Source organism: Aplidium turbinatum, chromosome 13 (assembly GCF_918807975.1).
Source record: "Aplidium turbinatum chromosome 13, kaAplTurb1.1, whole genome shotgun sequence".
Classification (NCBI taxonomy): domain Eukaryota; kingdom Metazoa; phylum Chordata; class Ascidiacea; order Aplousobranchia; family Polyclinidae; genus Aplidium; species Aplidium turbinatum.
Genome location: NC_137484.1, coordinates 21356797 through 21428223, shown reverse-complemented (window position 1 = coordinate 21428223; position 71427 = coordinate 21356797). Strand labels below are relative to the sequence as shown.

General features: G+C 37.2%; 4 protein-coding genes and 2 long non-coding RNA genes across 11 annotated transcripts; 5 read left to right on the top strand and 1 right to left on the bottom strand.

Moving 5' to 3' along the window:
* Nucleotides 1–2272: 2272 nt before the first annotated feature.
* On the top strand, nt 2273–3402 carry LOC145781965 (uncharacterized). The gene is made up of 2 exons (XM_082593681.1): nt 2273–2490; nt 2695–3402. The coding sequence occupies exons 1-2, from the start codon at nt 2322–2324 to the stop codon at nt 2967–2969; spliced, it is 444 nt and encodes a 147-aa protein (XP_082449807.1). The 5' UTR covers nt 2273–2321; the 3' UTR covers nt 2970–3402.
* Nucleotides 3403–5518: 2116 nt separating this feature from the next.
* Nucleotides 5519–13669, top strand: LOC145781962 (uncharacterized). Of its 3 annotated transcripts, none has more exons than XM_082593675.1 (4): nt 5519–5536; nt 5937–6012; nt 7418–7621; nt 7826–8533. In XM_082593675.1, exons 3-4 carry the CDS (start codon nt 7453–7455, stop codon nt 8098–8100), a joined length of 444 nt encoding a protein of 147 aa, XP_082449801.1. In that variant the 5' UTR covers nt 5519–5536; nt 5937–6012; nt 7418–7452; the 3' UTR covers nt 8101–8533. The 3 variants fall into 3 exon arrangements, with proteins under 3 accessions (XP_082449801.1, XP_082449802.1, XP_082449803.1); XM_082593676.1 differs by lacking the exons at nt 5519–5536; nt 7418–7621; nt 7826–8533 and adding exons at nt 11073–11148; nt 12554–12757; nt 12962–13669 and having other exon boundaries at nt 5946–6012; XM_082593677.1 differs by lacking the exons at nt 5519–5536; nt 5937–6012; nt 7418–7621; nt 7826–8533 and adding exons at nt 10657–10672; nt 11073–11148; nt 12554–12757; nt 12962–13669.
* A 2122-nt stretch (nt 13670–15791) lies between these two features.
* LOC145781964 (uncharacterized) lies at nt 15792–18805 on the top strand. Of its 2 annotated transcripts, XM_082593679.1 has the most exons (4): nt 15792–15808; nt 16209–16284; nt 17690–17893; nt 18098–18805. In XM_082593679.1, exons 3-4 carry the CDS (start codon nt 17725–17727, stop codon nt 18370–18372), a joined length of 444 nt encoding a protein of 147 aa, XP_082449805.1. In that variant the 5' UTR covers nt 15792–15808; nt 16209–16284; nt 17690–17724; the 3' UTR covers nt 18373–18805. The 2 variants fall into 2 exon arrangements, with proteins under 2 accessions (XP_082449805.1, XP_082449804.1); XM_082593678.1 differs by lacking the exon at nt 15792–15808 and having other exon boundaries at nt 16167–16284.
* Nucleotides 18806–24604: 5799 nt separating this feature from the next.
* LOC145781967 (uncharacterized) lies at nt 24605–25983 on the top strand. The gene is made up of 3 exons (XR_014290806.1): nt 24605–24868; nt 25463–25651; nt 25877–25983. It is a non-coding gene; the product is annotated as an uncharacterized LOC145781967 (long non-coding RNA).
* A 14638-nt stretch (nt 25984–40621) lies between these two features.
* On the top strand, nt 40622–54643 carry LOC145781966 (uncharacterized). The gene is made up of 2 exons (XR_014290805.1): nt 40622–40825; nt 53418–54643. It is a non-coding gene; the product is annotated as an uncharacterized LOC145781966 (long non-coding RNA).
* Nucleotides 45834–52101, bottom strand: LOC145781959 (gamma-interferon-inducible lysosomal thiol reductase-like). 3 transcript variants are annotated; one of them, XM_082593671.1, is made up of 8 exons: nt 51873–52101; nt 48900–49097; nt 48340–48417; nt 47525–47623; nt 47303–47401; nt 46949–47093; nt 46487–46555; nt 45834–46289 (listed from the first exon to the last, which is right to left on the bottom strand). In XM_082593671.1, exons 1-7 carry the CDS (start codon nt 51996–51998, stop codon nt 46497–46499), a joined length of 804 nt encoding a protein of 267 aa, XP_082449797.1. In that variant the 5' UTR covers nt 51999–52101; the 3' UTR covers nt 45834–46289; nt 46487–46496. The 3 variants fall into 3 exon arrangements, with proteins under 3 accessions (XP_082449797.1, XP_082449796.1, XP_082449798.1); XM_082593670.1 differs by having other exon boundaries at nt 46953–47093; XM_082593672.1 differs by lacking the exon at nt 47525–47623 and having other exon boundaries at nt 46953–47093.
* Nucleotides 54644–71427: the final 16784 nt, after the last annotated feature.

Here is a 71427-nt window from a genome sequence, read left to right as displayed (position 1 = left end):
AAAGAAACTCAACACAAAAGCAAAATCCGTGGTACACATTCATTTCTCTAGCTTGCTTTTTTTCGATAATGAAAAGAAACTCAACACAAAAGCAAAATTGTGACCAGAAACAACGGCTCCAGGCACGCAGCAAAAAGCGACAATCAGTTGTGAAACGTCTTGGTCAGAAGGCTGGCCACGTCACGTATAACAGTGAAAGAACGCAAATTCAACGTTGCTTAATTCAACCAGCCAAGTTACAAAATTTATCACAATTTCAATTCTAATCAAGAGGGCAATCGACCCGCCGGAACAATCATCATTAAGTTTCTTCCTCTTGTCGAGGGTTGGAGGCAATGAGACGCCAAGTTCCTCTGTTGTAAGATTTTTCTACTGCAGGTTTGTAGTTAAGTCCTGACCAGTCTTCAATATCATTAGTCCAAATTCTTGGTGGTCTGCCCCTATTTCGTTTGCCGTTCATTTTTCCTTCTAGTAGTTGTCTTTGAACAGAATTATTGCGAATCATGTGGCCAAAATATTTTAATTTTCTTGATTTAATTGTTTGTAGAACTTCCATGTTGGTTTGTATTCTGGATAGTACATCTTTGTTTGTGATTTTATCCTTCCATGAAATTTTAAGCATTCTTCTATAAATCCACATTTTAAATGCCTGAAGTCGTTTAACCATCTGTGATAATCAGAGTACCAAGGAAAGTGATGGAATGGGCAATGAGGAAAAGAGGTATACCGGAGGTATTAGGGAGAGCTGTGATGTCTATGTATGAAGATGCAAGAACAAAAGTGAGAGTTGGATCAAATTATTCAAACGAGTTTTCTGTAAAGGTTGGTGTACACCAGGGATCAGTTTTGTCACCTCTGATATTTGCTATTGTGGTTGACGTTGTAACTGCAGGAGTGAGGGAGGGCTTATTGAGTGAAATTTTGTATGCAGACGACCTGGTCTTGACAAGTAATAGTATGGAAGGAATGGAGAGAAAGTTTGAGAAATGGAAAGAAACATTTGAAACCAAGGGTATGAAGGTGAATCTTGAAAAAACAAAAGTGATGGTGAGTGGAGCAGAAGGAACAGTTGTTGAGAACAAAGTAGATCCCTGTGGAATATGTGGCAAGAGAGTGATGAGAAATTCAATGCAATGCAAGGAATGTGGAAAGTGGGTACACGCAAGATGTGCTAATGTCAAGAGAGCCGCAACAAGATTGGCGAAGTGTTTTGTTTGTGGGAAATGCAGTAAAGGAAGGAATGAAGTGGAATGCCATGATGATGAGTTCTGCCATGGCATCGAAACAGTGACAGACTTCTGTTATCTGGGTGATCGGATAAATGGAAGTGGTGGATGTGAAGCAGCGGTGACAACAAGGGCAAGATTGGGCTGGGCAAAGTTCAGGGAATGTGGGGAAATGTTGCATGGCAGAAAATTTTCACTAAGGATGAAAGGAAAAGTAAATCGGAGCTGTGTGCGGCCTGCAATGCTATATGGTAGCGAGACATGGGTATTGAGAGAGAGTGAACTGGCAATCCTGAGAAGAACGGAAAGGTCAATGGTGAGAGCAATGTGTGGGGTGAAAACGAGAAGGGAAGAAAGGACTGAAGAATTGTTGGATATGCTAGAGATGAGAGAGATCATAGACCAACTGGCAAGGGCAAATGGAGTAAGATGGTATGGACATGTGATAAGGAGAGAGGAAGGAAGTTTTCTTAGAAAGGCACTAGATCTAAAAGTGGATGGGAAGAGGAAACGCGGTCGTCCAAGAAGAACGTGGAAACAACAAGTGAAGGATGAGTTTAAAAAAGTCGGACTGAAGGAGGAAGATGCAAGGGACAGGGTGAAATGGAGAAAAGGGATTAAGACAATTGCTGCACGGAAACAATCGGCCACCCCCACTAGTGGGGAACAAACCGACGATGGATTATGATGATGATGATGATGATCACAGTGTCCATGTTTCTGCATTGTAAAGTAGCGTAGTCCATATACAGCATTTCGCAATTCGTTTTTGAGTGTTGATGTTAATTTTGCGTGTTGTTAATGTCTTTTTCATTTTTACGAAGTTGTTTCTTGCTATTTTTATTCGTCTCAATATTTCCGTATCGCATCTGCCATTTTCAGTTAGTTATCAGTTATGTTTTCAGTTGTGAATGATATTTATGCGTTATTAGGTTATGATAATACATATAGCACGCTTGTATAATTTCGGCAATTAGTCCTTTCGGCAAAATGAGTTTCGAAAAAATGTCCTTTCGGCAAAATGTCCGGGTACCAAAAAACTTAGTGTTGATTTTCGCAGATTTTCATTATAAAAGTTTTTAATCCATTGCAACAATGCCATATTATCCACGAACTCATATTGCAAATGCCTACAAATATGACATTGAAGCACGTGTAGATGATGTCAGAGAAAATCAGACGTCAAACAAACATAGCAAAGGCGGCGGAAGTAAACATGGCCTTGGTTTTGGAATGCAAGGAGTCAACTTTTCAGCTGAAGCAGGTGAATCTTAGTTGTTTTTGTAGACAGGGGCGGCTTGTCCTATCCTGCAGCCTATCCTCGTAAATTTTATTGGTGAATGTCGTTATATCTTCGGGTCAATAAACAAGAAAAAATATCAAAATCATTAACTTTTTGTCTTTAGTTCTGCATAACTTAAAATATTTTAATAAAAAATGTTTCTTAAAATGTATTACTTTGTTCCAGAGGTTCACGGAAGCCATAGCGCCGGAAAAAGTTATCAACACCAAGCAAGTGCGGGTTACACTCCAATACAATCAGGCAGATATCAATACTTTGAAGCATCTAGTAGAGACGGGATAGTCTATGTCTCGATAAAGTCAAGAGGAAGGCAAATTGCCAGTGATTTTCCGATTAAAAATGATTTGAGTGTCATTGTGGATAAAGATGGATACATTCAGCGCACTAAATACGGACAGATTTGGATCGATGAAGAAGGAAGAGATCATTCCAGGCGTTAGACATTTTGTGATGTATTGTGTGGGAATGAACAAGAAAATTTCCTTCATCTTATTTTCGTTCAGCAATCAGAAAAGAAATAGATTCAATGTAATAATGTAGCCTTGCTGGGTTGCACGGGTGCACTATGCTTTTTAAAACAGTGTGAACAACCCATATGATTAGCGCTATATAAAATAGAAATACATTATAACTGCAGTCTATCAAAACGTTGATTTCCTACTGAAGGGAATTTTATATTCGATATTTTTTGTCACAAGTCACATATGCATTAAATTCGAGTAAAATGTGAAACGAAGATTCCGTGTGTTGTCTACTACAATAAACTACGTGTGTGTCAAACTGCAATACCGGTGCTTTGTTTAACGAATTATTTACATTGGAAAAAGTTAATAAGATTTCAATAAATTGACACAACACACTTGTTGTAGCTTCCACAGTTTTACCATTTTTTTAGAGAGGTAATTTCCTTGAACCATAACCCAGCTAGCAGAAGTTGCCAGCTTTACATCTTTTTAACGTCGCCAGATGCTGAAACGGTGTAAAAATGGTAATTTTTGTTCGCTGGGAGACAGGTCAACTAACAAAGGACACGACGTGTACAATAATTAACCGTTATGTGATATGCCTTATCTCCTCTACTTTGCCAGTTCCTTCTTGTGCACTTCTTTTTTCAATTCATTGTGTGTAGATTAGTTATGCATTTTCTATGTATATATGTGTAGATGTGAAACTTCCTTGCTTGATAATGTTTGGTTGGTTTTGAATCTTTATTCTCGGACTGACAAAGCCTTAATAGGTTATTCCTGGTAGTTTCGCATACTTGTAGAGACTCTTGACGCAGGGCCGGTTACCGAGATTGGCAGAGTGAAATTTTCCGATTGTCGAAGTGTTGTTGCCGGGGAATTATTCCATTCATTATGTGCCACTGAATGAAGAGCAGTCCTGAAATGCGTTGCTCAAGCGCACACGCCGAGAATCAAACCAGCGCTGCTTGATCTTGAAGCTTTTTCGTTCACGAAGTCACGCGCTAACCAACTGAGCTATCGGGGTGGATAATGGCTAACATGTGCATGGCTGAAAACGTTCATCTTTATAGTTTGTTTTCACTTTACTGCATAGTGTTAAATGCTCCATATCGTGGCTAGGTTCAGTTCAGTTCAGTTCAGTTGTTTTTATTTCTGACCATCATTTCAAAACAATACACGTCAACATAGCAAAGGTCGAGAAAAGGGTTTTATCATCAAGTTATTTCATCTGTTTACAGTTCTCCAGCTCTTGTGAAAAGTAAATATTAAATCAGGTAGTTGTCTTTAACTGAATGTCGAAGACTGAGAAGATACGATTCTTATTTTTTCAGTTTTCGGCACTGCCACTAACGAGAGTGGGATGGCCAAATCTTTTCTCTAGGCCGTTTTTCCTTCATGAAAATATAAGTGCCGGTTTTGCGTAAAGAAAAGAAATATAATACTTGGTTAAGCTAAAGAAGTGGCTCCTACTTGTCATTGCCTCAGTAGATTATAACAATAACCATAAGTTGAGAAAAGGCAGTAATTTTTTTTGATTTTAACCGTATCTGTTACTGCTTCCTTTTGGCGGCAAGAGTCACTGGCCGAGACCATCAGGTCTACGTCTCTCTTATTGCTAATTACTCCGTCGGCTTATATCAAATAACAATGGGAAAAAGTATGCCGTTGGTCAAAAGCCTCATCTATCACTTCAATCAATTTATTTCGCAAAATATATTCGTGATTGTGTATTTTAGGTAGAAAAGGTGATAAAGACCTGGTTTTTGACCTATTTTCGCCATTTCTTGGTCAAATTTTTCAGTTGACATTTCATTTTGAAAGTCTTCTTGCATTGAACACAGAATTTTATCAATTTTGTTTTTACCTTTCTGTGCAAACAGTATTCCATGCACTTTTTGCACTACAAAGCAATTTGCGCGAATAACAAATTACTTTCCTAATTATTGTCTACCAGTAAAGAATGACTCATTCGAAGCGCGGTCTCTCCCCATGCAGCGTGAACGCCTGACGTAAAATGCCATATGTGAAAGTAACTAATGGGTTGGTGTCCATATTTACGTCGATTCCACGTCAAGTAATGTCGAATAATTGTACATAACCCTGTAGCAATTATTTTCGACTTGGATAGGCGATAGCGAAATTCTTTAGTCAAAAATCTCATCTTAGGCCTAAATTTGACATTAGTAGATGTTAAATCAACGTAACCTCTTCATTGACTTGCATGGCTGAAAGCATATTCCGCAAGCTAAGGAAGTAAACTCAATCATTATCAGTGACAAACACAAAATGAAACCTCACGCTAATAGTAAACTGTCAATCAAGCTATTGAATTTCAGCAAATTTCTTGCGTTTCATAACTGGCTGTGACAAAAGGTTTATTGTGAACTTCACAATAATCCGATACCAACATAATCGAGATTAAAAGTTGGGGCAAGGAAAAAAGTAAAAGTCAAGAAATCTCAGGTTTCTAGCGTCACTGCTTCTATGTGAAATTGCTGAATTAGCAGAGGGAGAGACCATAAGGTCTACGCCAGCAACAAGTACGGTTAACATTCAGTTCATGATCAGCTTCCTGGTTGTGCAAATAGAAATCTGCTGCAACAGTTTTTGTTTCGTAACAACTCAAGAAATCTCAGGTTTCTAGCGTCACTGCTTCTATGTGAAATTGCTGAATTAGCAGAGGGCGATACCATAAGGTCTACGCCAGTAACAAGTACGGTTAACATTCAGTTCATGATCAGCTTCCTGGTTGTGCAAATAGAAATCTGCTGCAACAGTTTTTGTTTCGTTGAATTTCAGTCGGCATTTTTGGAGATAGACTGAGAGTGTTTTTGTGTAGGCTACTGCTTCAAGGCATCTTTTACTTTTTCTCCCCACAATGCGCAGTAGAGAATTGACAAACCATTAGCATATGCATATATTGCATATATTGCTTTGCAGGTCGTGGATATAGATGTTAAAATAGAAGTGGACCCAGAACTGACCTCGGTTGAATGCCAGTGGTAAAGGTGTAAAGGTAAAACTTCTGTTACAGACTAAAAGTTCAATAAGTTTACTTTCAAGTTCTACTGGCAAGCCTTATCATCTGCTGCAAAATTAACAAAAAAAAAGAGTCAAATCTTCAAATTATTAGGACGTGAATCCTCTGGAAAGTAGTCATCAACTTTTCTGACAATTTCTATATTATTTGTTCAGTGATGTCTAAGATGTGTAGATTCGACGTCATGAAAAAAAAGAGAATTCTATTTTACGAATATAGCCTACTTCTGTCGGTCCAACTTCCAATAAAAAACTGTTGGCAGGGGAAGTTTAAGATAGCAAACAAATCATGAAATGGATGACTACAAACTCAACCCAATTTCGCCCAAAATGAGTAGCTTGTGTAGCCTATACTTTTTAATCAGTCCTTCAATTGAAACACATACCCTCTACATCCGCATTGACAAACTTCGTGCGCGGGATGACTACAAACTCAACCCAATTTCGCCCAAAATGAGTAGCTTGTGTAGCCTATACTTTTTAATCAGTCCTTCAATTGAAACACATACCCTCTACATCCGCATTGACAAACTTTGTGCGCGGACATTTTGCCGAAAGGACATTTTGCCGAAAGGACATTTTGCCGAAACTCATTTTGCCGAAAGGACAAATTGCCGAAAGGACTAATTGTTTGTGAATGATCATCATCATCATTAAGTTTCTTCCTCTTGTCGAGGGTTGGAGGCAATGAGACGCCAAGTTCCTCTGTTGTAAGATTTTTCTACTGCAGGTTTGTAGTTAAGTCCTGACCAGTCTTCAATATCATTAGTCCAAATTCTTGGTGGTCTGCCCCTATTTCGTTTGCCGTTCATTTTTCCTTCTAGTAGTTGTCTTTGAATAGAATTATTGCGAATCATGTGGCCAAAATATTTCAATTTTCTTGATTTAATTGTTTGTAGAACTTCCATGTTGGTTTGTATTCTGGATAGTACATCTTTGTTTGTGATTTTATCCTTCCATGAAATTTTAAGCATTCTTCTATAAATCCACATTTCAAATGCCTGAAGTCGTTTAACCATCTGTGATGACAGTATCCATGCTTCTGCATTGTAAAGTAGCGTAGTCCATATACAGCATTTTGCAATTCGTTTTTGAGTGTTGATGTTAATTTTGCGTGTTGTTAATGTCTTTTTCATTTTTACGAAGTTGTTTCTTGCTATTTTTATTCGTCTCAATATTTCCGTATCGCATCTGCCATTTTCAGTTAGTTATCAGTTATGTTTTCAGTTGTGAATGATATTTATGCGTTATTAGGTTATGATAATACATATAGTACGCTTGTATAATTTCGGCAATTAGTCCTTTTGGCAAAATGAGTTTCGGAAAAATGTCCTTTCGGCAAAATGTCCGGGTACCAAAAAACTTAGTGTTGATTTTCGCAGATTTTCATTATAAAAGTTTTTAATCCATTGCAACAATGCCATATTATCCACGAACTCATATTGCAAATGCCTACAAATATGACATTGAAGCACGTGTAGATGATGTCAAAGAAAATCAGACGTCAAACAAACATAGCAAAGGCGGCGGAAGTAAACATGGCCTTGGTTTTGGAATGCAAGGAGTCAACTTTTCAGCTGAAGCAGGTGAATCTTAGTTGTTTTTGTAGACAGGGGCGGCTTGTCCTATCCTGCAGCCTATCCTCGTAAATTATATTGGTGAATGTCGTTATATCTTCGGGTCAATAAACAAGAAAAAATATCAAAATCATTAACTTTTTGTCTTTAGTTCTGCATAACTTAAAATATTTTAATAAAAAATGTTTCTTAAAATGTATTACTTTGTTCCAGAGGTTCACGGAAGCCATAGCGCCGGAAAAAGTTATCAACACCAAGCAAGTGCGGGTTACACTCCAATACAATCAGGCAGATATCAATACTTTGAAGCATCTAGTAGAGACGGGATAGTCTATGTCTCGATAAAGTCAAGAGGAAGGCAAATTGCCAGTGATTTTCCGATTAAAAATGATTTGAGTGTCATTGTGGATAAAGATGGATACATTCAGCGCACTAAATACGGACAGATTTGGATCGATGAAGAAGGAAGAGATCATTCCAGGCGTTAGACATTTTGTGATGTATTGTGTGGGAATGAACAAGAAAATTTCCTTCATCTTATTTTCGTTCAGCAATCAGAAAAGAAATAGATTCAATGTAATAATGTAGCCTTGCTGGGTTGCACGGGTGCACTATGCTTTTTAAAACAGTGTGAACAACCCATATGATTAGCGCTATATAAAATAGAAATACATTATAACTGCAGTCTATCAAAACGTTGATTTCCTACTGAAGGGAATTTTATATTCGATATTTTTTGTCACAAGTCACATATGCATTAAATTCGAGTAAAATGTGAAACGAAGATTCCGTGTGTTGTCTACTACAATAAACTACGTGTGTGTCAAACTGCAATACCGGTGCTTTGTTTAACGAATTATTTACATTGGAAAAAGTTAATAAGATTTCAATAAATTGACACAACACACTTGTTGTAGCTTCCACAGTTTTACCATTTTTTTAGAGAGGTAATTTCCTTGAACCATAACCCAGCTAGCAGAAGTTGCCAGCTTTACATCTTTTTAACGTCGCCAGATGCTGAAACGGTGTAAAAATGGTAATTTTTGTTCGCTGGGAGACAGGTCAACTAACAAAGGACACGACGTGTACAATAATTAACCGTTATGTGATATGCCTTATCTCCTCTACTTTGCCAGTTCCTTCTTGTGCACTTCTTTTTTCAATTCATTGTGTGTAGATTAGTTATGTATTTTCTATGTATATATGTGTAGATGTGAAACTTCCTTGCTTGATAATGTTTGGTTGGTTTTGAATCTTTATTCTCGGACTGACAAAGCCTTAATAGGTTATTCCTGGTAGTTTCGCATACTTGTAGAGACTCTTGACGCAGGGCCGGTTACCGAGATTGGCAGAGTGAAATTTTCCGATTGTCGAAGTGTTGTTGCCGGGGAATTATTCCATTCATTATGTGCCACTGAATGAAGAGCAGTCCTGAAATGCGTTGCTCAAGCGCACACGCCGAGAATCAAACCAGCGCTGCTTGATCTTGAAGCTTTTTCGTTCACGAAGTCACGCGCTAACCAACTGAGCTATCGGGGCGGATAATGGCTAACATGTGCATGGCTGAAAACGTTCATCTTTATAGTTTGTTTTCACTTTACTGCATAGTGTTAAATGCTCCATATCGTGGCTAGGTTCAGTTCAGTTCAGTTCAGTTCAGTTGTTTTTATTTCTGACCATCATTTCAAAACAATACACGTCAACATAGCAAAGGTCGAGAAAAGGGTTTTATCATCAAGTTATTTCATCTGTTTACAGTTCTCCAGCTCTTGTGAAAAGTAAATATTAAATCAGGTAGTTGTCTTTAACTGAATGTCGAAGACTGAGAAGATACGATTCTTATTTTTTCAGTTTTCGGCACTGCCACTAACGAGAGTGGGATGGCCAAATCTTTTCTCTAGGCCGTTTTTCCGTCATGAAAATATAAGTGCCGGTTTTGCGTAAAGAAAAGAAATATAATACTTGGTTAAGCTAAAGAAGTGGCTCCTACTTGTCATTGCCTCAGTAGATTATAACAATAACCATAAGTTGAGAAAAGGCAGTAATTTTTTTTGATTTTAACCGTATCTGTTACTGCTTCCTTTTGGCGGCAAGAGTCACTGGCCGAGACCATCAGGTCTACGTCTCTCTTATTGCTAATTACTCCGTCGGCTTATATCAAATAACAATGGGAAAAAGTATGCCGTTGGTCAAAAGCCTCATCTATCACTTCAATCAATTTATTTCGCAAAATATATTCGTGATTGTGTATTTTAGGTAGAAAAGGTGATAAAGACCTGGTTTTTGACCTATTTTCGCCATTTCTTGGTCAAATTTTTCAGTTGACATTTCATTTTGAAAGTCTTCTTGCATTGAACACAGAATTTTATCAATTTTGTTTTTACCTTTCTGTGCAAACAGTATTCCATGCACTTTTTGCACTACAAAGCAATTTGCGCGAATAACAAATTACTTTCCTAATTATTGTCTACCAGTAAAGAATGACTCATTCGAAGCGCGGTCTCTCCCCATGCAGCGTGAACGCCTGACGTAAAATGCCATATGTGAAAGTAACTAATGGGTTGGTGTCCATATTTACGTCGATTCCACGTCAAGTAATGTCGAATAATTGTACATAACCCTGTAGCAATTATTTTCGACTTGGATAGGCGATAGCGAAATTCTTTAGTCAAAAATCTCATCTTAGGCCTAAATTTGACATTAGTAGATGTTAAATCAACGTAACCTCTTCATTGACTTGCATGGCTGAAAGCATATTCCGCAAGCTAAGGAAGTAAACTCAATCATTATCAGTGACAAACACAAAATGAAACCTCACGCTAATAGTAAACTGTCAATCAAGCTATTGAATTTCAGCAAATTTCTTGCGTTTCATAACTGGCTGTGACAAAAGGTTTATTGTGAACTTCACAATAATCCGATACCAACATAATCGAGATTAAAAGTTGGGGCAAGGAAAAAAGTAAAAGTCAAGAAATCTCAGGTTTCTAGCGTCACTGCTTCTATGTGAAATTGCTGAATTAGCAGAGGGAGAGACCATAAGGTCTACGCCAGCAACAAGTACGGTTAACATTCAGTTCATGATCAGCTTCCTGGTTGTGCAAATAGAAATCTGCTGCAACAGTTTTTGTTTCGTAACAACTCAAGAAATCTCAGGTTTCTAGCGTCACTGCTTCTATGTGAAATTGCTGAATTAGCAGAGGGCGATACCATAAGGTCTACGCCAGTAACAAGTACGGTTAACATTCAGTTCATGATCAGCTTCCTGGTTGTGCAAATAGAAATCTGCTGCAACAGTTTTTGTTTCGTTGAATTTCAGTCGGCATTTTTGGAGATAGACTGAGAGTGTTTTTGTGTAGGCTACTGCTTCAGGGCATCTTTTACTTTTTCTCCCCACAATGCGCAGTAGAGAATTGACAAACCATTAGCATATGCATATATTGCATATATTGCTTTGCAGGTCGTGGATATAGATGTTAAAATAGAAGTGGACCCAGAACTGACCTCGGTTGAATGCCAGTGGTAAAGGTGTAAAGGTAAAACTTCTGTTACAGACTAAAAGTTCAATAAGTTTACTTTCAAGTTCTACTGGCAAGCCTTATCATCTGCTGCAAAATTAACAAAAAAAAAGAGTCAAATCTTCAAATTATTAGGACGTGAATCCTCTGGAAAGTAGTCATCAACTTTTCTGACAATTTCTATATTATTTGTTCAGTGATGTCTAAGATGTGTAGATTCGACGTCATGAAAAAAAAGAGAATTCTATTTTACGAATATAGCCTACTTCTGTCGGTCCAACTTCCAATAAAAAACTGTTGGCAGGGGAAGTTTAAGATAGCAAACAAATCATGAAATGGATGACTACAAACTCAACCCAATTTCGCCCAAAATGAGTAGCTTGTGTAGCCTATACTTTTTAATCAGTCCTTCAATTGAAACACATACCCTCTACATCCGCATTGACAAACTTCGTGCGCGGGATGACTACAAACTCAACCCAATTTCGCCCAAAATGAGTAGCTTGTGTAGCCTATACTTTTTAATCAGTCCTTCAATTGAAACACATACCCTCTACATCCGCATTGACAAACTTTGTGCGCGGACATTTTGCCGAAAGGACATTTTGCCGAAAGGACATTTTGCCGAAACTCATTTTGCCGAAAGGACAAATTGCCGAAAGGACTAATTGTTTGTGAATGATCATCATCATCATTAAGTTTCTTCCTCTTGTCGAGGGTTGGAGGCAATGAGACGCCAAGTTCCTCTGTTGTAAGATTTTTCTACTGCAGGTTTGTAGTTAAGTCCTGACCAGTCTTCAATATCATTAGTCCAAATTCTTGGTGGTCTGCCCCTATTTCGTTTGCCGTTCATTTTTCCTTCTAGTAGTTGTCTTTGAATAGAATTATTGCGAATCATGTGGCCAAAATATTTCAATTTTCTTGATTTAATTGTTTGTAGAACTTCCATGTTGGTTTGTATTCTGGATAGTACATCTTTGTTTGTGATTTTATCCTTCCATGAAATTTTAAGCATTCTTCTATAAATCCACATTTCAAATGCCTGAAGTCGTTTAACCATCTGTGATGACAGTATCCATGCTTCTGCATTGTAAAGTAGCGTAGTCCATATACAGCATTTTGCAATTCGTTTTTGAGTGTTGATGTTAATTTTGCGTGTTGTTAATGTCTTTTTCATTTTTACGAAGTTGTTTCTTGCTATTTTTATTCGTCTCAATATTTCCGTATCGCATCTGCCATTTTCAGTTAGTTATCAGTTATGTTTTCAGTTGTGAATGATATTTATGCGTTATTAGGTTATGATAATACATATAGTACGCTTGTATAATTTCGGCAATTAGTCCTTTTGGCAAAATGAGTTTCGGAAAAATGTCCTTTCGGCAAAATGTCCGGGTACCAAAAAACTTAGTGTTGATTTTCGCAGATTTTCATTATAAAAGTTTTTAATCCATTGCAACAATGCCATATTATCCACGAACTCATATTGCAAATGCCTACAAATATGACATTGAAGCACGTGTAGATGATGTCAAAGAAAATCAGACGTCAAACAAACATAGCAAAGGCGGCGGAAGTAAACATGGCCTTGGTTTTGGAATGCAAGGAGTCAACTTTTCAGCTGAAGCAGGTGAATCTTAGTTGTTTTTGTAGACAGGGGCGGCTTGTCCTATCCTGCAGCCTATCCTCGTAAATTATATTGGTGAATGTCGTTATATCTTCGGGTCAATAAACAAGAAAAAATATCAAAATCATTAACTTTTTGTCTTTAGTTCTGCATAACTTAAAATATTTTAATAAAAAATGTTTCTTAAAATGTATTACTTTGTTCCAGAGGTTCACGGAAGCCATAGCGCCGGAAAAAGTTATCAACACCAAGCAAGTGCGGGTTACACTCCAATACAATCAGGCAGATATCAATACTTTGAAGCATCTAGTAGAGACGGGATAGTCTATGTCTCGATAAAGTCAAGAGGAAGGCAAATTGCCAGTGATTTTCCGATTAAAAATGATTTGAGTGTCATTGTGGATAAAGATGGATACATTCAGCGCACTAAATACGGACAGATTTGGATCGATGAAGAAGGAAGAGATCATTCCAGGCGTTAGACATTTTGTGATGTATTGTGTGGGAATGAACAAGAAAATTTCCTTCATCTTATTTTCGTTCAGCAATCAGAAAAGAAATAGATTCAATGTAATAATGTAGCCTTGCTGGGTTGCACGGGTGCACTATGCTTTTTAAAACAGTGTGAACAACCCATATGATTAGCGCTATATAAAATAGAAATACATTATAACTGCAGTCTATCAAAACGTTGATTTCCTACTGAAGGGAATTTTATATTCGATATTTTTTGTCACAAGTCACATATGCATTAAATTCGAGTAAAATGTGAAACGAAGATTCCGTGTGTTGTCTACTACAATAAACTACGTGTGTGTCAAACTGCAATACCGGTGCTTTGTTTAACGAATTATTTACATTGGAAAAAGTTAATAAGATTTCAATAAATTGACACAACACACTTGTTGTAGCTTCCACAGTTTTACCATTTTTTTAGAGAGGTAATTTCCTTGAACCATAACCCAGCTAGCAGAAGTTGCCAGCTTTACATCTTTTTAACGTCGCCAGATGCTGAAACGGTGTAAAAATGGTAATTTTTGTTCGCTGGGAGACAGGTCAACTAACAAAGGACACGACGTGTACAATAATTAACCGTTATGTGATATGCCTTATCTCCTCTACTTTGCCAGTTCCTTCTTGTGCACTTCTTTTTTCAATTCATTGTGTGTAGATTAGTTATGTATTTTCTATGTATATATGTGTAGATGTGAAACTTCCTTGCTTGATAATGTTTGGTTGGTTTTGAATCTTTATTCTCGGACTGACAAAGCCTTAATAGGTTATTCCTGGTAGTTTCGCATACTTGTAGAGACTCTTGACGCAGGGCCGGTTACCGAGATTGGCAGAGTGAAATTTTCCGATTGTCGAAGTGTTGTTGCCGGGGAATTATTCCATTCATTATGTGCCACTGAATGAAGAGCAGTCCTGAAATGCGTTGCTCAAGCGCACACGCCGAGAATCAAACCAGCGCTGCTTGATCTTGAAGCTTTTTCGTTCACGAAGTCACGCGCTAACCAACTGAGCTATCGGGGCGGATAATGGCTAACATGTGCATGGCTGAAAACGTTCATCTTTATAGTTTGTTTTCACTTTACTGCATAGTGTTAAATGCTCCATATCGTGGCTAGGTTCAGTTCAGTTCAGTTCAGTTCAGTTGTTTTTATTTCTGACCATCATTTCAAAACAATACACGTCAACATAGCAAAGGTCGAGAAAAGGGTTTTATCATCAAGTTATTTCATCTGTTTACAGTTCTCCAGCTCTTGTGAAAAGTAAATATTAAATCAGGTAGTTGTCTTTAACTGAATGTCGAAGACTGAGAAGATACGATTCTTATTTTTTCAGTTTTCGGCACTGCCACTAACGAGAGTGGGATGGCCAAATCTTTTCTCTAGGCCGTTTTTCCTTCATGAAAATATAAGTGCCGGTTTTGCGTAAAGAAAAGAAATATAATACTTGTTTAAGCTAAAGAAGTGGCTCCTACTTGTCATTGCCTCAGTAGATTATAACAATAACCATAAGTTGAGAAAAGGCAGTAATTTTTTTTGATTTTAACCGTATCTGTTACTGCTTCCTTTTGGCGGCAAGAGTCACTGGCCGAGACCATCAGGTCTACGTCTCTCTTATTGCTAATTACTCCGTCGGCTTATATCAAATAACAATGGGAAAAAGTATGCCGTTGGTCAAAAGCCTCATCTATCACTTCAATCAATTTATTTCGCAAAATATATTCGTGATTGTGTATTTTAGGTAGAAAAGGTGATAAAGACCTGGTTTTTGACCTATTTTCGCCATTTCTTGGTCAAATTTTTCAGTTGACATTTCATTTTGAAAGTCTTCTTGCATTGAACACAGAATTTTATCAATTTTGTTTTTACCTTTCTGTGCAAACAGTATTCCATGCACTTTTTGCACTACAAAGCAATTTGCGCGAATAACAAATTACTTTCCTAATTATTGTCTACCAGTAAAGAATGACTCATTCGAAGCGCGGTCTCTCCCCATGCAGCGTGAACGCCTGACGTAAAATGCCATATGTGAAAGTAACTAATGGGTTGGTGTCCATATTTACGTCGATTCCACGTCAAGTAATGTCGAATAATTGTACATAACCCTGTAGCAATTATTTTCGACTTGGATAGGCGATAGCGAAATTCTTTAGTCAAAAATCTCATCTTAGGCCTAAATTTGACATTAGTAGATGTTAAATCAACGTAACCTCTTCATTGACTTGCATGGCTGAAAGCATATTCCGCAAGCTAAGGAAGTAAACTCAATCATTATCAGTGACAAACACAAAATGAAACCTCACGCTAATAGTAAACTGTCAATCAAGCTATTGAATTTCAGCAAATTTCTTGCGTTTCATAACTGGCTGTGACAAAAGGTTTATTGTGAACTTCACAATAATCCGATACCAACATAATCGAGATTAAAAGTTGGGGCAAGGAAAAAAGTAAAAGTCAAGAAATCTCAGGTTTCTAGCGTCACTGCTTCTATGTGAAATTGCTGAATTAGCAGAGGGAGAGACCATAAGGTCTACGCCAGCAACAAGTACGGTTAACATTCAGTTCATGATCAGCTTCCTGGTTGTGCAAATAGAAATCTGCTGCAACAGTTTTTGTTTCGTAACAACTCAAGAAATCTCAGGTTTCTAGCGTCACTGCTTCTATGTGAAATTGCTGAATTAGCAGAGGGCGATACCATAAGGTCTACGCCAGTAACAAGTACGGTTAACATTCAGTTCATGATCAGCTTCCTGGTTGTGCAAATAGAAATCTGCTGCAACAGTTTTTGTTTCGTTGAATTTCAGTCGGCATTTTTGGAGATAGACTGAGAGTGTTTTTGTGTAGGCTACTGCTTCAGGGCATCTTTTACTTTTTCTCCCCACAATGCGCAGTAGAGAATTGACAAACCATTAGCATATGCATATATTGCATATATTGCTTTGCAGGTCGTGGATATAGATGTTAAAATAGAAGTGGACCCAGAACTGACCTCGGTTGAATGCCAGTGGTAAAGGTGTAAAGGTAAAACTTCTGTTACAGACTAAAAGTTCAATAAGTTTACTTTCAAGTTCTACTGGCAAGCCTTATCATCTGCTGCAAAATTAACAAAAAAAAAGAGTCAAATCTTCAAATTATTAGGACGTGAATCCTCTGGAAAGTAGTCATCAACTTTTCTGACAATTTCTATATTATTTGTTCAGTGATGTCTAAGATGTGTAGATTCGACGTCATGAAAAAAAAGAGAATTCTATTTTACGAATATAGCCTACTTCTGTCGGTCCAACTTCCAATAAAAAACTGTTGGCAGGGGAAGTTTAAGATAGCAAACAAATCATGAAATGGATGACTACAAACTCAACCCAATTTCGCCCAAAATGAGTAGCTTGTGTAGCCTATACTTTTTAATCAGTCCTTCAATTGAAACACATACCCTCTACATCCGCATTGACAAACTTCGTGCGCGGGATGACTACAAACTCAACCCAATTTCGCCCAAAATGAGTAGCTTGTGTAGCCTATACTTTTTAATCAGTCCTTCAATTGAAACACATACCCTCTACATCCGCATTGACAAACTTTGTGCGCGGACATTTTGCCGAAAGGACATTTTGCCGAAAGGACATTTTGCCGAAACTCATTTTGCCGAAAGGACAAATTGCCGAAAGGACTAATTGTTTGTGAATGATCATCATCATCATTAAGTTTCTTCCTCTTGTCGAGGGTTGGAGGCAATGAGACGCCAAGTTCCTCTGTTGTAAGATTTTTCTACTGCAGGTTTGTAGTTAAGTCCTGACCAGTCTTCAATATCATTAGTCCAAATTCTTGGTGGTCTGCCCCTATTTCGTTTGCCGTTCATTTTTCCTTCTAGTAGTTGTCTTTGAATAGAATTATTGCGAATCATGTGGCCAAAATATTTCAATTTTCTTGATTTAATTGTTTGTAGTACTTCCATGTTGGTTTGTATTCTGGATAGTACATCTTTGTTTGTGATTTTATCCTTCCATGAAATTTTAAGCATTCTTCTATAAATCCACATTTCAAATGCCTGAAGTCGTTTAACCATCTGTGATGACAGTATCCATGTTTCTGCATTGTAAAGTAGCGTAGTCCATATACAGCATTTTGCAATTCGTTTTTGAGTGTTGATGTTAATTTTGCGTGTTGTTAATGTCTTTTTCATTTTTACGAAGTTGTTTCTTGCTATTTTTATTCGTCTCAATATTTCCGTATCGCATCTGCCATTTTCAGTTAGTTATCAGTTATGTTTTCAGTTGTGAATGATATTTATGCGTTATTAGGTTATGATAATACATATAGTACGCTTGTATAATTTCGGCAATTAGTCCTTTCGGCAAAATGAGTTTCGGAAAAATGTCCTTTCGGCAAAATGTCCGGGTACCAAAGAACTTAGTGTTGATTTTCGCAGATTTTCATTATAAAAGTTTTTAATCCATTGCAACAATGCCATATTATCCACGAACTCATATTGCAAATGCCTACAAATATGACATTGAAGCACGTGTAGATGATGTCAAAGAAAATCAGACGTCAAACAAACATAGCAAAGGCGGCGGAAGTAAACATGGCCTTGGTTTTGGAATGCAAGGAGTCAACTTTTCAGCTGAAGCAGGTGAATCTTAGTTGTTTTTGTAGACAGGGGCGGCTTGTCCTATCCTGCAGCCTATCCTCGTAAATTATATTGGTGAATGTCGTTATATCTTCGGGTCAATAAACAAGAAAAAATATCAAAATCATTAACTTTTTGTCTTTAGTTCTGCATAACTTAAAATATTTTAATAAAAAATGTTTCTTAAAATGTATTACTTTGTTCCAGAGGTTCACGGAAGCCATAGCGCCGGAAAAAGTTATCAACACCAAGCAAGTGCGGGTTACACTCCAATACAATCAGGCAGATATCAATACTTTGAAGCATCTAGTAGAGACGGGATAGTCTATGTCTCGATAAAGTCAAGAGGAAGGCAAATTGCCAGTGATTTTCCGATTAAAAATGATTTGAGTGTCATTGTGGATAAAGATGGATACATTCAGCGCACTAAATACGGACAGATTTGGATCGATGAAGAAGGAAGAGATCATTCCAGGCGTTAGACATTTTGTGATGTATTGTGTGGGAATGAACAAGAAAATTTCCTTCATCTTAATTTCGTTCAGCAATCAGAAAAGAAATAGATTCAATGTAATAATGTAGCCTTGCTGGGTTGCACGGGTGCACTATGCTTTTTAAAACAGTGTGAACAACCCATATGATTAGCGCTATATAAAATAGAAATACATTATAACTGCAGTCTATCAAAACGTTGATTTCCTACTGAAGGGAATTTTATATTCGATATTTTTTGTCACAAGTCACATATGCATTAAATTCGAGTAAAATGTGAAACGAAGATTCCGTGTGTTGTCTACTACAATAAACTACGTGTGTGTCAAACTGCAATACCGGTGCTTTGTTTAACGAATTATTTACATTGGAAAAAGTTAATAAGATTTCAATAAATTGACACAACACACTTGTTGTAGCTTCCACAGTTTTACCATTTTTTTAGAGAGGTAATTTCCTTGAACCATAACCCAGCTAGCAGAAGTTGCCAGCTTTACATCTTTTTAACGTCGCCAGATGCTGAAACGGTGTAAAAATGGTAATTTTTGTTCGCTGGGAGACAGGTCAACTAACAAAGGACACGACGTGTACAATAATTAACCGTTATGTGATATGCCTTATCTCCTCTACTTTGCCAGTTCCTTCTTGTGCACTTCTTTTTTCAATTCATTGTGTGTAGATTAGTTATGTATTTTCTATGTATATATGTGTAGATGTGAAACTTCCTTGCTTGATAATGTTTGGTTGGTTTTGAATCTTTATTCTCGGACTGACAAAGCCTTAATAGGTTATTCCTGGTAGTTTCGCATACTTGTAGAGACTCTTGACGCAGGGCCGGTTACCGAGATTGGCAGAGTGAAATTTTCCGATTGTCGAAGTGTTGTTGCCGGGGAATTATTCCATTCATTATGTGCCACTGAATGAAGAGCAGTCCTGAAATGCGTTGCTCAAGCGCACACGCCGAGAATCAAACCAGCGCTGCTTGATCTTGAAGCTTTTTCGTTCACGAAGTCACGCGCTAACCAACTGAGCTATCGGGGCGGATAATGGCTAACATGTGCATGGCTGAAAACGTTCATCTTTATAGTTTGTTTTCACTTTACTGCATAGTGTTAAATGCTCCATATCGTGGCTAGGTTCAGTTCAGTTCAGTTCAGTTCAGTTGTTTTTATTTCTGACCATCATTTCAAAACAATACACGTCAACATAGCAAAGGTCGAGAAAAGGGTTTTATCATCAAGTTATTTCATCTGTTTACAGTTCTCCAGCTCTTGTGAAAAGTAAATATTAAATCAGGTAGTTGTCTTTAACTGAATGTCGAAGACTGAGAAGATACGATTCTTATTTTTTCAGTTTTCGGCACTGCCACTAACGAGAGTGGGATGGCCAAATCTTTTCTCTAGGCCGTTTTTCCTTCATGAAAATATAAGTGCCGGTTTTGCGTAAAGAAAAGAAATATAATACTTGGTTAAGCTAAAGAAGTGGCTCCTACTTGTCATTGCCTCAGTAGATTATAACAATAACCATAAGTTGAGAAAAGGCAGTAATTTTTTTTGATTTTAACCGTATCTGTTACTGCTTCCTTTTGGCGGCAAGAGTCACTGGCCGAGACCATCAGGTCTACGTCTCTCTTATTGCTAATTACTCCGTCGGCTTATATCAAATAACAATGGGAAAAAGTATGCCGTTGGTCAAAAGCCTCATCTATCACTTCAATCAATTTATTTCGCAAAATATATTCGTGATTGTGTATTTTAGGTAGAAAAGGTGATAAAGACCTGGTTTTTGACCTATTTTCGCCATTTCTTGGTCAAATTTTTCAGTTGACATTTCATTTTGAAAGTCTTCTTGCATTGAACACAGAATTTTATCAATTTTGTTTTTACCTTTCTGTGCAAACAGTATTCCATGCACTTTTTGCACTACAAAGCAATTTGCGCGAATAACAAATTACTTTCCTAATTATTGTCTACCAGTAAAGAATGACTCATTCGAAGCGCGGTCTCTCCCCATGCAGCGTGAACGCCTGACGTAAAATGCCATATGTGAAAGTAACTAATGGGTTGGTGTCCATATTTACGTCGATTCCACGTCAAGTAATGTCGAATAATTGTACATAACCCTGTAGCAATTATTTTCGACTTGGATAGGCGATAGCGAAATTCTTTAGTCAAAAATCTCATCTTAGGCCTAAATTTGACATTAGTAGATGTTAAATCAACGTAACCTCTTCATTGACTTGCATGGCTGAAAGCATATTCCGCAAGCTAAGGAAATAAACTCAATCATTATCAGTGACAAACACAAAATGAAACCTCACGCTAATAGTAAACTGTCAACCAAGCTATTGAATTTCAGCAAATTTCTTGCGTTTCATAACTGGCTGTGACAAAAGGTTTATTGTGAACTTCACAATTATCCGATACCAACATAATCGGGATTAAAAGTTGGGGCAAGGAAAAAAAGTAAAAGTCAAGAAATCTCAGGTTTCTAGCGTCACTGCTTCTATGTGAAATTGCTGAATTAGCAGAGGGCGAGACCATAAGGTCTACGCCAGCAACAAGTACGGTTAACATTCAGTTCATGATCAGCTTCCTGGTTGTGCAAATAGAAATCTGCTGCAACAGTTTTTGTTTCGTAACAACTCCCCAGCAAACATTGATTGCTGGGCCAGCATTGGCTATATGCTGGGTATGTTGGCACAAGGTCGGCAATTTCGTCCAACATTTTGCCAACATTGCCAACAATACGCCAACAATTTCAATACTTCTTATTGAGCGTTGAAAAAGGTCTCAAAGATTTTATTTCAGGTTTATTTGTTTTAATCTTGAAAAATACTAACACAAACCTCTTTTCATGTGGTATTGCTTCAAAACACAGTTGTGTGATTGGTTAACATCGGTCAGAAGCATTGCCAACGTTGTGCCAATTCATAACAATTTTGGCGTTTTCTTTCAAATTAAGCAAATGTATGCCATCATTTTGCTACAATTTTAAATTTTAATAATAGGCGATCAATGCTGTTATTATTTTCTGATACCGTAGAAGTATATTATGAATATTTAAGACCAGCGTTGGTCAGAAGAGTAGCCAATGCTTTGCCAACAAAGTAGTTTCATTTCAGTTTGTTTATGCCAAACTGAGCAGAGATCTAGAAAAAGGTAGGAGCAACAAAACGCGAAACAGATAACGTGCTTGACCGAAACAGTTTAAAGTTTCCATTAGCCTACACGTTTCCACAAAATAAACAATTGCAACGTTGGCTATATGCTGGATGTGAGGGCACAAGGTCGGCAATTTTGTCCAACATTGCCAACAATATGCCAACAATTTCAATACTTCTTATTAAGCGTTCAAAAAGGTCTCGAAGATTTTATTTCAGGTTTATTTGTTTCAAACTTGAAAAATACTAACACAAACCTCTTTTCACGTGGTATTGCTTCAAAACACAGTTGTGTGATTGGCTAACATCGGTCAGAAGCATTGCCAACGTTGTGCCAATTCATAACAATTTGGCGTTTTCTTTCAAATTAAGCAAATGTATGCCATCATTTTGCTACAATTTTAAATTTTAATAATAGGCGATCAATGCTGTTATTATTTTCTGATACCGTACAAGTATATTATGAATATTTAAGACCAGCGTTGGTCAGAAGAGTAGCCAATGCTTTGCCAACAAAGTAGTTTCATTTCAGTTTGTTTATGCCAAACTGAGCAGAGATCTAGAAAAAGGTAGGAGCAACAAAACGCGAAACAGATAACGTGCTTGACCGAAACAGTTTAAAGTTTCCATTAGCCTACACGTTTCCACAAAATAAACAATTGCAACGTTGGCTATATGCTGGATGTGAGGGCACAAGGTCGGCAATTTTGTCCAACATTGCCAACAATATGCCAACAATTTCAATACTTCTTATTAAGCGTTCAAAAAGGTCTCGAAGATTTTATTTCAGGTTTATTTGTTTCAAACTTGAAAAATACTAACACAAACCTCTTTTCACGTGGTATTGCTTCAAAACACAGTTGTGTGATTGGCTAACATCGGTCAGAAGCATTGCCAACGTTGTGCCAATTCATAACAATTTCAGTGTTTTCTTTCAAATTATGCAAATGTATGCCATCATTTTGCTACAATTTTAAATTTTAATAATAGGCTATCAATGCTGTTATTATTTTCTGATACCGTACAAGTATATTATGAATATTTAAGACCAGCGTTGGTCAGAAGAGTAGCCAATGCTTTGCCAACAAAGTATAGTTTCATTTCAGTTTGTTTATGCCAAACTGAGCAGAGGTCAAGAAAAAGGTAGGAGCAACAAAACGCGAACGAGATAACGTGCTTGACCGAAACAGTTTTACAGTTTCCATTAGCCTACACGTTTCCACAAAATAAGCAATTGCAACGTTGGCTATATGCTGGATGTGAGGGCACAAGGTCGGCAATTTCGTCCAACATTGCCAACAATTTCAATACTTCTTATTAAGCGTTCAAAAAGGTCTCAAAGATTTTATTTCAGGTTTATTTGTTTTAAACTTGAAAAATACTAACACAAACCTCTTTTCACGTGGTATTGCTGCAAACCACAGTTGTGTGATTGGCTAACATCGGTCAGAAGCATTGCCAACGTTGTGCCAATTCATAACAATTTCAGTGTTTTCTTTCAAATTAAGCAAATGTATGCCATCATTTTGCTACAATTTTAAATTTTAATAATAGGCGATCAATGCTGTTATTATTTTCTGATACCGTACAAGTAGGCTATATTATGAATATTTAAGACCAGCGTTGGTCAGAAGAGTAGCCAATGCTTTGCCAACAAAGTAGTTTCATTTCAGTTTGTATATGCCAAACTGAGCAGAGGTCTAGAAAAAGGTAGGAGCAACAAAACGCGAACGCGATAACGTGCTTGATACCGAAACAGTTTAAAGTTTCCATTAGCCTACACGTTTCTACAAAATAAACAATTGCAACGTTGGCTATATGCTGGATGTGAGGGCACAAGGTCGGCAATTTCGTCTAACATTGCCAACAATATGCCAACAATTTCAATACTTCTTATTAAGCGTTCAAAATGGTCTTAAAGATTTTATTTCAGGTTTATTTGTTTTAAACTTGAAAAATACTAACACAAACCTTTTTCATGTGGTATTGCTGCAAAACACTGTTGTGTGATTGGCCAACCTCGGTCAGAAGCATTGCCAACGTTGTGCCAATTCATAACAATTTTGGTGTTTTCTTTCAAATTAAGCAAATGTATACCATCATTTTGCTTTGATTGTAATAATAGGCTATCAATGCTGTTATTCTTTTTATGATACCGTACAAATATAACTTACCGGTACCATGAATATTTAGGACCAGCGTTTTAGTTGGTTTATGTCAAACGAAGCAGAGATCTTGAAAATGGTAGGAGCAACAAAACGCGAGCGTGATAACGTGCTTGATGCCGAAACAGTTTAAAGTTTCCATTAGCCTACACGTTTCCACAAAATAAACAATTGTAAGGTTGGTTATTATATGCTTGATGTGTTAGCACTTCATTTCAGCACTTGTTTTATAATTTAAAAATACCAATAGCCTAAATGACTCTTTCATGTGGTTTAGTGGAAAAACATAGTTTCTCCAGCATATTCTGGCACCAACAACATTATGATATAAATCGTTTGTTCATATTCAATTGCTTCAGATAATTTAGTGCAAGAGATGTCTTGTGATTCAGAGGGCACTTCCAGGAAGTTTACGCTTTGGCGCCACCAATATATTGTTAGCAATAGCTAACAAATAATAAAAATAAAAACGTGGTTGCAAATTCAAGTTGCCAGGTCTTCATTTTTTTTCCTGGAGTCAACAACAGCTTTATTAACTTTCACGTTTAACAATACTATAATGTGTTTTAATATTTTGTCAGGAGCAGTCATGTTGCGTCGAAATCTCTCCTCAATTTCTTGAAGCGAGATTTCACAAAACGATCGCTACTTTTACTTTCAACGATCCGGCAAATCGTTTTTTCTTCTCCCGCGTTGCATAGAACAATACTGCAGGCACAATAATTGTTGTGAAAACTCCATTATGACGTCACTACTTAAACTTTGACTGGGCAATATGACGCGTTGAAGTGAAATAGGCAACAAAGCTTTAGAATGCGGCCATGTGTTATATCAACGTGAGGAGACGCAATTTAGAAGAAGAACTTGTTTTTTTTTATGAAGGAAGACAAAGGCCATGACTTAATCCTTTGCTAAAGGGATTATGACGTCACTCGATTCACTTCGACTGTTCAAGCATGGCGGTTGTGCGCAATACACAATTACGTGGAGAGCCGAAAGCACAATGTTTATGTGAACAGCGCTAAGAGGAATTTTCGCTTCTTGCATCGAAAATATAAAAAAATCGAATTCAATTGAGATATTACGGCCGAAAGGAGTTTTAGAAATAATCAAAATGAAACTATAGGAATGACTTACTACAATGTTTATGAAAACCTGGTAAGTGAATGTCTTTTATTCATTGAACCTGAAATAATTGTGTAAAGTCGTTTTTGTCACTAGGCTACGTTTACTCAATTTAAAGAAAGTTATAAAACTCAATGACCAATGGAAAACTTTCATATGAAATATTCTCGTGACAAATTTAGTGCCAGTGCTCTTAGATGAGTGCTAAGAACATATCAGCAAAGTAGCAGAGCTTGTGATGCCCCACAACATGTGTAGGGTTTTACTCAATCTTTGATTTTGCTGCTCCGGCGGTGTTTGCCTGACTGCTTGAATGTGTTCGTATTTTTATGTCGTGTGGATAGGTTTGTGATGGTTGTGGAGTATTTGCAAATGTAGCTTTCATTGCAGTCAGCTGAATAATAATAATAATAATATGTTTTATTTTGCGCCCATTGCGACAACATATAGACTACAGTAGCCTACACTGCGACCTACATACGCAACACAACAGACGACTGGAATCCCAAAATAAACTTTAAACGTTGGTTGTCATTTGTAACAGTCGAAAATGTCTGTAACAAGTGCTGAAGTTTTTTAATATGATGGATGAAACCCCTGTCATTACATTCGATTTACATTTTGCAGGTCGCAAATTTAAGTCAAGTTGTTGGCAAAAATGCAAGCGATTGTATCAGTGAACTTATGTCAACTATTATTATCTAACACAACACAGTTCAAGTCATGTCGAGAACAAAGAAAGAAAAGAAAAAAACATCGTGAAGTCTAAGCACTCGTTTGATTGTTTAAAAAAGAATCTGAAAAAAGTTGTTCTTGGTGAGTACGGATAAATGTTTTTACTACGACTAAATGATTATGTCATAACTATGCCATTTTGCTCTTTTGATTAATGTATGATGTAATTGTGAAGAGTATTGAGTAATGTATGAAAATGTTTTAGTGGTGTACTCGCATTGATGTGAACAACGAACATGGTGGTTAGTAGGCTATGTCGGCATTTATATACTGATTTAACACTTCTTTTTTTACTTTCATGATTAGACATGGTGATGGCGCACGACAAAGCTGCTGCCGTGCAGCAAATTGATGAAGAGTTTCAGAGTGATTTCGAAATTGGAAAGACAGGCAATTGGTGGCCGAAAAGGGCAAAAACTAACTTTTGGTGAGCTTGTTATATGTTTGAAAGACAACAGCGAATGTGTTGCTTTAGTTGTTGAATAACTACTGTACACACAATTAGAATGTATTGGAACTTGATTATTGCTCTGCGTGGCGCAGAATCGAATGATAAGTTTTTGTCACGCACGTTGGAGAGAGGGATATTACATTGATATTGCAGATTGTCAATTCATCATCATCAACAGTATCATAGCCGATGCGGCCTTTGATGAACTAGATGTACTAGATGAACTTTGATGAACTTTGATGAACTAGATGAACTAGATTGTCAATTAACTTCGTATTATCCTGGACGACAACTGATCAAAATCCTACACTGTTGCCAAACAGCCCTCTTGAATTAAATATTTTTGTTTCATTTGCAGGAATTCAGAATGATAAAGATACACAAGCTGCTGATGTGCAATGAATCTCCATCTATCAATACGATTTGATGTGGCTTGTTTCTAATAAATGTGAAAATATACGAAGCTCGGCTGTTACTTTGCTTTGTCACAAAGGGAGTAGTGTTGCTTATAAATCCGTGTTGCTGCTGTTCTTTCGCCCAAGGATTAGCTAGGTTCAACAATAAACTTTTGGTGATGAGCGAGGTTTAGGTACAGAGACGTTTGGCAAATGTAGATGCCAATGCTGTTCAGATGTTTTATGCACCAGCTTGCTTTGCATGTCCAACCTTGGTCAAAGCGCGGGCATCACAATAGTCAATAGGTCAGAAGTAGCATCATGATGCATAAAAGTCAACCAGAATTTAGGCGCCAGATGAAGCAAAATGGTGTACAACAGACACAGATGCCAACGTTGGCAAGATGAAGCAAAATGGTGCATAAAACATTTTGCCAACGTTGGCAAGATACAGAAGCCAACGTTGGCTAGATGCAGAAGTCGACGTTGGCTAAATGCAGACGCCAACGGTGGCAAGATGCAGACGCCAACGCTGGTCAGATGCATCCAAATGGTGCATAAAACATTTTGCCAACGTTGGCAAGATGCAGAAGCCAATGTTGGCAAGATGCAGAAGCCAACGTTGGCAAGATGCAGAAGCCAGCGTTGGCAAGATGCAGACGCCAACGCTGGCCAGATGCATCCAAATGGTGCATAAAACATTTTGCCAATGTTGGCAAGATGCAGAAGCCAACGTTGGCAAGATGCAGAAGTCAGCGTTGGCAAGATGCATAATCCAATGTTGGCAAGATGCAGAAGCCAACGGCGGCAAGATGCAGACGCCAACGCTGGCCAGATGCATCCAAATGGTGCATAAAACATCTTGCCAACGTTGGCGTCTGCATCTTGCCAATGTTGCGGCCAACTTCTTGCCAATGTTGCCCCAACAATCAATGTTTACTGGGTCAAGAAATCTCAGGTTTCTAGCGTCACTGCTTCTATGTGAAATTGCTGAATTAGCAGAGGGCGATACCATAAGGTCTACGCCAGTAACAAGTACGGTTAACATTCAGTTCATGATCAGCTTCCTGGTTGTGCAAATAGAAATCTGCTGCAACAGTTTTTGTTTCGTTGAATTTCAGTCGGCATTTTTGGAGATAGACTGAGAGTGTGTTTGTGTAGGCTACTGCTTCAGGGCATCTTTTACTTTTTTTCCCCACAATGCGCAGTAGAGAATTGACAAACCATTAGCATATGCATATATTGTATATATTGCTTTGCAGGTCGTGGATATAGATGTTAAAATAGAAGTGGACCCAGAACTGACCTCGGTTGAATGCCAGTAGTAAAGGTAAAACTTCTGTTACAGACTAAAAAGTTCAATAAGTTTACTTTCAAGTTCTACTGGCAAGCCTTATCATCTGTGGCAAAATTAACAAAAAAAAGAGTCAAATCTTTAAATTATTAGGACGTGAATCCTCTGGAAAGTAGTCATCAACTTTTGCGACAATTTCTAAGTTATTTGTTCAGTGATGTCTACATGATGCGTAGATTCGAGGTCATGTGAAAAGAAAAGTAAAAATCTATTTTAAGAATGATATAGCCTACTTTGGTCGCTTTAACTTCTAATTAGAAACTGTTGGGAGGAGAAGGTTAGGATAGCAAACAAATCATGAAATGGATCTTCAAACTTAACCCCGTTTCGCCCAAAATGAGTAGCTTGTGCATACGTTTTAATCAGGCCTTCAATTAAAACACATAGCCTTTACTTCCGCATTGAAAAACTTATTGTTGATGTTCGCAGATTTTCATTATAAAACTTTTTAATCTATACTATAGCAACAATGTCATATCATCCAAGAACTTATATTGCTAATGCGTACAAATATGACATTGAAGCACGTGTAGATGATGTCAAAGAAAATCAAACTTCAAACAAACATAGCAAAGGCGGCGGAATTAAATATGGTCTTGATGTTGGAATAGCAGGTGCCAACGCTTCAGCTAATGCAGGTGAATCTTAGTTGTTCTTGTTGACAGGGATGGCTTGTCCTAATACAGTAGTTCTCAAACTGTGCGTCGCAACGCCCTGGTGCGTCGTTTCAATTTTCCAAGGGCGTTGCAGAAGAGTTTCGTTTCGTAGCTGAATTCAGTTTATCTTATAAAGATGAAAATAAGCCTTTGATTTGCAGTTTCAGTTGTCATCAAAGTTGTTAACTTCATTAAAACACGCCCTCTGAAGTCAAGAGTTTTCAAAAAACTTTGTGAAGAAATAAATGCAGCGCATCGGAGTTTGCTCTGCTAATTTTTATCCTGGTGGCTTTCGCTTAGCAAATTCTTTGAACGCTTCTACGAATTGGTGGATGAACTTCAGGCTTTTTTGCAGCAAGAAAATTATCCACTTGCAGATTGTTTAGCTCAGAACATTTTTTTATTGAAATTGGCTTACTTTGCTTGTGTGATATCTTCGCCAAACTGAACATTTTTATGCAAGGGCCGAATAAAAATGATATTTCAGATAAAATTACAGCATTCGTTAAAAAGCTGCTACTGTGGAAGGAAGATATAGAAAACCTGTCTGGAAGCTCTCGATACTTCACTTTCTTGTCCAATTTGCTTGAAAAGAAAAGTATGACGCTGCCTTCAAATTTGTGAAGCATATTTGGGCAACATTTGTTCAAGCTCGAGTCGAAATTTGCAAAATACTTCCCGAAAAATTTATCAAACTACGAATGGATTCGTGATCCTTTCGTCCAACCTACTCCACTGTCTTTTACTGCACAAGAAAAAGAAGCCTACATTGATATTTCTTGTGACAATTCCCTGAAAAGGATGTTTAATTCAGGAAATCCGGCAAATTTCTGGATTTCAATGAATGGCAATTATCCAGCTTTGGTGAAGAAAGCACTACGAATTATTATCCCATTTGTCACGTCATATTTATGTGAAGCAGGATTTTCTACCTTGGCGGTGATAAAAAGCAAATTTCGATCACCAGTAAACACTGAAAGAAACATGCGGGTGGCAATTTAAAAAATTCTCCCAAGATTTAATGAACTATGTAAAAACAAACAAGCCCACATGTCACATTAAATAATATGCAATGCTTTTTGTTGTTGTATCAACAAACAAAACTTTAATAATAAGTTTCCTCATTAACTTTTATTTGCTGGTGCGTCGCAAGTCCAGAAAACTTTTCCAGAGGTGTCGCAATAAAAAAAAGTTTGAGAACCACTGTCCTAATAGATGCAAAGCCTGCAGCCTACCCTCGTAAATTATATTGGTGAATGTCGTTATATTTCCGAGTCAATTGACAAGAAAAAACATCAAAATCATAAAACTTCTGTCTTTAGTTTTGCATAACTTAAAATATTTTAATAAAAAATATTTTTTAATAATAATAATACTTGTTCTATATAACACTGTATCCAACGCAGAATTCGTTGCTCCTCAGCGCTTTACAAAGCAGACAGTGTCAATGCAGCCGTATAGAGGCGTAACTGAGTACATTATTATCCGAACCCATTCCATTGCTCAGTGCCAAGCAGTCCTATGATGTAACAAATTGGATGGAGACAGGAGGCTATTTGATTAATTCAATCAATCAATTCAATTCAACTTATTTTTTCTTTATCGGAAAACAACAGCAATGATAAAGTTACTAATAGTTTACGGGAACAAAACCAACAAAAGAAAACGGAGGCAAAACCACATAAGTTTAAAACGTGCATGCGATGTAAATTTAAAAGATACGTCGACGAAAGTAAATTTAAGCACTGCCACCAAACCAATCAATGGACTATTTGTCAGTAACAGGAACATATTACATTTTTGAAATATGCAAGTAATATACACAATGCAAAATTTACACAAGTTCCCATACCGGAAGGGAGACAACGAGATGACTATACGGTCTACTAGTCAATTGCCACCCTACGGAATTAACGATTCTGCTATTTAATATACAAGAGAAAAAATAAATAAAACTTTAACACATTTCCACGCTTCAACATACGCACCAAAAAAGCATATTGTCACAATCAATGTGCAAGGTCTTGCGACGGGCTGCTTGTATCTCGATCGAGCGTGCTGTTTTGATTGTAAAATTCTTATGCTATAGGTTATCATCGGTCATTATCCTGAGGTAACCTCTGATTACGAAATCTGTATTATGTAACGTGTATTCTAGGTCATTCAATTGCTACGTGCAGATCTAGAGTCTTCTTTAAACTTGCTTGTTTACGCCGCTCAGTGCAACGTGACCGAACGATGAGTTCGTGTGATGCAACATTACGTAACCTTCTCGATGTTACTAGACCGAAACAACTTTCTATAAATAGTGGTGTAGTTTGCGTAATGATTATTATTGAGTTGATTATGTGATTATGGAAGTTGTATTATGACGAGTTCATTATGAGAGTTGTGTTATGAGTTGTGGATTGGTAGTTGGTGCAGAAATTATTGTTGATTGAGAGTTGAAGAAATCGAATACAAGTAGATGAGGATTGGTGCTGATATAAATTGTGTTCGAAATTAGAGTTATTTGAGAAGCCGTTCGTTAAAGTCCTTCAAGAAGTTAGATTATTATTTCACTAGTAGAACCATTCGACATTTAATTGACTGCTTTTAGGTTATAACCCATTAAACTACATCATTGAACCTTTCCAAGTCTTTTTCCTGGTAAGAGATAGAAAGAAATCGTGACACATATTTAAGATAATCTTTTAATCTTAACAGCTTCATATCTTTTGATTTTATTTTTTGTCATTTACGAGTCAGTGACAAAAAGAAAATTCCAAGAACAAAGAGTATAAGCATTAAGCACAGTGCCGGACTAGGGGGGGGGGCGGACTGGGCTGAAGCCCAGGGCCCCCACCTTTGGGGGCCTCCACCTCAAAGAAAAAAAATCTATTAATTTTTTTAGTTGCACAGCTAGATATTGCTGCTTTAATTCGTATCTCAAACAAGCAGGGGCGGCTCGCCCATATGTGCTGCGGTGCTGCAGCACCCCTGCCCAGCCCCAGCCATTCATTTTTTAACAAAAAACATATTTATTTGCTACTTTCATATCCGGAAATGGTACGGATTACGGGTCAAAGTTATGATAATGTTGTCAATATGAATGGCAAGTATAACGGTCTTCAAGCTCTTCTGTGCGAGAAGTGTAGTGTAGCTCAGTGGTTCCCAACTCGTTTTTAAGGCGACCCATTTAAAAAAAAATTCACTTCGCTAAAATCTTGCGACCCAAGCAAATTGTCGTAATATTTTAAAAGCCATACAAGATTGTGTTGCAAACAAACTGCACTACAAAAGCAGTAACTTTTTCCGAAAATAATATGTTTATCAAATCACTCATGAGATAGCTGTGCTGGCTTGCTGTCAGTGAGTTTTTGAAATCGAGGCGTTATTTTGCTTAGGCATAGCCGCATGTCGGCTTTAACTTCCAGCCAGTTTCGCCGTTCAGTTTTCAATACACACATGGCGCTAAATCCAATTCACAAAGCCAAGTTGTTGCAAATGGAATTTGTTTTTGAATCCCTAATTGTGAAACTGTGGGATACACTTTGTACATGGAAGCCCAAAAGTGGATGTTTGCAGAATCTTTGGGGTATTTGTCTTTGAAGGACGCAAAAGAAATACGGTTTGCTACTTCTGTCGTTATGTCCATAAACTGTTTTGCAACATGGATGGAAAGTTGAGGCAGATTTTTTCCAACAAATGGATCAGTTATCCAATCATTTTGGTGATTAAGTATTAGAGATTCAAACAAACTTTTTGGCAAACTTTTTGGCAAACTGGTTTGCAAACTGTTTGGCAAACTGTTTTGACAAACTTTTTGGCAAACTGTGCTAGGTGTCTAATTATCGTTGCTTAATATCAACTTCATTGCAACAGATATATTGCGTTAGCTGAGGAAATATATCGTACTCATCTCTGGTAACATAACTTTTCCAGAATATGAGTTTTTTGTGTTAAGCAGAAACTTTTGCGGCGCGAACAATCACCGTAAAACCGTTGCCTTGCATAGGCCTATATAAATTTAGATAATTCAGAGAGTCAAATATATCGGCAAGGTAAGCAACTTTTGCGTTGAAATCTTCTTGCAAAAACTTCTCGGCTAATCTCACACAGTTCTGTTGCCTCAGGAAGATAACAATATCCTCTCGCAAATTAAAAACTCGCTTCAGGACACGACCTCGTGACAACTATCGTACTTCTGTGTGCAACAGCAATGCTTGATAATAATCAGAATCCACAAAGACGAAAGCAAATGCCGCTTTAGTGGACTTGTTTTGATGAAATTTACACACTTCACATCATTCAACACTTCGTGCAGCTCTTGAGACAGCTTTTTTGTAGCAATGGCCTCTTTGTGGAGAAAGCAATAAGTCCATACAGCACTTGGGGCTTTGTCTTTGATGCGTTTTACCACACCAGACTATGCGTGATCCAACGTGTGGAAAACTTTGTCATAGTTTTTCCGACATAGCGTTCGTGACGTATAGTGCACGTTACAATATATCTCCCGTAACTTTGTCAAGTTAATTTATGTTTGAGACTGAAATTTTTGTTGGGTTTACATTTAATAATAATAATAACAATAATAAAAGCGAAAATTGTTAAAACTTCTTGCACTACGATCATGCTACAAAGCTTTCCGATGTCTCGACATGAAACGCTTCATGACTTATGTTTATACTTTCCAGTTTTGTGATCGATCTCATCACGTTTTAAATTTTTTTTATTGTTATTTTTTTCGCCCAAGATACAATACGCCTGAAAAACAAGCGACCCAAAAAAATTATCAGGCGACCCAACTTTGGGTCGCGACCCATGAGTTGGGAACCACTGGTGTAGCTCATTATCTGCCTTGCACAAATGCACAGCGCATTCACTTGATTTAATCGGTAAATGTGCTGTAGAAACATGCCGTTCTGCCGCTGAGCTTTTTGAATTGTTGCAAAGCCTTTATTCATGGCTCGTCTCGTCTACTCATCGTTGGCAAGTCCATCTAAAATTCCGAGATGGTTTGCCTGTTTTAAAGACATTATCTGATACAAGATGGTCAACTAGATATGATGCAGTCAGTGCATTAAACAAAGGATACAGCGAGACCTTTTTGCGTTTGAAGAATTGGCTTCTGATGATGTTCAATCTCGATAGAGCAAAGTCGAAAGAGAATGAAGAGAAAGGATCGAGTTCACTTTGAACAGTGATAGCCTATCTCACAAACGGATACGTTTGTTGATCTGCTATAAAATGATTGGTTTTGCTTTCAAAAAAACAACTAGAGAACAGTGGCTAGAGAATAAGAGAACAGCGTACCTAGAGAATAGTGACGTCGCTCGGGTAAGTTTGAGACTTTGCGCCCCTCTAATAAAGTCAGCATTAAACGAATTATGTCATTTTGTTGTTCTAAAAATAAAGTTCCTGTTTAATCGCTTTTTTCGATCCCAATCGCAGCAAAAGCACAGTACCAACTACACAATACACACAACTCGGGGTTTGGAGGCGGAGCCCCCAGCTGCTGAGAAATGCTTTTCGCGTCATTGATCGATAATCTTGTTAGCGAAAAATGTCACTTGATAAGGGCCCCCACTTTCAGCTCAGCCCAGGGCTCCATAAACCCTTAATCCGGCCCTGCCAAGCAGGAATTAGATTCAGTACTATTTTTAAAAAATCTTTGGTATGACCCAACAGGGTATCGAACCCATGCCTACTGATTTAGAGGCGTACGCACTAATCACTAATCCTCCGAGTCGGTTAAAATCTATAAAAATCTATTATTAAAATCTATTCTTAAATTCATTAATCTTATTTAGTCTTCAAATCTATTACTCTGTTCCAGAGGCTCACGGAAACTATAGCGCCAGGAAAAGCTACCAACACCAAGCAAATGCGGGTTACACTCCAATAAAATCAGGCGACTATCAATACTTCGAAGTGTCTGGTAGCGACGGGATAGTCTATGTCTCGATAAAGTCAAGAGGATGGCAAATTGCAAGTGATTTTCAAGTTAAAAACGATGCGAATGTCATTGTCGATGAAGATGGATTCATTCAGCGTTGTATGGACAAACCTTATGTGTGTCACTCCAATCCAAATATATTGCGGATTGTTGGAATCGATCAAGTACTTTGTAACAATCGAAAATTAATTTGGATCGATGAAAAAGGAAAAGGTTATTCCAAGTGTTAGACATTTTGTGATGTAGGCCTATTGTGTAGAGATGAACAAAAAAATTTCCTTGTGTAACAAACTGAGTGATTATAGCCTACTGTATATGGTTCTTTAATAAAGATGTGGTCAATGGCCTCCTTCATCTGCGTTTGCTTTTTGACCCCAATCTGTAGTTATCAAAGGTGTGAGTAGTCATCTTTTCTTGACTTCTACTGAACTCCGAGCACGAAGTCTGCGACTCCAATTTACTCCTGCTCCAAGATATCATGCTACAGCTCAAGTCGAGTTTTGCAGGATCGAATTTTGATGTTTTGTTTCTAAACTATAGGCTACAGTAAACGAAAGTTTTCAACTAACAATTTTGTGAACCAAAGTATTTTCAATTCCAACTGAAGCAGCCCTCAAGGCTGTCAAAGGACATTTTCTACTTTCAGGGAGCTTGTCTAATAAGTCTCGCTATCCCGTTCCGGCAGACTTCACACTATCACCAACTTTCTGTAGGTTTCTACCAAACAGCCAACTGGGATTACAAATAGATTTTCACACCGATAGTCAAAATATTAAAAAAACAAGTCACAGTCGCCAGTACGGCATCTAACATCGCACTGAATTAAGAAAAACAAAATAGAGTTGCCCTTTCATTGAGAAAACAAAGACGCTTACAAAAAATTAAGCAAGGTGTGAGCACCAACAAGAGGGCAGGTCGATTTTAAAATTTGATGTGGAATAAAGTACCGGTAGTTGCCAATAAGTGAAAAACACCTTCCGCAAGTAAAAAAAATAAGTAAAGTGCAACGATCGCTTGCGGAAATACGATTAAATTCTTAAAAGTTGCTCCCCGCGTTTTGTTTGAAAAGCGCGAATATGTAGCGCTGTTAGCGGAAGTCGTCATAACAGCCACAAACGCGCGATGGCTTTCTCCATACTTTATAGATGATGTAGGCCTACCCATGGCCACCTAAAGATACGGCCTGATTTGTCACATTTAGCAGAAATTTCCAGGTTTTTCTAACTTTGGGCGAACGTTTAAATAAATTTTTCTAAAAATTATATTTTTACGCTTTCTTTATTCTTTTCCCCAGATGACACAATAGGTTTTAACATCTTCACATGTTGAAAAACAAAGAAAATTTGATTTCGAAGATTTTAGTCAGACTGTTAATTTTCAATAACAGTCTGATTTTGCGTTTTTTAACTTACTTTTTCTCATTTGCTACTGCTTCCCCGAAGCAACAAAAAAGTTTTATGTCATTAGGAAACCACAAAAAGTAAAAACATCTCAAAAAATGTCAGTGAAGCACCAGCAGTAGCTGTAATCAAAATCTGCAAAATGTGACAAATCAGGCCGCATCTCCAGGTGGCCATGGCCTACCTAATCGCAGTAAGTTAGCGGAATTTTATAAGAATAGGAGACCTGAACAGTGAAAAGTTGTTGTTTAGCTCGAATTGAAATTAAGCACTTAATTCAGTGATAGACTGTAGTGCTTTTTATGGGCCTGACGCGTCTCGGTGCTGGTTTAGCATCGGCCGCCTTGGTCAGTGACGTCATGAAAATTAGTGACGTCATGCAAACAAACGCAAGTACTTTTAGGAAGGGTGCAAAAACGCGGAATAGAAGTAAAAGCGGAATGGCTATTGATTTTTAAATATTTGTAGTGAATAGTGCCTCCAACTTTCTCATTTCTGCTTATAGTGCCTCCAGCTTTCTCATTTCTGCTCGGATTTTAACAATTTTCCTATCGTTGGAAAGCATGATAGTAGTCTTAAAAGTATGTCTCAACCCTTTTATGTAATAACCCAAAGTAATAACCTGCAATAGGACAATATTGTGAGCACATTTTTCTGTTGATTTGAGCGGGCGGTTGATTTGAACCAGGAAGTGACAAAGTGTAGTTCGGCTAGATTGTGAGCACATTTTTCTGCTGATTTGAACGAGCATATTTTTGAAGTCCTCACACATTGGACATTTGAACTTCCGGTGCATTGTGAGCACATTTTTCTGCCGATTTCAGCGGGCAATAACGGTTGATTTGAACCAGGAAGTTGCAAAAAGAAGAAGGAAGCTTTGATTGTATGAGGAATACCGATTTGAGAGGGCAAGTAACGGTTGATTTGAACCAGGAAGTTTTTATGTGATAGTTTGGAAAACATGGAGAAACAAATCTCACCATTCTATGTGCCACAACCGTATGATTATAAGACCATTCTATAAGGCTGAACAAGGCTTAGCTAAAGAATCAAAACTTAAACGTGCTACAGCAAAAGTTGTTGACATCGCCAGGACTTTCAATGTGAAGCATGAAATTGGATTTAATCCTCACTTAAGACGAGCTTCATTATCTGTTCGCGTCGGAAGAAAAGCGTTTCATCCTGAACAACTTTGCAAAGTCGCGAAAAAGCTAATTGTGAAACAACCGTTTTTTGCTTTTCCCTCCACGAAAAACATCTTACAAATTTTATACTGGAGCAAAGAAGAAGATTCAAATTCTTATCCTCATAGCCAACACATCCAGCGTGTGAAAGAGGAGCTCCTACCTCAACAAATTGATTTGAATTTTACCAGTGGGAAAGTTTACGCGCCAGCTGCCTATCTCTCTTATATTATCGATGGTAAAGTGAATGTGAAGGTTTATCATGAAGCGTAACCCTTGCCAACTCCAGAAGACCAACACCAACTACAAGAAATTTTGAAATATTCAAAAGTCCTAAAGGATCAATCACCAAACACTTTTCGACTTCAAAAACGTATTAAATTAGATTCTATTCTGTGATTGTTTTGTATGATTTGTCAATAAAATATGATTGAAACTACACTATCTTGTTTCTTTTGTTTATTGATACAATAAAAAACAATATAACAAAGGTGTTGTTCTGAATTTTGGAGCTTTGTTTAATGCAATACCGGTACTTTGTTTAACGAATTATTTACATTGGAAAAAGTTAATAAGATTTCAATAAATTGACACAACACACTTGTTGTAGCTTCCACAGTTTTACCATTTTTTTAGAGAGGTAATTTCCTTGAACCATAACCCAGCTAGCAGAAGTTGCCAGCTTTACATCTTTTTAACGTCGCCAGATGCTGAAACGGTGTAAAAATGGTAATTTTTGCTCGCTGGGAGACAGGTCAACTAACAAAGGACACGACGTGTACAATAATTAACCGTTATGTGATATGCCTTATTTCCTCTACTTTGCCAGTTCCTTCTTGTGCACTTCTTTTTTCAATTCATTGTGTGTAGATTAGTTATGTATTTTCTATGTATATATGTGTAGATGTGAAACTTCCTTGCTTGATAATGTTTGGTTGGTTTTGAATCTTTATTCTCGGACTGAAAAAGCCTTAATAGGTTATTCCTGGTAGTTTCGCATACTTGTAGAGACTCTTGACGCAGGGCCGGTTACCGAGATTGGCAGAGTGAAATTTTCCGATTGTCGAAGTGTTGTTGCCGGAGAATTATTCCATTCATTATGTGCCACTGAATGAAGAGCAGTCCTGAAATGCGTTGCTCAAGCGCACACGCCGAGAATCGAACCAGCGCCGCTTGATATTGAAGCTTTTTCGTTCACGAAGTCACGCGCTAACCAACTGAGCTATCGGGGCGGATAATGGCTAACATGTGCATGGCTGAAAACGTTCATTTTTATAGTTTGTTTTCACTTTACTGCATAGTGTTAAATGCTCCATATCGTGGCTAGGTTCAGTTCAGTTCAGTTGTTTTTATTTCTGACCATCATATCAAAACAATACACGTCAACATAGCAAAGGTCGAGAAAAGGGTTTTATCATCAAGTTATTTCATCTGTTTACAGTTCTCCAGCTCTTGTGAAAAGTAAATATTAAATCAGGTAGTTGTCTTTAACTGAATGTCGAAGACTGAGAAGATACGATTCTTATTTTTTCAGTTTTCGGCACTGCCACTAACGAGAGTGGGATGGCCAAATCTTTTCTCTAGGCCGTTTTTCCTTCATGAAAATATAAGTGCCGGTTTTGCGTAAAGAAAAGAAATATAATACTTGGTTAAGCTAAAGAAGTGGCTCCTACTTGTCATTGCCTCAGTAGATTATAACAATAACCATAAGTTGAGAAAAGGCAGTAATTTTTTTTGATTTTAACCGTATCTGTTACTGCTTGCTTTTGGCGGCAAGAGTCACTGGCCGAGACCATCAGGTCTACGTCTCTCTTATTGCTAATTACTCCGTCGGCTTATATCAAATAACAATGGGAAAAAGTATGCCGTTGGTCAAAAGCCTTATCTATCACTTCAATCAATTTATTTCGCAAAATATATTCGTGATTGTGTATTTTAGGTAGAAAAGGTGATAAAGACCTGGTTTTTGACCTATTTTCGCCATTTCTTGGTCAAATTTCTCAGTTGACATTTCATTTTGAAAGTCTTCTTGCATTGAACACAGAATTTCATCAATTTTGTTTTTACGTTTCTGTGCAAACAGTATTCCATGCACTTTTTGCACTACAAAGCAATTTGCGCGAATAACAAATTACTTTCCTAATTATTGTCTGCCAGTAAAGAATGACTCATTCGAAGCGCGGTCTCTCCCCATGCAGCGTGAACGTCTGACGTAAAATGCCATATGTGAAAGTAACTAATGGGTTGGTGTCCATATTTACGTAGATTCCACGTTAAGTAATGTCGAATAATTGTACATAACCCTGTAGCAATTATTTTTGACTTGGATAGGCGATAGCGAAATTCTTTAGTCAAAAATCTCATCTTAGGCCTAAATTTGACATTAGTAGATGTTAAATCAACGTAACTTCTTCATTGACTTGCATGGCTGAAAGCATATTCCGCAAGCTAAGGAAATAAACTCAATCATTATCAGTGACAAACACAAAATGAAACCGCACGCTAATAGTAAACTGTCAATCAAGCTATTAAATTTCAGCAAATTTCTTGCGTTTCATAACTGGCTGTGACAAAAGGTTTATTGTGAACTTCACAATTATCCGATACCAACATAATCGGGATTAAAGGTTGGGGCAAAAAAAAAAAAGTAAAAGTCAAGAAATCTCAGATTTCTAGCGTCACTGCTTCTATGTGAAATTGCTGAATTAGCAGAGGGCGAGACCATAAGGTCTACGCCAGTAACAAGTACGGTTAACATTCAATTCATGATCAGCTTCCTGGTTGTGCAAATAGAAATCTGCTGCAACAGTTTTTGTTTCGTAACAACTCAAGAAATCTCAGGTTTCTAGCGTCACTGCTTCTATGTGAAATTGCTGAATTAGCAGAAGGCGATACCATAAGGTCTACGCCAGTAACAAGTACGGTTAACATTCAGTTCATGAGCAGCTTCCTGGTTGTGCAAATAGAAATCTGCTGCAACAGTTTTTGTTTCGTTGAATTTCAGTCGGCATTTTTGGAGATAGACTGAGAGTGTTTTTGTGTAGGCTACTGCTTCAGGGCATCTTTTACTTTTTCTCCCCACAATGCGCAGTAGAGAATTGACAAACCATTAGCATATGCATATATTGCATATATTGCTTTGCAGGTCGTGGATATAGATGTTAAAATAGAAGTGGACCCAGAACTGACCTCGGTTGAATGCCAGTGGTAAAGGTAAAACTTCTGTTACAGACTAAAAAGTTCAATAAGTTTACTTTCAAGTTCTACTGGCAAGCCTTATCATCTGCTGCAAAATTAACAAAAAAAAAAGAGTCAAATCTTTAAATTATTAGGACGTGAATCCTCTGGAAAGTAGTCATCAACTTTTGCGACAATTTCTAAGTTATTTGTTCAGTGATGTCTACATGATGCGTAGATTCGAGGTCATGTGAAAAGAAAAGTAAAAATTTATTTTAAGAATGATATAGCCTACTTTGGTCGCTTTAACTTCTAATTAGAAACTGTTGGGAGGAGAAGGTTAGGATAGCAAACAAATCATGAAATGGATCTTCAAACTTAACCCCGTTTCGCCCAAAATAAGTAGCTTGTGCATACGTTTTAATCAGGCCTTCAATTAAAACACATAGCCTTCACTTCCGCATTGAAAAACTTATTGTTGATGTTCGCAGATTTTCATTATAAAAGTTTTTAATCTATACTGTAGCAACAATGCCATATCATCCAAGAACTTATATTGCTAATGCGTACAAATATGACATTGAAGCACGTGTAGATGATGTCAAAGAAAATCAAACTTCAAACAGACATAGCAAAGGCGGCGGAATTAAATATGGTCTTGGTAGTGGAATAGCAGGTGCCAACGCTTCAGCTAATGCAGGTGAATCTTGGTTGTTCTTGTTGACAGGGATGGCTTGTCCTAATACAGTAGTTCTCAAACTGTGCGTCGCAACGCCCTGGTGCGTCGTTTCAATTTTCCAAGGGCGTTGCAGAAGAGTTTCGTTTCGTAGCTGAATTCAGTTTATCTTATAAAGATGAAGTTAATCCTTTGATTTGCAGTTTCAGTTGTCATCAAAGTTGTTAACTTCATTAAAACACGCCCTCTGAAGTCAAGAGTTTTCAAAAAACGTTGTGAAGAAATAAATGCAGCGCATCGGAGTTTGCTCTTTTAATTTTTATCCTGGTGGCTTTCGCTTAGAAAATTCTTTGAACGCTTCTACGAATTGGTGGATGAACTTCAGGCTTTTTTGCAGCAAGAAAATTATCCACTTGCAGATTGTTTAGCTCGGAACATTTTTTTATTGAAATTGGCTTACTTTACTTGTGTGATATCTTCGCCAAACTGCACATTTCTATGCAAGGGCCGAGTAAAAATGACATTTCAGATAAAATTACAGCATTCGTTAAAAAGCTGTTATTGTGGAAGGAAGATATAGAAAACCTGTCTGGAAGCTCTCGATACTTCACTTTCTTGTCCAATTTGCTTGAAAAGAAAAGTATGACGCTGCCTTCAAATTTGTGAAGCATATTTGGGCAACATTTGTTCAAGCTCGAGTCGTAATTTGCAAAATACTTCCCAAAAAATTTATCAAACTACGAATGGATTCGTGATCCTTTCGTCCAACCTACTCCACTGTCTTTTACTGCACAAGAAAAAGAAGCCTACATTGATAATTCTTGTGACAATTCCCTGAAAAGGATGTTTAATTCAGGAAATCCGGCAAATTTCTGGATTTCAATGAATGGCGATTATTCAGCTTTGGTGAAGAAAGCACTACGAATTATTATCCCATATGTCACGTCATATTTATGTGAAGCAGGATTTTCTGCCTTGGCGGTGATAAAAAGCAAATTTCGATCACCAATAAACACTGAAAGAAACATGCGGGTGGCAATTTAAAAAATTCTCCCAAGATTTAATGAACTATGTAAAAACAAACAAGCCCACACGTCACATTAAATAATATGCATTGCTTTTTGTTGTTGTATCAACAAACAAAACTTTAATAATAAGTTTCCTCATTAACTTTTATTTGCTGGTGCGTCGCAAGTCCAGAAAACTTTTCCAGAGGTGTCGCAACAAAAAAAAGTTTGAGAACCACTGTCCTAATAGATGCAAAGCCTGCAGCCTACCCTCGTAAATTATATTGGTGAATGTCGTTATATTTCCGAGTCAATTGACAAGAAAAAACATCAAAATCATAAAACTTCTGTCTTTAGTTTTGCATAACTTAACCGTATTAAGACTGGGGTTGGGCATAATGTGCCCACCCCAATTTCAAACGAATGTATTTTAATGGGCATACGTTCTAATAAGCTGAAATTTCTTGACTTTTCCTAAATATTACTTGGCTAAACGTATTTAAAGTTTCGTGGCTATACCTGATTCAGTTTGGGAGATATTCTACTGTTTTTAGCTTGTACCTTGAAATATTTCATTGATTTGCTCCTGGAGTGAGAGCAGATTGCGCTTGGTTGGTTTCTTTTATAAAAAGTGTGACAGATCATCGATCGTTTATTCAAAGGCGCCAAGCCGAGTCGCCTAATGAGTTTATCGCGCGTGTAATTTGATTAGTTGTGAAGAAGACACTGCATGATGATTTGCGTCTGGTGTAAATTGCATACAATTACTTCTGTCTGTGACTGAAACAAAACCATTTGTTTTACGCAACGGATATATTCTTCTTGGAATAACCTACTTCAAAGTTTGGTTGCTTTGTCTATCAGTTTTCAGTCTTTAGATGTCCCTCTAATGTGAAATTTGCGAAATGAAGCAGATATCGACAGAAAAAAATAACAATATGTTGATGAAATGTATTTTGAAAATGAATTCACATATGTATATGAAGGAATTTCGAACTAGATAAGTTGTCTAATACAAGTCAAGTGCATCACTTTACTAATTGGGGAATGGTATATAATGCTATGAATGATATATCTCTAACCTCGTACAAGCCTGATGGCAGCAAGTGCCATGTTTTCATCGATTCAATATCATCAGCTGTTGAATCGATTTAATAATCGACGATCGCTTATACTATAGGATTCTTATATCGAATCAACGTTAGACGAGTTTGATTTATCGTAAACTTGGCTGCCTCCAATGACTGCACAAGTGGACGTCGCTTATTGTTATGTTTCAAAAGATAAGCGTTAGAACAGCACACTGCTGTTTCAACTTTGATTTATTATCATCATGGTTGAACCGATGTAAAATGACGTAACTCGTGGGTATAGAATGCGAAAAGTCTGTAACTTAATATTTTCGCACTACGTTTTTGTTTTGCATCTGTTTCTGCAGAAACGTGGTAAATAAACAATTCCTGATTTCGCTAATTGGATTGTTCTAAACATCGGCAAACTGTTGCAATTTATACCCAGCTCGAAAACTCGATAAGTTTGGCATTAGTTCTACGTTGCTAGACGTTGAATCAACATAAATATGACAAATTGTACGAGCTGTGTATCAGCGTGTAGATCGAGTAACAACGTGATTTGTTTCTTTTTTCACTCTGAAATGCATATAGTATATAGCTAACGGAGGTTACGGTACACAAGCCATGCATAAGGATAAGCTGGTTTACACTGGCGCGAGAGAAAAACCATCAAAATTAATTTAGTCGAGTGTTGTGATGCCAAATAAAAGATTTCACAACGCGGGCGGTCGCTACGCATCATTGTTTGACTTATAACCCGTAGACTGCTGTCCTCCGGTTTGTTTTTCGCACCCAGGGATGGGGGCGACTGGAGTGGCCTCTCCAGAGTGCTGGCCTGGGCGTCTGTATGGAGGTCTTGCGCTGCCCAAAAACACAACAGGACCCTCCTCTCTGCCTCTCCGGCGTGGTCCAAGGGAACGCAAAGCGTGACACTCGGCGACGGTTTGGCTGCAGGAGTTGCCGGAAGGATGTCAGAGTTTGGCAGTCGACCGCCTCACGTACTCCACTCCGGATTTTCTGTCTGGGTTGTCTCCCGTAGCCTTTCCCAGGACTGGATATAGCCGCAAGACAGCGGAGGTTTTAGAATCAGGGTTTGCCTTCCCCGAGACGAACTGCCGTCCAAGGTTGACGGGCTCCGTCTGCCCGGCTGTTGTACTGTCTTTTGTCTGGCCTCTCACCTCTAACCTGCCCGACATGGTTAAACCGGCCAGGGGCTATGAGCCCCCTTCGGTATAGCCCACAGGATCCTTGAGGTACTCAAGCCTCCCCACCGCGGCAAGATAACAGTACGGGGAGAAGAACATTGTAAACCGACTCTATTAGCTTGTATCATGCAACTACAAAACAAACCGTGGTTATTGTTCAATGATTTTGATGTAACGCAGATGTTCAATCGATATAACTCGCTCGCTATAATACGGTATTGAATAGAATCAACGTATTTTGATTTCATTTGCATTTGATAGTTCAATTCAATTCAATTTATTTTTCTTTGTCGGAAAACAACAGCAATGATAAAGTTACACCATTGTCACGCAGATCCAACGTCAAACGACGTAAAAACGTTGCATGCGATTGAAACAAACAGAAATAAAATCGTTTCCGTGTGCTTGTTCTCCACTGGCAAATCGGGTATTTTTACGTCGATTCAACGACTAAAGACGTTGAATCAACGCAAAAGGAGTGGAATGGTTAGCTGTGTAAGAATATATTTTTTGCTGCTTGTAGCCAAATCTGCCTACATCTCAAGCAACACTTGTTTCCGATATTCGCATCTTTTCAAACAAACTGAAGTCAAATAAACAATTTTTACGTCTAAGCACTGTGGTCAAACGTTGAGTCGATATAATAATGTCGCACTTTTGCCGGCTGGATGATTACAGAATAAATAGTTTCTCGGCAGTTGATGAGCAGTTACGGTTGTTAGTTTGAGAGACATAACGCAAAGTGTTATTACCGTGGGAATACCGTGACCTCATTATCTCAAGCCGAGCAAGATAAAGCCTTGTTTCTTTATTATAATTTACATCTAACTTTGGCGATTTGATGCCTGTCTAATAAATCTATTATAGCTATAGATATATACATGATTCGAAGACAAGTTTGAATTTGTTGGAAAGTCAGATAAATTTTCTTTCTCTTGGTAAAATATCTAACTGACAGCATGCATATCAAAGGCGCAATAAACGTTCAAAAACCGTGGGCATTTTATGCCCCCCCCCAACTCAGGGAATCCCTTCAGAGCCCAGTCTTAATACGGTTAAAACTGAAGAGGCGCCATTGAGGCAACACTCATCAGCGCAATATCCAATAACGAGGATTTTTATTCAACTAGGTCTAAATACATAAAGCGTAATGGGCTACACGTTTTTTTAAGTTCTTAAATTCGGAATACCTTCCTAATGCGACGTTTAACAACAAGAAAGTTAGGCTAAATCTTGAAATTTGCTATTCGAAATATGGTCTTTAAAGCAATTTTAGCATGGGAATATTGTGATAAAGTTTACTGGTCGGCAGAAGTAACTGAGCAGAGATATGATTAAAAAAAGGCCATAGCGAATTCTTGAGAAGAGTTACTTGACCGGCAATTGTTAATCTGGTAGTCTATGCTCTATACCAGTTCCTATCCTTTTTCCATGTTGGCACTACTGCAAAATCTCTAAGCCTAAGTTTTTCTCACACCTCCTCCTAGAACTCCAGAAAAGCATCAGTTACCTACAATTCAGAAGTTGGTTACAATTGATGATAAAACAAGCATGGCTTGGAATGACATTTCATATCTAACCTTAATTATTCAGCATGCATGCACCCCCTGGGAGCAGATATCGCACCTCTTAGCGGTGCGTGCACCCTTGGTTAAGAACCGCTGCTCTAAAGCCTACTGCAAGTAAATCAATGTGCTACATTGTCATACAATTGATCATACTTGAAAACTAATGCAGTATCGGTAGCAAAAAAACAAGCATTGCTCTCAGCTGAATGAAGTGTTACTTGGCAATTAATTTCAAACAAATAAAACGCCCTGTATGTATCCTCATTCCTCACTGAACTTTTTCGTTATTTTATAAATTTACACCAATTAATGAACTCTTTAACAAACCATTTCCAGACAGTAAAAGCCTTCATTTTTACATTGATTCAACGTCTGCAGGCCGATTTTGCTGGCTAGGTTTCCACTCAAATTGAAGCATTTAAGATGCTTTTTTAAAGAGTAAAATATTAAAACGAATTTATTGATAGGCTATGGCTTGAAGGTACAATCTGCAGTTTGAATAAGTTTGGCCACAGGTAGAAAGATAAAAAACAATTCTTCACGGCAGCTAGGTTAAAAGCAGCCTTCCGAAGCGTTCCAATTGCCATTTACCTCTTGCACATTTATCTTAACTTGCAACCTCTGGGTAGAAATCCCTGTAAAGAAAACGCAAATATAAAATCGCAAAAAGACTTGTTATTTCAAAGCCAGCACTTTGGACTATAGCCTACTCTTCAATATGGCGACAAAAAATGTATTAGCCAGCCACTTATAGTCTGTAGGCCTACACGGTAGGTATTCTATTTTGAACAAGCTAGCCTCGACTGCAGATATGTAACTTTAATTTACTAACCTGGTAAGTTTCACATATGAGCCACAACAGGTTGTCGAATGCAGCTTTTTGAATAGCGTTCGTGTGTACCTGATTAAATTTGTAGTGTCAGTCCACTTTGTGTGTAGGTTATAAAACGTTTGAGCGTATCAACAGTTTGCTTAAAAGATCTGTATGTAGAGCTGTTGAGAGGATAATTCAGGCCCAGTAGCCTACCAATGAAATCCTCGGGCCCTAAATCAAGACACCTTTTTTTAAAACGCATTGGGCCTTGGTATATCCAAATAATACGCGGTGACTTCCTCAAGCTTCTTGGCACTACATAGGTCTACCATTGACTACGTTTAACAAACGTACAATAAACAAACGTTTAGTGAAATCAAGCTAGGTCACTAGTGATAAAGAGTTTGCAAAGCCTATTAACAATTTGTTGAGCGTAAATGAACGGAACACAAAATAGCAATAAAACGTTCATTTTCTTACCAACCTCATTCACAACGATCCAAGGAACTCTATCGAGTTGTTGCTTTTCTGTAAGAACTGCTGCTTTCTGGAACAGCTTCTTTCCTTCAATTCCTTGAGCGCAATCGTTAATAATTTTCCAGTCAATATTGCTGTTTTCAGTGCACTGCAACAGCCAGAAAAATATTTGCTACTGGCATGTGAAGTTTGTTAGTGTAGGCCTACATCAACAATGTATCCAGGAATTTGTATAGGAAAAGGAAGACTTGGACGTTCGTAACACCGTTCTTTTTCGTGTGGTAATTTTTTTAGGAAAACCCTAGCAACTAGTCAATTCTGCGCCAGAATAGCCTAATGAAGGTCACATGGCTTGACCTGTTGTGCAGCTGCAGTCGGATCGGATGAAGACTCCATACAATAGATAGCAAAAAGATATCGGCTTTCTTCAGACTTTGCATGATGAATTAAGCATGCCTAAACAAAAGTTAATCTATTTTACTCTGTCTGACATTGTAGCCTATACCTTATAGGCTTACAACAAATCGGCAAACATTTCAAGCAGTAGGCTATCGATATTGTATGCATAATATTTTTAACCCTGCTTTTGTGTTGCAAATGGCAACCAGTGACGACTCGTGTAATGGTGCTGTGGCACTGCAGTTCCACCAATTTTATCGACTCATCCTGCCTGAGTGCCTGTGAAAGAAATGTAAAACGCGTCGCGATTTTTCATTATTTTTGTTTAAAATGTTTAGGTTTGCAGACTTTTCCAACTTTTTTTTGCTTTAGTGAAATACTAACGCTCAGAATGCACCAAATTTAATGTGATTTTTCAAATTTTGCTGAAAGAGGCCCCCCAGACTCCCTGCTGTTTTGCTCGCCTTCAGCGAAAACGTGGTCGGGCTACGCCCGTCCTCAACACCACCACTTTCACAACTCACCAGCCGCCACTAATAGCATCTATTAGGCAACGAGATGCAACGCCAATATGATAAGCCTTACCATAAAAGTGGAGGGTCTAATGAACTGAGCATACCAAACAACTTGTACATTAAGCTACAATCTACAAACTATTTGAAAAAATAAAAATTTTATTATTAAACTTAAAGCTTTTAATTTTCTGCTTGTGAATTTTTTGAATGGGTCAAGTTCAATTCCTGGCATTCATAGATTTTTTTTTACTGGGTCGGGCTTAATAACTGTTAAGTCTAACCCGGTGGTCCAACTCTCATCTTGAAAAGATAAACGGTAAACATTGTTTTCCAACTACTTTCTTTTCAAGAACACTTAGGCTAGTGGATGGAAAATGTTGCTGACAAAGCTGATGACAACTTTGCAGAGATGATGATTTACAAATGGACGAGCTACATACAGTAAAAAATATCTTGTCACTATAGCCTAAGGATGATTACTGCAATGGTGTTTCCCACACACTCCTTTGAACCGTGATGACAGGTGGACGTCCATTCTTTGTTCTTGTTGATGACCCTCTGCACAAAAGCGCATTATAAGTTGGTTAGGTCAGCTAAAATGCTAGAATAGCTAGATCATAGGCCTACATCCAATTTTGTTTTAATTGTAAAAAAAGGGTTTATGTAGAATACAACTTTTTATGTTAATCTATGCGAAGATTTAAAGAGTTTTTATTTGTCTGAAAAAATAACTAATTAACCAATCGTTTATTTCATAGTGAGTGAAGTCATCGACTTTAAAATACATATTTGGCCCTCTTCTATGATGCAACCAATTTAAAAGTTTGTCATAGTACAAAAAGCATATTTTTTAAAACAATTTTTCAAAGTTGGGTAGGCTACAATATTTTTAATTATTAATATTGTAGCACTATTATTATAATTATAGGCTACTAGCCAACTTATTGGAACAAAACAAAACGAGGCTGTGAAGCTTCATTGAATATTTTATGAGCCACTAGCAGAAGACATTTATCTGAAGAACAGTGTGGATTACTCACTTTCGCTTTTCCGTATGCTATAAGTGTAATTCTTAAGATGTTCGAACTCTTCAGCCTGTTGTAGACTGGGTATAATTTGGAAGTAAAAAAATACTTCGAGTCTGGGCAGTAAGTTTCAAAAAAAACAGTTACATGAACTCGTTGAGGAATAGAAATGAAACTGGCTCTGTGCAATCTTGAAAAGCAAGGACCTAAAACCTGTTGCAATAGATAACAATTTAATTGTTTTTATCAGATTCAATTCAATTCAATTTGTTTTTCTTCGTCGGAAAACAACAGCAATGATAAAGTTACAAATAGTGAACGGGAACAAAACCAACAAAAGGAAAAGGTGGTAAAACCACAAAAGTTTAAAACGTGCATGCGTGGCAGATTTAAAGGTTACGTAGATAAAAGTAAATTAAGTACGGCCACCAAACCTAACAGTTTAAAGTAGATGAATTAGTTGGAAGAACCAGTTGGCTCCACGTACCTAAAGCAACTGGAGGTTAGGGTTGCTCGTTTTTGAACTTTTTTTTTTAATTCTCTCGGGGTAGTGGGGAAATGGTGCCAATGAGTGAGAAAACCCTCATGACAAAATTTGAGATTCGTAATAAATTGTCTTCAGCCTCCTCATGGGGCCCAAAAATCGAAAAATGGGTCAAAAACGAAACTTTTTTCAAAAATATTTTTAGTTTGGGTAAATACAATATTGTTTAGATATATCTAATTAACAGTTAGAAAAAAAATTGGAGTCATTTGAACTATTCCTTCAGCTTCCTCACAGTTTCTGAAAATTTTCATTTTGCTGAAAATTTCGTATTTTTGTGGGTGATTACATAATACATAATTGCGTTAGACATTTTGCCAACTATAAAACGTCATTGTATTTCTCTTTATAGACCTGCTCTGAGCTGTTGCATCATTTTTTAATGAAATTGGGTTAATTTGGTAGGAAAAAGTGACGTCTTTTATTTGAATTTACGTCACTGACGAAGTTTGTAGTTATGTAACCACAAACGAAAATGCAAAATTTTCAGCAAAATGAAAATTTTCAGAAACTGTGAGGAAGCTGAAGAAATAGTTCAGATGACTTCAATTTTTTTTCTTAGGTTAATTTGATATATCTAAACAATATTGTATCTACTCAAACTAAAAATATTTTTGAAAAAATTTCGTTTTTGATTCCATTTTTCCATTTTTGGGCTCCATGAGGAGGCTGAAGACAATTTGTTACGAATCTCAAATTTTGTCATGAGCGTGTTCTCACTCATTGGCACTATTTCCCCACTACCCCGAGAGAATTTAAAAAAAAAGTTCAAAAACGAGCAACCCTACTGGAGGTGTGCCAGTTGATGAAGCCATGCGGGACGACTGAACCTTACAACTAATATAAAAAAGAAAAATCAACAACACGAGCATTTAAGAATAAACAATAAACATACGGCATATTATTACATTTTAAACATATTGCATATTATAATACAAAATACTATGTACAGTGTATCGTTTTAACTTTTAAGTAAAATGAAGTGTTGTTGTTTTTGTTTCAGAGGAAATATCTTCGCTTCTATTCATATGAAATGACACTTGTACACTAAAATTAATCAAAGTGCAAACTAGCTTATACGCTATAATAATAAAGTGTTTTTATTTGGGATTGAATCTATCGTGGATGTGCGTTGCTTTCAGTACTTTACCATTAGCTTGGAGGGTGTCAATAAGTGTTTCCAATTTTAGACAAAATTTCAAAACTCGGGTGTCGGATGGCCTATTTCCAAAACAGAAATCTATTTTTTTTTAGTTTTGGACAAACTTCAATTTGCCCCGATATTAAACTTATTATTACGGTACTTAAAATATACAAAGGCAACAGAAAAAATACTTGAATTAAATGTTTATTGCTAAAACACGTTGTTTTCAAGCAATTTTTATAACAAAAAGCTCGAAAATCACAGCGTAGAGACTTTTATCTTTCAGTTTGTTTCTGAGTTTTGTGACAAGTTGTCCTGTGGATGAATAAGCTCCTTCGGGCTGCAATAACATGACTTGATTGTAAGCTAAGCAAGATCGATTCTTTTAACATTTTCTGCTCTTTTGTTTCCAGCTGAAAACACACATTGCTTTTTCACTACTCTTTGCGTGGAGGAATAGCTTCGCACTAATGATTTTTACTTTTCAAAAATGAAGCAAACTCCTCAGAAAGAACCCTGTCCTTTTACTTTCTAATGAGTTTAACATCAACACTCTCTCGGTCCTTTTCCATTTGGCCACGTGGATAGAGTATTTCCTAAAGAGAATTGCTGAAGAAGCAATTTTTGTTTTCGGGTTTGTGTCTAAATTGGTCTTGGAGTCCTGGAAGATGAGAAACTTGGAATATTTGCTTCAGCTCCAAATCTTCCCTTTCTTGCACACGTTTCTCTAGTCTTGCAGATCCCTACTGATCTTTGTTCCCAACTCTTCCTGTTTATTAAAGGTGAACGTGATACACTTTTTCAGCCAAAGGCAAAGTATATCTTGAAGATCCTATTTCGCTGAGTCTTGTAATTGAGAAAGAGATTTTTTTTCCTTTAGAGCAATATTTTAAGGTTGTAAATTGTCTTCATCGCGCACCGCGGATGCACTGAATAGCTTCACTGCCTTGCGGACTTTTGCAACAGGGATTGTCTTTATCTCGGAATTTAATAAGCACACGATATAACTCTTACAACTGCGCTGACTACTGCACCTTTTCAACATTTTAAGGTTGTATCGTAAAATTGGTCCTAACGTGATTCTGCTTTGCGGAAGCTGTAGTATTTTGCCAAACGAAACTCAGAAAAATTAAAATTGAGTTGAAGCAAGATAATAAATTCTATCACAATAATTTTTATTTCACTGTGAGAACCAGTCACTGATAGTGATAGGCCGGCGCTGGGTTATAGAAACTTTAAAGGCTATTCTTAGAACACCAAATACACACACATTCAGTCCATAAACAAATTAAACACTTACTCCACAATTGGTTGCTATTTCTTTGCTATCACACCAAAATCGAGGAGCAACTGGACAACGATTTCTCTTGCTGTCAGTGCCACAGAATGTACACAGCACTAATATCACAACAACTGTTAGTTTCATGTTGCCAGAAAGCAAGCTTAGCAAATGTGATATCCCGAAGAAAAGTGGTGCACTGCACTCAATTATACTTCAATTTTATTGCTCACTTTTTTCAATTTTATCACTTTTTTCGAAAGTTTATCTTGCAATTGTAAAATTGTAGACAGGATTGTAATGTGTTTCTATGACAACCAAAAGTAATTTCCATTTGCAGGCTTATGTCGTCATAATTTTTAACTAAAACTGCATATTTTTTAGGTGCATCTTATTTTACGCATACAGAATATTGTATTTGTATAAACTTACATCTAGCCTACTAACCGTATTGCGACAATAAGTCGGGCATAGATTTATCGCGTCAGACAACAAAGTAATTTTACTCAAATTTAAATTATGCAAAGTCGAAATAATCTCAAGACAAAGAGAGGGTGTAGGCTACATGCAATCACCTGTGCTGTCGGATTGGTTTATGATACAAGAGAAGAATCCACAAAGCATACAAACTGAGTTAATTATCTTATAAAGTTGTGCTGAAGAGAATTAAATATCCGAATTCGCAATCTGCAACAAAACAATTTGTTATTTAAACTTTTTTGTAGCCTACATTTACCTTGATTTATATAAGTCTTTACATGTGAAAACAAACAGATCAGCATCCTCTCAAGCACATGTGGCTTTACACAAAATTAAAATTACATAACTTAACAACCGTAAAAATGGTCGATTTTGCTGTCTGAGCGGTCATCCGTATAATGTTATGCTATTCCCTTTATGTTGCCACAACTGATCCTTTTCATCACAAAATCTAAGGTTTTTATTCTTTTATCCCTCTTAGTTTTCTGCTTTCCAAGCAACAATAGATTACGTCTGATCGATTAGTTTTTCGTTTTTTGATAAAATCAAATTGTAATGTAATATTCTGAGTGGAATTTTGCTCAATATACTGTAATTAATGAACGGCAAGCAAATGTTTTGCAGCTAGACTGGGGCAAAACGATCCTGTCAACTACAAAATACAAAAAAGTAAATGGAAAACTTGGTAGAATTCAGAAAAAATAAACTGCAAGAAAGAGATGATGCATTTAAAACATCTGTTAGATTGGTCGATGATACGAAACGTCAACATGCGTAACAGTTCCATTTGTAAAATTTAATTATAATTCATATGAAATTAATTTAAATATTCTCTTGCAGGTAACGCCAGATAAACAAATGCTTAAAGACATAAAACCTTTTAAAATATTGAAATTAATTTAAATTTCTTAATAATTTAATAAAATAATTGATTTATTTTGTTATAAGACTTAATTTTTTTTAAGATTAAAAAATAATGTCTTGACACAACCCTTTAAAATGCCTATTTAAAATGCCTAAATGCTTATTGGCATTTGCACAACATTTACGTATGAATATCACAAATAAAAATAAAAAACTCTTTAGGACCTGTTCGAAACAAGCCATTCTATCTCCTTCAAAGAATCTGAGAACTCCACCCACGAGATAGAAGAGACAGAAAACAACGTTTACTGACACCTCCGGAGCATCTTAGCAATGTCCTACTTCAAGTAAAAGTTCCATATCAAACATATTTTTCTTAAGTATAGTATGAACCTACTGTTTTGAGAGATTTGTGATTTTTCATTTGTTAGCATTGAATATGCATTACATGTAAGACTGTAAGTGTGTAACAAAATTCCGTCCATTACGGATACATCTCTTGCAGGTAACGCCAGATAAACAAATGATTAAAGACATAAAACCTTTTTTTTTGCAACTTTTTCTTGAAGTATCACGTGGATATTGGTTGTTGGGTTGGTTTTGAATCTTTATCCTCAGACCGACAAAACTTTGATAGATTATTCCTGGTAGTTTCGCATACTTGTAGAGGCTTTACTGAGATTGACAAAGTGACGTTTCCAATTGTTGAAGTGTTGTTGCTGGGAAATTATTCCATCGACTAAGCGCTGCTGAACAAAGAGCAGTCCTGAAATGCGTCACTCAAGCGCGCACCCCGAGAGACGAACCAGCCCAGCGTGATCTTGAGTCGAGCGCTTAGCCGTTGAGTTATCGGGTGCCGAATCTCTGGACCTGTGCTATTCACAGTCTAACAATAGTAAAAGCATTTTTCAAAACATAAACTGCGTAGCAACTGCACGTCAATTTTTTATTGTTTCTCGATTTACATCACAATGTAGCCATGTAATCAAATTCTCTCACCCAATGGCTCCACTACTGGCCAAATATGTTTAGAAAGTACATGCAATAATATAATGAATCCATTACCCAACTTGCTGTGGAAGTAAAAAATGTCGGAGCACTTGAACATGAGGTCTGAGGAAGACTGAGGCATGTATGCATGAATGACGCACTTTGTGGCCATAGTTGAACTACGACTGTTTGAAAATTTAATTAAGCACTTTTAAATAAAAGTGGTTGGACTTTTGCTATGCTCTTTAAAGCAATTACAAATTTCGTTTACTAATGCAGTAGCGGAGTCGCTTAACTTGAAGAAAGAGTAAAAATAGTTTTCAATTCACTCCAGCAAGCATAGTAGCCTGCCAGCAAGCAAAAGAATGTAGACTAAAGAGAAGTTAATTGGAAAATATTTTAGGCTATTTGAAGTCATCACTTTTCACTTTTTGAAGTGAACATTTTGCTGAACTTGAAACTGATAGAAAATTATCAAAATCACACTTGCCACACATTTGAAACGAGGCTCCTATCTTCAAACTTGGACTTGCAAATAAACCTCGAGCTAAAATCGATCAAATTTGCTGCTCTGGACAGCAGGCACCGCATCATTCACCTGAACAAGTTGTCATTAACATCACTTCAAAGGAACTTGACAACGCCGTGAAGTTAAAAATAACCTGAATCACATTAGTTCCAACCTGATGCTGCTTTGGGACAACAGGTCACATTTGAATGTTTGTGTTATGCAAGGACATTATCACCCACGATTTATTCGAAAGGTACGACCAGCATGTGATTAATAATAATAACAAAAAAAAATCGATTCCATCAAAGCAACAACCGTAATAGCCTTCAACCCAAACTAATAATTTTAAAAAGTGTGTTTTTTATGACGAAATAGTGTAGATTTTCTATATACTTTATTACTTTTATTCGTTATTTTCATTAGCCTACTCTATTTTTTTAATCACCCTCTTTACCAAAATTTTATCACTTTTATTGTTCGTTGCATTATACTTTCCAACAAATTTAAACTAATTTGTTTAATTAGAGATACAAGTAAACTTTTCTAGATGAATTCTTTGCTCTGAATCCAAATCTGTGCTCGTTGTTTCTCTACCACATCAAGTTTTCAAAATATTTACACTGTAATATTTTACGTATTTTTAAGTGTTTTACGTAGGCTATTTTGTCTTAAAAATACGTTCCTAAAATGCAATTGGTAATGACAATACATTATGAAACCTGCATTGTGCAAGCTTGAGTTAAAAATTTCACTATTTGGTCAAATTGCGTCGCAATTACGGCGCTATAGGTCAAATTTAAACACCAAAACTTCGTATATACCAAAAACCTGATGAGCTGGAGAAACAATAAGAACACTTTCGGAATTATTGTCAAAAACGCTCTAAAAATAATCGGAACAATAAAACTTTAATTGAACTCTAAACCTAATCGGAATTCCGTTTAAAATTTGCTGTTGACCAGTGTTTTTAATTTATTTTATCTGTGTAAATTATACATCAAATTTTGGATCAAGGGTCAGATTTACATTTTTTTGAAAAAAAATCATTGTTTATTGTTCTGAAACAAGAGTGGAAATTTGCCTGGTTTAGATCTGTGAATACTCTTAAGCACATGGCTGTGTTAGCGCTCTTCCTGGCCACTAAGCTTTTCTAATGCGATTTGTTTTAAATCAATACAAAATCATTCGCTTTCAGGTCTACATTTCTTTCTTATTGCTATTGCTCAATGTGTTCAGGCCTTTTTGTATGCGTATGGGTACTATAGTCTACAATAGACTAGGCTACATCATTAATAAGAATAGTCAATCAAACACTGATGTGGATATCACAAGTGTAATTAATTAGTGCATTTTATTCTAGCAAACAGTAGGCTACTAACCTATGTTAACGCAAAAATAGCACTGCACAGGTTGATCAAACGAAATGTGGTAAAATACAATCCTTTACCGAAAGTGACACCATGCCAAAAGTAGGCCTATGGTGTTATTAGGGGTTACACATTGCAAACAATTATTGCTAAACAAGTCTTTAACCTGAAGTAGGCTATTCGCAACACAATGGCTGCCATCGGGGGCGGTTTGCAAAGACAATTATCATACAATGGTACAGTGGATATTTCTGAACTTATGGAAAAGTGGCTGAAAAAATTAATACAAACATAACGATACAGCTACGAAGAAAAACATTGCTGTTATGTCATGTGCAACTGTAAATAAGTAGGCTACCTTGCTTTTCAAGTATGGACTTACAAGTTTCTGCAGTAGGCTATTGAAGTTTCTTTTAATAATATCAATTGTGACAAATATACAGTCGGTGGTTATTAGTATGACCTAGTTGAAGAATATGTTAAATTAGTCAACTGTTCGTTTCTCCTCATACCGAACATACAATTCAATTCTTTTCTCAAGACATCATTTTTACAATTGTAAATTATGGAGTTTAATAATGAATTCAATACAACTAAGCGAGATGCCACCAGCATACCAATGTTCCAAGCGCTGTTCGACCAAACAGAAAATTGATTTTGATGGTTTTCTAGATCTAGAGTTGGGTACTTGTGAAACGCTTGAGTTATAATCAGCGGTAAATAGCAAACGGTAAAAAGCATTATCATTGCCTTTAAAGTTTTTTGACTTGGGAGTTTCTTTTTTTTCATCATTTTGCTTTGTTTTTTGTGCTGAGTTAAAGCAACAGAAAGTTTCCTGTCTTGATTTTGATACCTGATTTTGAAATAAATTACCCATAAAATGATCATAGATGCGAACATGACAGCGTGATATACAAAATAATCTATCATCTGCTTTGAAAGAGTCATTCCCATGGGATGAACCTCAAATTTGTCTCCTGGTACAATGCGGAAGCAAGTCGCCAGACCGAGGGTTGCAGATAAGAACCAAATACCAACAATGCATCTTTTGGCTCTTTGATTGAATATGTTTTCTTTATAGCGATAGGAAAATGGCCGTGTCAAAGCATAGTGCCTGCAAATTAAAGGAAAAATCAGTACATGCGAAATTTTACAATAGCATTAAAGTTGTCTTTTTTTAAACGGTTTAGTTGCCACATTGATATTCCAATAACGCAATAATAACGTCTTTGCTACATTACTAATCTAATTTAATACAGTAACATGTGACAAACGCCTATTCTTTGCTCCATTGCACCCAAGGCCTTTGAGGAAATCATTTGAGCCTGCTATTATGCACCATCGGGTCTCAAATTCAGACAATTCTAATAAAAATGCACAAGGCTATATCCAAAGAATACGTGGTGGCTTTTTCAAATTACCGGACCCCTTGAAAAGATATTAGGCCTCTATAGTCATCTCGAGCAGGGGTGCAAAATACTTCCTGGACCTCCCTGTCAACTCTACTGGGCACCACTGTAAGCCTATATTTGCAATCGAATAGATCACTTACCTAAATATCGATATTAAAATTAAAGTGAACAGTGAGCTAGCCATGGAAGTGGTTTGTACGATTCCAGTGAAAATAAGATATGCTTTATTCTCGGTTTGATTCAGCAATTGGAGAGGCTGTGTGTACTTTTCATAAAAGTTGTGCACCGTGCAAGGATGAGTGATCATCCCGACCATAGCATCTGCAAGTGCTAGTGACATTGTGAAGCAGCTGGTAAAACAAAAACAAAAAAAACGTTCACAAACGTAGTCTGACATTTTGACATAATTTTCAAAAATAGGCCACAAAACGTGGCTCAATGACTACAATATGTCTGGTGAGCAATAGTATAGTGAGGGATTTTTTAAAAGAGGAGCTTTAGTTTGTTCTGTTACCTCTAAATCTTACTCTTATAAAGACGATTTGAAGAAGCTGCGGTACACCCACAGACAGACGACTCTGGGCTGCATATTCCTTAGTAAGAGCCGATTCATCAAAACTTTACAAAAGGTCATTAAAAGTGACAAGTAGCCACCTTATCGATTGATGGAAAAAATGTGAAAAACAATCAATCAACTTGTTTCCTTAATCAGTCGTTGAAGCTGATTCTAGAGTAAATTACTGAATTTGGCTACTCAAAAAATACTACCGTTCGAGGAAGCTTCATAATTGAAGAGCTGAATTTAAAAATTATTAGTCAAATTATGAATTCATACCATGACCTTCTTTATATGCATAACCGAAGATGGATATGATTCATATTCAAATTGTGTCGTTTTATGGTCAAAGTATCTTTCCGAGTTAATATTACGTAAACGAATTGATTTGATCATACCAACCTATACAACATTGTCCATGGTAAAACTGTAAGAATCAAATAATTATTATATTTACAGATTAGTATATTTTTGGTTATGAGAAAAGTTGTTTAATGAAATAATTAAATTGATTAAATTGAGCTAAACGTTTAATGAAAGAGCAGCCACTTACATTAAGCAGAAAAGGGTAGCACCAATAAAAATCACATTTTAAAGTTTGGTTTAAAGGTCTTTCTTTGAAATAGTCAAGTAATGCCTTACTTACACCAACCTTAGGCATTCAAACCCCAGAAGGCATCTAATCAATCGTAAAAAGTTAATGATTGAAGATGTGATTGACGTTTGCTTTAAGTGGGTCAATGTTTCATTGCAACAACGTCTTTCGACGTAAAGTGGAACCGACAAGCGGTTTGTGTTAACAAAACTTGGGTTAGATTGTCATGAATTGGAAAACTAATCCGATAACTGTTGCAAAACTTTTTCAACCTTTATTTTATGATCATCGATCTTTCTTGCATCTAATCTGAACCTTCTCGGCGAATTTCATAAAATATTAATTCTTGACAAATAGTGAAAAATGAGGCTTTTGATTTTGTCATACAATAATGCGGTTAGAAAATGCCTGTCCATTAAAAACTTAGTCTACGTCTACGAGAATCATTTATAAACTGATTGATTTATTCAATGCTAATTGAAAAAATAAAGATTAATATTTTACGGACTACAAGCAGGCCTGTTGGGAGGATAATTTAGGCCCGGTGCCAATGAAATCCTTTGGCCCCAAATCAAGATATTTATAACCAAATGTACTGTATTCAAAGAATACATTGTAGTTTCTTTCAGTTCCTGGGTCCATTGAAAAGATTTTGGGCCCCTACAGTTGCTTTGGGCCTGGTCCGAGGTTTGCAGTTCAAAAAGTAATTTTTGAAAAAGTCAAGTTGATTGATATTATGTCTCGCAAAATATGTTTGCTGTTGGTCATCGGCGCGTGAATCGGTGCGGTGCTGTTTGTGTAGCCCGATGCAACCCAAACCCTACTGTGTTTAGAAGGAAGTAATTAGCCAAGGCTTAAGAAGCGAGAGAAAGAGAGAGAGTTAGTAAAAAAGGTCATAGCTGATAAATCAACGACGACACGATGCGTCCTTTATCCTGCAGATTTTTTCACTAACTGTAAGTCAAAGGGTGTGAATAAAAACGGTAATTAGTTTACTTTGTGTACAACTTTGCTTGCAATATTCGAAAATTTGTGATTAATTAAACGCGGTGCCAATTTGGAGCAGATTATTTCACACTAGAGGTCTTCGATAATATCTTAATATCGAAAATTTATGATTAATTAAACGCAGTTCCAATTTAGAGTAGATTATTGCACATGAGACCTCTTCGATAATGTCTTAATATATAGTATTCTTTACACTTACCCGTTCGTATAGTTAATAAACTGATGCTTTACTCCAACTATCAAAACAAATCCATTGCTGAAAGCGATTGCGAAAGACAATATGATGTCAGTGCAAAAGACACCGTAAAACGTCAGTTTGCACCAGTTTGGCATGCACTCATACAATGAGGAGATCCAACGAGTTTGGTCTTCTGTATTCTCTGTTCTGTTTATGGATGGGCACGTGATAGACGAGCAGAAGGATATGCCTTCCATCAAAAATTCCTTATAGGAAAGTAGATACTGCGAATTGTTGAACTGCTCTTTTGAGATAGCGCTGGACTGTTCCAATTTCATGTACGCTAACACAACGTGAGACAACTTCTGACAAACTTGTCCTGAGATTTCCAATGTATCGCACGCTTCACTTAAAAGTCGGTCTAAATGTTCGTATAATGAAGCATTCTTTTGACACAAAACGTAATATACAAGTTTGTGGAATGCAGTGAAAGCGTTGCTTTGCTTTAAACATTCGTCTTTAAAGTATACAGCAGCTTCTGTGGAGGTATTGACGACGTTCAAACAATTTCTTCTTAACTCGATCATGTATGGCAGAAACCAATCATTGTGAGCGCGGTAAGCATGATGACCATCTGCCTTGTTAATCTTTAAACCAGCCAAGAAACCGCTTGTCAGAGTAAGGTTGGATGTATAAGTTGAGACCTGTGATGTGCTGCACAGCAGAAACTTGCCAATACAAACATAAATCCATACTTAAGCACCTGCCATTGCTTCTCAAGATTGTTCTTCAAATTGTTCAATTACTTCAAAAATTGATGATCATTGTATGTTTTTTTAACCTAGATACAGCGCAACATTTGCGACTTCAGGACAAGCCGTAGTCTACTATTATTGTATTCATAACAGACTTAGAATTAACAAGCCAACTTAAAAACAAATTCTGTGTGATCAAATCATTTTTAATTCGATTGACAAAACATTCCAGCTCTGTTAAAGAAAAAATTGTAGATTTAGGCAGGAGACAGATTTCAATTCTCACCATCGGCTTGATAGCAGCACTGTACTGAAAGTAACCACTTATAGGGTACAGAAGCATATACCCTAGATAGAATAGTTTTCGGCTGCGCTGCTTTAACCGCATAATAAAACTCACAATCACACTTACTCAAAATAAATGTAATGTTTTCGCAGGAAATGTGACCAGAGGCGAAAATGAGTGATTCAATAGCAAACTGACCATTTTTTTTTCTATCGTTTTGAAATTTAATAGCAAACTGCTAAATTAAAAATTCTGTAGTAGGCTACACCATTCCTCTCTCGACTATGTTATGATTTTTAATTTTCAACTTAATTCAAATTAAATATTGAAATTAAAGTCAATTAAATTATGAAGACTCGATTCTTGCAAACATTTTTTGCCTGTTAGTCAGCTATTTCTGTTTTTAACCATAGGAATTGATCATTCATAAGTTCATAACCCTCAAATAAATAATTAAAACAACAAACTTTTTACAAAACACCACTTGAATCGTCGGCTATTTTAAAATTAATGAAGGCCCTTTTTTCTAAAATCTAATCACACCCATGACACGCCCACAAAATGATTCGAGACAATAAAACATCTCATCGTCAAATTAAATTTCGAAATATTTAAAAATTCAATAAGAAATGCCAACAGAAATGTTCTCAGACTCATGCTACCAATGCTACGTCCATCAGAAAATATTAAATCATGCAGCTAGATTCTGTCAGATTTTAAATTTAATGGTGTTTTAAAATTCAAACAATTAAACATCACTGTGAAGAAAGGACAAAGTGACTGGTGGAAGCGGCGGTTGAATATCCTTGTGGCAAGAATACGGTGCAATACTGATGAGCCCAGTCTCACGGGCGAAACTCGGTGTCTATCCTGTCTATTCTTGCTACAATCGGCAGCCGAGAAACAATTAAACATCACATTTGGGCTAGATTAAAATCACGGCTAGCTCAGAAAGTGGAAAAAGTAAATGGCAAGTGTGATGCTGCCTAGCTATTTTTCTTATTGCAGTTCCCACTCATATTTCTTGTTGATCAGTATTACTGTAGAGCGGAATTTTCGTCTGGTCTAGACAATTCCTTTACATAAAAACGTTAAAGAAACCGTCGGATGGACATGAGACCATTACAGGTCACAGATCGAAAGCTTTTATCGTGTTTATACTAGCATGACATTAGAGAACCAAGATTATAAATGATTTTCAAATGAGCCAAAAAAAGAAAATTGAATCCGTCTGCCTTCACGGTTGCATTAAGTCCAATGAAAAGACTTATATCAGGGGTATCCAACCTTTTTGGCCAAAGGACCACATACGGTTTACGAATGATTGCGTGGGACACTTGAGTGTTTACTGCTAATTTGTAATCTTAGAAACAAGTGTCTTATAATTTCTAATTAAAACCCTCATACCAAACTTCTGATCTGGGAAATGTGTATTATCCTCTTTTACAAATATAAGAACAATAAACGTGCCAAGATATAGTAAAGTCAACAAAGTTCTTACTACAGTGCCGTACGTCGACCTTTCAATGTGTAGTTTGGCACTTTTTTTCTCTGACAAGTTTGGCAATATTCGGTGAGATGGACGAGGTAATAATGCGAAGCGAGTTTTCCATATGTCTGTTAGAAATTAGTGATCTCACTGGGGATTTGATATGGTTCATCCACGAAAAACTTGCTCGCACAAGTAAGTGCTGCCGAATAACGCGGTCACGAAAACTGCCAATCTGTGAATTCTTTCATATTTTTCTTTAGAGTCATATATTTCATATCACTGCTAAATGCGTTTTGCGCAAGTCTCTGATAAGCTTATCAGATGTAGGCTAGCCTACCTCAATAAAGCAAGAAATGTTACTGACTGACTATTGAAGCACGAGTACGATTGTGAGGAAAGAATGTGGACATAACAATGTGCATTGTAATGCAATAAACGTAATTAAACCGTTGTACACCCCTGAAGGGCCGCACTAGAGACTACCCAGAGAGCTACTTTATCTGGTCCAGATTTGGTTAAGGTCTGGTCAGATCCTCATCCGATCTGTTAAAGGTCAGGACCAGATAAAGTGGTTGTCTGGGTTTGGCGGTGGTTTTCAACCTTTTTGTCTTGGCGGCACCTTTTGAAGCGACACCTCAGAAGAATTTGCTGAACTCGCGATACATTTATGACGATTGATAAATTGACGAAGTTATGTTATGAGTTGCATGTTTTCACACAGGATCAAAAATCAGTAGGCCCATGGCCACCTAAAGATACGGCCTGATTTGTCACATTTTGCATAAATTTCCAGGTTTTTCTAACTTTGGGCAAACGTTTAAATAAATTTTTCTAAAAATTAGATTTTTACGCTTTCTTTATTCTTTTCCCCAGATGACACAATAGGTTTTAACATTCTCATATGTTGAAAAACAAAGAAAATTTGATTTCGAAGATTTTAGTCAGACTGTTAATTTTCAATAACAGTCTGATTTTGCGTTTTTCAACTTACTTTTTCTCATTTGCTACTGCTTCCCCAAAGCAACAAAAAAGTTTTATGTCATTTGGAAACCGCAAAAAGTAAAAACATCTCAAAAAATATCAGTCAAGCACTAGCAGTAGCTGTAATCAAAATCTGCAAAATGTGACAAATCAGGCCGCATCTCCAGGTGGCCATGGTAGGCCTAATTTATCTCCTGATTTACAAAAATGGTTTTCAATAATTTTTTCGACAATTTCTACAGAGAAAGTTTGCAACTTTTCTAAGAATTTCTCCGTTTTATCATTTGTAATCAATATTTCGTTGCAATTAATCATGGCAAAACTGTGAGTGCTAGTATAGCCTACGATATTGACTGAAGTTTGCAATAGGCTACTGAATCATGCATTCATCAATAATTTTCTGTCTCAAAAAAGTTAAGTTGAACATACATAGCCTTATAAAAAGAACCTAGCCTAGGCTACCAAGGCGACGCACAGTTTGAGAATCACTGTGCACAAATACAGCACAACCGTTTTAAAATGTCGTAATTTAGTAATCATGTTGTAATTTTGGAAACTTTCACGGACCTCCTGAAAATGCTTTGAGGATCCCTTGGGGTCCCATCCGCAGACCCCCGATGGAGAATCGCCGGACTATAGAGAAGCAGACAAAAAAGGAAACAACGAATGCAAATTTCTCGGAATGTAAGTTTTCTATAAAGTACGTAGGCGATAAGTTGCTAATATACTGTAAGTCATTTCAAAAAATACAGCGAGGGCTACGGTTGGACACCCGTGGCCTGGACCGTCAATAAAAATGATTTTTTTATTCAATCGTGCTTTTATCCATGGTTTCTAAAATATTTCAAAATCTAAAATTTAGGCAGCTACATGCAAATAATTGCTGCTCTTACAGTATCAGCATTCTAAATGATGTTTGTCTTTACTTGGCTTACTTGAACGAGGCATTGTCGCCCCGCATGAACACTGAATAGGTAGTCTAAGTTTTCCTTGATTAAATTATGGATTCTTCTTTTTTTTATAGGCCTATGATATGTCAAATATTCTTTTGAAGCATTGAAGTTGAAAAGTAGTTTGAAAGGTTATGTCAGAGACGTAGTCTCAAGGGGTCTGGGGCAGGGGGAAATTGCCTCCTAACAAAAAAAATGTTTAAGGCCTAGCATGGCCACCTGGAGATGCGGCCTGATTTGTCACATTTTGCAGATTTTGATTACAGCTACTGCTAGTGCTTGACTGACATTTTTTTAGATGTTTTTACTTTTTGCGGTTTCCTAATGATATAAAAGCTTTTTGTTGCCTTGAGGAAGCAGTAGCAAATGAGAAAAAGTAAGTTGAAAAACGCAAAATCAGACTCAGTCTGACCAAAATTTTCGAAATCAAATTTTCTTTGTTTTTCAACATGTGAGAATGTTAAAACGTATTGTGTCATCTGGGGAAAAGAATAAAGAAAGCGTAAAAATCTAATTTTTAGAAAAATTTATTTAAACGTTCGCCCAAAGTTAGAAAAACCTGGAAATTTCTGCAAAATGTGACAAATCAGGCCGTATCTTTAGGTGGCCATGGGCCTAGTAAGTTACTATTTCAACATTTTAACATCACAATAATTCATGTTGAATGACATTTGCTACTCCAACAGTTGCCTTTATTCCCATAAAAAAGTTCCAGTTGGTGGGCGACGTCACTGGGTTAAATTAGGGTTGGATAAAACATACATGTTTTTTCAAATGAACCCGAGCCGAAAAATATACAATGTAAGCAGGTGTTGTAAAGCAGGAAAGATCTAATTACATCTTAGAGCCCTTCCACAAATATAGTCTTAACATGTGCATTTGAAAAAACATGTATGTTTTATCCAACCCTAATTTAACCCAGTGACGTCGCCCACCAACTGGAACTTTTTTATGGGAATAAAGGGGCTCGGGTTCCAAATAGCGACTGTCAGAACAGCGACTGTCAATAGAGCGACCACACGACAGCGATTCATTTAAAACAGCGACTGTCAATAGAGCGACTACACGACAGCGATTCATCAAAAACAGCGACTGCCACAACAGCGACCTCACTTCTTTTATTAAATCCAAGGCTTACGCGCACATGCACTCTTTCACCCCCTCCACACATACCTTCCATCCCCCACACCTCTCTACACACGTATGCACGCACAAATAGGCAAACACTGCGTAGTGAAAGATTGAAACCAAAAGGGACTTTAAAACAACATTTTATTTGGACTATCCATAGAAGTCACATGATTTAAAAAGAAATAGGCTAGTCAAGCCAAACAACAGAAAGTCGTCAAGCCTTGCAATAAAATTCAGGGTCTAGAAAAAGATTGAAACCAAAAGGGACTTTAAAACAACCAAAAGTCTTGCAATAAAAATCAAGCCACGTTTATTTCTAAATTGTGAGCAAGGGCTCGAAGGAACTGCCGCAGATCATACTGGCCTCGATTTTGCTGTACAACAGTGAGTGTTAATGGCACTTAAACAATGGCACTTAAAGTGTTAAGTCGCTATCATAACAGTCGCTGTTTTAATGCAGTCGGCATTTATACAATCGCTGTTTGGAATGTCGCTCACTTCATTACGTCGCTATTATGAAGTCGCCATTATGACAGTCGCTGTTTTGACAGTCGCTATCCGGCCTGGATGCCATATTTTTCTACTCTTGATTTATGCAAAGTAGCCTATCAGTCCTTTTACTGTAAATTGGCATGTTTTCTTTGCCTGCCTTGCTCTTTGCTATGATCTAAACGCATCAAGACGTGTTCCCCTTACGACCATCAGCACTCTTGATAACGCACCATGGCCGATCTTCATAGCAACTGTCCATACAAATCTTCAATATATCAGCTAAAGATATGTAGGCTAATAAAGCTATAGCCTATATATGTTTATTTGTTTTGTAACATTTTTTATTTATTTTTTTTATTTTCCCTTTAGGCTATACCTTAAATTTTTCTGAAGGTGTTGCGACCGTGCCAAATTTTTTTCAACTCAATAACTTACTTCGATCACAAGCACGTTTTAACGTTCGCGTTTTGTCGCTTCTACCTTTTTCTTGACCTTTGCTATGTTGACGTGTATTGTTTTGATATGATGGTCAGAAATAAAAAAACAACTCAACTGAACTGAACTGAACTTTTGAATTATTTTAGTCTCAAACATTATGAGCAAACACTGGAAATTTGATATTGAGATTTTGCTTGAAACAATTAAGCAGTTTATTTTAACAAATGGAAGTAACATTAAATCAACAAATGCGCGTATGCTGGATAGAAATAATTTTTTGCTTTGTTTTATTTACCTTCTGCGTAAACCTGCCAGTCCGACCAATATTTCACATGAAACATCTATCTTTCTGCCCTGTTTTACGGTTTATAATTTACACCAATGGAAAATCTATCACATCAGACGACTAGACAAGAGCATAACAATTTTTTTTTCTGTCATCGATTTTTTTCCCTTGTCGGTTTTCCTCCTTTTATTATTTGGTACATTGAAGTGACGCTTCATAGCACAGGTCATTTAATTATGCATTAATCACAAATCAAACAACAATTTATTTTTTTCCTTTCAAATGCTGTGCACTAATACAGGAAACTTGTAAAGCTTAGAAACAAATGAAGGAATTAATCGTCCGATGTAGCCCGATAAATCCCAACAAAGCAGATAATATGAATTCTTTTAGCTGCCCAACGCATAGCCAAGATGCAGCCCACGGTATCCAGGACCTTTCCCTAGTTTAAGTTAGACCGCTCCGTTAGCTCAGTGGTTAAAAAGCGTTTGATTCAAGACAACTCGGCGTTGGTTCGGCTCTCGGATTGTACGCTTGAGCAACGCATCTCAAAACTGTTATCTGTTTAGCGACACTTAGTGGACGAAATAATTTCCCAGCAACAACATTTCAACAATCGGAAACTTCACTCTGCCAATCTCGGTAACTGGTCTTGCATCAAAAGCCTCTTCATTCTACAAGTATGCGAAACTACCAGAAATATCCTTTCAAAGGGCTTTGTCAGTCCGAGGATAAAAAAACAAAACCAAAACCAAGTTCCAACCTTTTTAATAAGCAGGTAAACCATGACCTACTAGAACACGGCCAAATATGTTGCGATTTGAAGAAATTTATAAGAGTCTGAATTGTTACAATCATAGCTATGACGAACCTGCCATCTTCCCATTTCCAGAAGTAAGTAGGCTAAAATAAGCAATATTTTTTACGTACACATATTTTTGGCTTGTTTAACCGGAGATTAGATAATTACGTTGAGCACAGTTCACACAATAACTTAATAATGTAATACGCAAGATTTTTCCAACTGCAACCTGGAGGTAGTATCGTTTGGTGTATCGCTTTTGGTGCAATTGCATGTTCCTTTTAAAATAGCAAGGATTTTTTGTGGATTCTATGTTATAAGCTGACCATTTGATGTGCCAATTTAAATTTTAGTTTGTTTCTTTTTTCGCCAAGTTTAATGTTGCAAGTAAAATATGCCTATAGGTGAAAGATCCTGGTATATAAAACACCTAACGACTGTATGATGAAATCACCTCCAGGATACAGTTGGAAAGTCTTACATATTTTACATTATTATTGCATAAATTGTGCTTCACATACCGTAGCCTACAAATCTAATCTCCGGCAAAACAAGTAAAAAATATGTCTAGATGCAAATATTGCTTTTTTTACATGCTTTTGTAAGTGGGAAAATGACAGGTTTGTCATGGCTATGATTGTAACATTTAAGACTCTTAGAAATTTTCCTAAATAGCAACATATTTGGCCGTTTTCTAGTAGGCCGTGGGTAGACTAACTATACCGTAATAGTGTATTATAGAATCAACAATGTTAAAATGATAACTTAAATAATAATCAACATGGTGAAATGCAGATAGGTAAGTCGACCTCGAATGAAAATTGAATGATTGGTTTATGTTTTTTTGCGAGAATAATAACACAGAGGTGGAATATTAAATAAAACAAACTGTCCTGGTGATTGCGTAAAGACGAGGATTTCACCTCCACTTGTTTAAAGGTGAAATTAGCTAAAATAACTGCATGCCATAAAAATTTACCTTCTGTCACTGAAAAACTGTTTGCGTTTACCTGCACTGTCTTTATGACAAAGACGTGGCCTACGGTACAAAGTTTTAGATTTGAGTTTCCACATTTAAAAGCGGCTAAATACTAACGGCTAATTAATAATGCACTTTCGAAAATTTTAATCGAATTTTACTTTTTCATTGTTTTCTTTATTGAATTTAACATAACAGATGATTAATTAATGCCTTCGTCTTTGTAAGAAGCCTTAGATTCTTTCTAGTGACACTAGACAGATCGCTCATATACCTCCATCATTTGGTATCACTGCGCATGAAACTAACATCCAGCGCTGCGCTAATCAAGCGTCTGACAGGCTCCAGTTTGGGGTCGAGGGCCAACACTTTGCGAATAGCAGCCTTAGCTCTTGTCTACTCTTCAGCAAAGTATTGCGCATCTATGTTTGGTGTCGCAGTGCTCACTGCCACAACATCCACAATGCCATAAACAGCGCCTTGCGCACAGTGACCGAATGCCTGCATTCCACACCATTGGACAATCTCGCCATTCTCGCTGGCATCTAACCTGCTGAGATTCGTCGCGAAGAAACCATAGATCTGTCTCCCGGCCGAAGGGCACTGGAGTCTAACCATCTTCTCCACCACAAGATCTCTGCTCCCTCAAACGAGCACACTGCGTCGACTGAAATCATGACACCCATTGGTGCCAGCCGCTCAACTCCTGATCAACAAAGCTAATGAACAAGATTGATTGATTGAATCTTTATCCTCGGACTGGGAATGCTTTTTGCAGAGCTTAATCCTGGCAGTTTTGCATACTTGTAAAGGCTTTGACTCACTGACGCAGGCCCGGTTACCGAGATTGACCGAGTGAAGCTTTCGATTGTTGAAGTCATGTTGCCGGGGAATTATTCCATCCATTAGATGCCGCTGAATGGAGATCCGTCCTTAACGTGCGTTGCTCAAGCGCACACCCCGAGAGTCGAACCAGTGCCGCTTGATCTTGAAGCTTCTTCGTTTCAGAAGTGACGCGCTAACCAACTGAGCTATCAGGGCGGACTATTCTAAGACATTTCTGCTGAGGATACTTGGGCGGACTATAAATGGAATTCTCAATACAAGTCAAATACCACCAAACTCCATTCGTTCATCGACGCCGACACCACGCTTCATCGGCCTGAACGTACAAAGACAGGCATGGGTGCGCCCTCAACTGTCTTTGTAAGGGCGTCGGGAGTTTTAACTCAACCATGCATCAATGGCTAATGGCCTTTTCCTTCTTCTGTGAATGTGCTGCTGAGGAACAAACCGCAGACCACATCATCAATGACTGTACCATATTCAAGCCACCTAACGGAGTGGAAGGCCTGCTCTTCATAGATGATGAAATCAAAAACTGGCTACTCTCTAGTAGCCTTTCAGTGTACTCAGAAAACATCGTCAATCTGGGGTGGTAAAAGGATAGACCCTTGGCCCCAGAGGCGCACACGACGATGACATCAAATACTAAAAGTAGTTTTGTTCAACGGTGCAAGTTTGATGGGTGTCACGATTTCTTTTTATCTCTTACCAGGAAAAAGACTTGGAAAGATTCAATCGTCGTAGTTTAATGGGTTATAAGCGAAAAGCAGTCAATTAAATTCACGGATAGTGTTCCAGACAATGGTTCACCTATTCAAACGTCATATAAAAACCGTTCAAGTCTACTGAATATTACGTCATGGAAGTTGCTAGAAAATGTGCCAAAATTGCACCATCGTTAATAAGACTTGTGTCAAACCTGTTTGGACCTGTTTGGGCCTGTTTCGGTTTGAAACCTGTTTAAACATGAATACATTGGATTACTAGCTTTGGACACCTGTTTTGAATTGCGTGACAATGTCTTCATTTATTGCGTCACAGTTACTTTCTACGTGAATTTGAGATATTGATATCTATTCTGGTCATTCGTGAAATGGTTGCTTGAGAGTTAGTCGCACATTTAACTGTTGGCTTAGTGCTTGCTAGCTGGACAAAAGTTCCGTCTTTTATCCAAGTAATCTGTTCTGTAGTGACAGTTTTCAGTGGTGTACGGCGTTGCACCCCCCTCGTTTTCGATAGCCTCGGGCTAATTTTACAGAAATACACTGTTTGAAAAGAAGTTCAAGTGTGTGTTTCTTCGGTCATTATATACAGACGAACGGATTCGCGGAACTTTATGTTAAAATTTTCCCAAGAAGAGATTATGGTTTACCGCTGTGACCAGATAGTTCTATTGGTGAAATGATATATAAAAACGCTTGAAGGACTCGAACGAATGGTTCACCACTTCCAACAATTAATCAAAGTAACAGTAAACGGCAATAGATTCCAATGCTTGCGACTATTGATCAAGTTTAACGTAATCCACTCGCAGCTTCTCATACGATTTTAATTTCAATCAGAAATTATATTAGCATCAACTTGCTTTACTCGTATGCAATACTTCAACTTTTGATCAACAATAATCTTTGCTTCTATTACCAACTGCTACTATTACAGCAATGATCTCTCATAACCAACTCATCATAATAATCAACTCATCATAATACAACTCCCATAATAATCATCATAATAATTCATTACGCAAATTACACCACTATTTATAAAATGCTTGTTCGGTCTAGTAACTTCGAGAAGGTTACGTAATGTTGCATCACACGAACTCATCGTTCGGTCACGTTGCATTGAGCGGCATAAACAAGCAAGTTTAAAGAAGACTCTAGAACTGCACGTAGCAATCGAATGACCTAGAATACACGTTACATAATACAGATTTCGTAATCAGAGGTTACTTCAGGATAATGACCGATGATAACCTATAGCATAAGAATTTTACAATGAAAACAGCACGCTCGATCGAGATACAAGCGGCCCGTCGTAAGACCTAGCACATTGATTGTGACAATGGGTTTATTTACGGTAACTGGGACACAGACAAGTCTATAAAATAGATCAAAGTTAAGTCAGCCTTGTTTACCTAAGTTGAACGTTTTGTTGCCCGTGTCTTCGTACACTGC

Coding starts and splice junctions, on each gene's coding strand:
- LOC145781962 (XM_082593676.1), top strand. CDS start 12,589: ATGCCATATTATCCACGAACTCATATTGCAAATGCCTACAAATATGAC. Junction 12,758..12,961: donor CAACTTTTCAGCTGAAGCAG/GTGAATCTTAGT, acceptor ACTTTGTTCCAG/AGGTTCACGGAAGCCATAGC.
- LOC145781965 (XM_082593681.1), top strand. CDS start 2,322: ATGCCATATTATCCACGAACTCATATTGCAAATGCCTACAAATATGAC. Junction 2,491..2,694: donor CAACTTTTCAGCTGAAGCAG/GTGAATCTTAGT, acceptor ACTTTGTTCCAG/AGGTTCACGGAAGCCATAGC.
- LOC145781964 (XM_082593679.1), top strand. CDS start 17,725: ATGCCATATTATCCACGAACTCATATTGCAAATGCCTACAAATATGAC. Junction 17,894..18,097: donor CAACTTTTCAGCTGAAGCAG/GTGAATCTTAGT, acceptor ACTTTGTTCCAG/AGGTTCACGGAAGCCATAGC.
- LOC145781959 (XM_082593670.1), bottom strand. CDS start 51,998: ATGAAACTAACAGTTGTTGTGATATTAGTGCTGTGTACATTCTGTGGC. Junction 49,098..51,872: donor AAATAGCAACCAATTGTGGA/GTAAGTGTTTAA, acceptor CTATTGCAACAG/GTTTTAGGTCCTTGCTTTTC. Junction 47,094..47,302: donor CGACTGCAGCTGCACAACAG/GTCAAGCCATGT, acceptor TGGCTGTTGCAG/TGCACTGAAAACAGCAATAT.